Source organism: Papaver somniferum, chromosome 9 (assembly GCF_003573695.1).
Source record: "Papaver somniferum cultivar HN1 chromosome 9, ASM357369v1, whole genome shotgun sequence".
In the NCBI taxonomy this organism is placed as follows: domain Eukaryota; kingdom Viridiplantae; phylum Streptophyta; class Magnoliopsida; order Ranunculales; family Papaveraceae; genus Papaver; species Papaver somniferum.
The window spans coordinates 122,514,797-122,583,374 of NC_039366.1; the positions used below are offsets into that span (position 1 = coordinate 122,514,797).

The 68,578-nt window shown below is 39.1% G+C and overlaps 3 protein-coding genes and 1 pseudogene across 3 annotated transcripts; 2 read left to right on the forward strand and 2 right to left on the reverse strand.

The window, feature by feature from the left end:
• Window positions 1-11,022: 11,022 nt before the first annotated feature.
• On the reverse strand, window positions 11,023-12,536 carry LOC113307784 (annotated as a pseudogene).
• A 16,028-nt stretch (window positions 12,537-28,564) lies between these two features.
• On the forward strand, window positions 28,565-29,422 carry LOC113309792 (histone H2A.1-like). The gene is made up of 2 exons (XM_026558304.1): window positions 28,565-28,834; window positions 28,994-29,422. Exons 1-2 carry the CDS (start codon window positions 28,625-28,627, stop codon window positions 29,237-29,239), a joined length of 456 nt encoding a protein of 151 aa, XP_026414089.1. The 5' UTR covers window positions 28,565-28,624; the 3' UTR covers window positions 29,240-29,422.
• Window positions 29,423-31,942: 2,520 nt separating this feature from the next.
• LOC113309793 (histone H2A, sperm-like) lies at window positions 31,943-33,334 on the forward strand. Its single transcript, XM_026558305.1, has 2 exons — window positions 31,943-32,832; window positions 32,959-33,334. Exons 1-2 carry the CDS (start codon window positions 32,647-32,649, stop codon window positions 33,202-33,204), a joined length of 432 nt encoding a protein of 143 aa, XP_026414090.1. The 5' UTR covers window positions 31,943-32,646; the 3' UTR covers window positions 33,205-33,334.
• On the reverse strand, window positions 33,021-35,073 carry LOC113309791 (probable NAD(P)H dehydrogenase (quinone) FQR1-like 3). Its single transcript, XM_026558303.1, has 5 exons — window positions 34,920-35,073; window positions 34,654-34,805; window positions 34,472-34,565; window positions 34,036-34,301; window positions 33,021-33,646 (listed from the first exon to the last, which is right to left on the reverse strand). The coding sequence occupies exons 2-5, from the start codon at window positions 34,677-34,679 to the stop codon at window positions 33,415-33,417; spliced, it is 618 nt and encodes a 205-aa protein (XP_026414088.1). The 5' UTR covers window positions 34,680-34,805; window positions 34,920-35,073; the 3' UTR covers window positions 33,021-33,414.
• Between the last annotated feature and the right edge of the window lie 33,505 nt (window positions 35,074-68,578).

Genomic DNA, 68,578 nt, shown 5'->3' on the forward strand with positions numbered 1-68,578 from the left:
GTTTAGGGTCCTAGATGCATAATAAATCACATGAGACAGCTTGTCTACTCTTTGACCCAAAACGGCTCCAACTGCGTAGTTACTTGCATCACACATTAATTCAAATGGTAAACTCCAATCCGGTGACTTGATAATTGGTGCAGTTGTTAACAACTCTTTTAATATATCAAAGGCATCCTTGCAATCCTTTTTAAAGTAAAAAATAACCTCTTTTTTCAATAATTTGCACATTAGCATTGAGATTTTGGAGAAATCTTTGATAAACCGCCTGAAAAAATATACATGACCAAGAAAAGAACGAATTTCCCTCACCGAAGTGAGATATTGTAAGTTCCTTATTAAGTCTATCTTTGCTTTGTCAACTTCGAGCCCTCAAGAGGACACAATGTGACCAAGCACTATGCCATGGTTTACCATAAAATGGCATTTCTCCCAATTAAGAACAAGGTTAGTGTCTATGCATATTTTAAGCACAAGTTCAAGATTTTGTAAACAAAAATCAAATGAATCACCATAAACACTAAAATCATCCATAAATACCCCAACTATGCGTTCCACATAGTCAGAAAATATACTGACCATACATCTCTGAAAAGTGGCAAGCGCATTGCAAAGATCAAACGACATTCGTCTATAGGCGAACGTACCAAAAGGACAAGTGAAAGTAGTCTTCTCTTGATCCTCCGGTGCAATAACAATCTGATTGTAGCCTGAATAACCGTCCAAAAAGCAATAAAATGAGTGTCCCGCTAACCTCTCTAACATCTGATCAATGAAAGGCAAAGGAAAGTGATCCTTTCGGGTTGCAGCATTAAGCTTTCTGTAGTCTATGCGCACTCTCCATCCTGTTTGAACTCTTGTCGGAACGAGTTCATCATCTTGATTTCTAACAACAGTGACACATGCTTTCTTAGGTACCACCTGGACCGGACTAACCCATTTGTTTTCAGAAATTGGGTAAATCACCCCCACACTTAGCAATTTGAGGATCTCTTTTTTCACAACCTCCATCATTGCGGGGTTAAGCCTACGTTGAGCATCACGTACATGATTAAAATCATCTTCCATTAGGATTATATGCATGCACACTGATGGACTAATGCCTTTAATATCAATAATTGTCCAACCAATAGCTGTTTTGTGCTCTTTCAGAACCCTAAGTAGACGTTCTTCTTGTATTGGGGTGAGGTTCTTTGCAATAATCACCGGAATTTCTTCTTTATCACCCAAGTACGCGTACTTTAGGTGGTCTGGAAGCGTCTTCAATTCTAGTTTCGGTGCCTGCACAATAGAAGTTAAAGGAACCTTATTAGTTATGGGTAAAGAAATATAAGAAATATTACCCGTTTTTGCTTCTTTTAGTGCCGTTAAAGCACCACAAATCTCTACCATTTCTTTGTCTAATTCAACGTCTAGGTTCGGCTGTCCGTGAACGTCCAAAGAAATGTTATTCCGTAGCACAACTCCAAGTTCATCTTCACTATTCAAATCAAACATTTTTTGTGCCAATTAACCAATAACATCAATGGATAAAGCAGAGTGCACATCACTAGGATAGCGCATAGTTTCAAAAATATTGAACCGTATGATTTCCTTATCAAATTCCATAGTGAGTGCACCACTATCAACGTCAATCTTCGTCTTTGCAGTTTTCATGAACGATCTCCCAAGAAGTAACGAAGTAGATGAACAATTATCTCCATTGTGCATATCCATAATGTAGAAATCAACCGGAAAGATTAACTGATTCACTTGAACTAACACGTCATCCACGACTCCCTTAGGATATATATTGGACTTGTTAGACAATTGAATAGTGATCTTTGTATCTTTTAAAGGTCCGAGATTCAAAGAACCATAAACATCGGCTGACATAACACTTATGGAAGCTCCCAAATCAAGTAAAGTGCGCTCGAATTGTTGGTTACCAATGGTAACGGGTACCATGAAACCGTCAGGATCTTCACACTTTGTAGGAATCTTCTTTAGTAACATAGCTGTAGCACTTTCACCCACCTGAGTAATCTCATTAGCAATCAACCTACCCTTCCTTGTACACAAATCCTTCAAAACCTTGTCATACCTGGGTACGGTTCTGATGGCATCAATAAATGGAATGTTGATGTGTATCTTACTGAAAATATCCATGATCTCCTTGTCTTGAGCTTACTTCTTTGACTTGGAAAAACGACCAGGGAAAGGAGGTGGTATGGTAAAAGTGGGAACCGTGTCCTTGGGTTGGCCGTTTGAGGTTCGCTTTTCCTTTGGAACGGTTTCCTCCTCTACTTCCTTTTCGATGTCGTTACAAACCTCTTTTTGTTGATGTGGATATTCAGTTTGTCTCAGACTTCTTAGAGTTACTGCATTAACGTGCTCTCTTGGGTTCACAAAAGGTTGTTATGGCAACATTGTTGAAGCTTGCGCTTTCATTTGGTTCATATCTGTCTCCATTTGCCCCATCTGAGTTTGCAAATCTCTAATAGCGTAATCAGTTTTCAACTGATTTTGATCAGACTTCTGTTGACTTTGCTGGAACATGGAGATGAGCATGTCAATCTTTGATTCTTCAGTTGGAGGTTTTTATTGTGGTTGGAATTGTTGTTGGAAACCACCTTGTCTCGCATACGGATTAGGAACTGCAGCTTTCTTATTTGCATAACTAAAATTTGGGTGATCTTTCCAACCAGGATTATAATTATTTGAGTATGGATCATACCTTTGCCTTTGATTAGAAAATATAGCATTCATCTCAGCATCATCTTCATATGTAGGAATAACTGCAGAAGCTATCCGTTGAACCATTTTTTCGACATTACCCATTCGTTTCTGAATATTTGAAGAATCTCCCATCTCACTAACTCTTCTAACCACCGATGAATCTCTAGTATAAAATTGTTGTCTATTTGCATCCATGCTCTCGATCAAACTAGTAGCCTCCTCGATGGTTTTATTAGCCAGTGGACCATTGCTAGCCGCATCAATCAAATGCCTCTCTTGCGGTAGTAGCCCCTCATAGAAGTGTGTGATAATAATTTGTGGTGGTATCTGATGGTGTGTACAACTCGCCAACAATCTCTTGTACCTATCCCAATAGTCGTACAAAGATTCTCCTGAAATCTGCACAATTCCACTGATTTCCTTACGAATAGCTGCAGCTTTAAAAGCAGTAAAATACTTCTCTAAAAATAGCTTTTTCATTCCGGTCCATGTAGTAATACTTCCGGAAGGGAGATAATATAGCCATGATTCTGCTTGGTCCGTTAATGAAAACGGAAAATCTTGTAGAAAAGCTGTATCATCATTGTCATCGTTCTTCTTCATACTTCTTACTGTATTCTGAAACTGTTGCAGGTGTCGATTAGGATCTTCTCCCGGTAGTCCCTTGAACTTTGGAAACCAGTGAAGAAGATTTGACTTAAGTTCCACTGTGTCATTCAGAGTAATACACAATGGTTGAGAATCCAAACATGGGGATGTTAGATCTCTCAACGTCTTCCTCTCCGGAGGTGGAGGTGGTGCTCCGTCTACCATCTCTTCTGAAGGAGGTTCTTGTTGCAACTGCTGACGTGCTTGAAGTACCGTTTCTTTACGGGTTTGAATTCCGCACCTCAGATAATCCCAATCTTTCGGTGCAGAGATTAAGTACATGAAAGAAAAATCTATAAAACAAAAATTATATACTAAAAACAAATAACTAAAAACAAAAATAAAACTAAAAGAAACAACTAAAAGCTACCGACTGCTCCCCGGCAGCGGCGCCAAAATTTGATGGGTGCCGTAGGCTCAACAAATTAACATCTTATTTCCACACAATTAACTGGTAATATAATGGAAGCAAGGATCGTTCCCACGAAGAGCGGTGAGTTTTAGTTGTCAAAGTGTCACAAAAGGGTTTTTTTTTTAGATTTGGCTAAAGTAAATAAAAGCAATTGAAAATATTAAATTGTAAGAAGGGATACATATGATCGAGGAATCCTTCTTCGTTAATAAACTATCAATGAGTTAATATATTCTTCTATTCGTTATTAATCATAGATTATGACCAACCGTAGAATAACAAGTACGCTTAGCTATTCCCAAAATTCCTTAAATCACTGGATAACAGGTACGCTTAGTTACCAGATTCTATTCGTCTGAACCACCTTTTGGTACGCTTACAAGATGTAATTCAATTGAATGCTTTAGGTTTTGTGAATTTAGGTTGATCCTAGTAGTTAGACTCAGTACACTCGGTCTACTTGCTAAGGTTGTGTTTACACGTGATCGCTTTACAGAATCCCTCTGCAAGGTTTCACGTTTTCTACTTGTGTAAGGAATTATTCAACAATTACGGATATCCTAACCCTCACTAGTAATAGATTAAATCAACAAATATATTCAGTTGGCCACCTAAACAATCTATCAGTCAATCATAAGTATTTTAATAGTAAACACAAATGAAAATCATATGAAGAAATAAAAATAGATTCATATATTAAATCAAATGAAGTTTACAACTTAGAATTCATCCTCAATCAATAGGTGTTTAGCTACTCATGGATGTAGAAACATTCATGTTATACATATAAGAAAAGTAGATATCGTTACGATTGAAGAACCGCTCCGAAACCCTAGATTTCGATCCGTGTGATATTTCTCCTCTCCAAGACTTAAAATTTCGTGATCCCTTGATGTGATATCCTTTTACATAACCTAATACTTTTTTATAGGTTTACATTGTTTGGTCTTCACGTATTTAGTTTGGTTCAAGAACCCGACCCGAAAACACGAAATAGCGACTCCAAACGTGCCCTTAAGCCTTCCAAGGTATGAATACACGTTTTCCTACTTGCTAAGTACGCGAACTTCAAATTCCAGCACAAATTTTCGGAATTAAAGTATGCGTACCCGTTTGCATACTTTACTGTCTTCGGTATTCGATAAAAACTTGGTTTGGCCACAACTTCTTCGTCCGAACTCGGAATGACCTCATTCTTTTTGAATTTTTTTTATATTTCAATTATATTCAAGATGAGATCACAAATCCGTAATTTGAATGAGTTAAGATCGGTCTTTGGCTCTTCTCTTGATTTTGAGCGTTTTGCTCCTTTTTGTCACTCTTCTTCCACTTCTCTTGGACTTGGGCACTTGGATACTTGGAATACTTATCTTCCTAGATCTTTTTAGCACTTTGTAGATCCTTTTTGTATGATTCACCTAATAGAGGCAAATAAGAGAAAACAAGAGTAATAATGCAAAAATATGCAAGAATAATAGCTAAAACACGTATGGAATGGACACTAAAATCATATGAATTATGCACTTATCAATTCCCAAAGTAAAATTGGTGTCCGTAATAATTCTCCTCACAATGCTGCTACTCCTAATCTCAATTCTTCCCAAGATATTTCTCCTGGTGGTGATTCTACCATTGCTCCTCTTGGTGGTGGGTCTGCTTCCACCAATCAGGTAAATTCAAATCCTTTCCCCCCTTTAAATGATTCTAATACTTATATTATTCTTACAGATCAATTCCCTGTTAACAATGTCAATATGATTGCTTGGAATATTAGAGGACTGGGTAAGAAATCAGCCAATAAGGAACTTAGTCTTCTTTGTAGAAATGTTAACCCTGATATCATTTTTCTATCTGAGACAAAAATGAACAAAGACCTAGCTTCTAGGAAACTAAAAAATATGGGATTCCCCTATACCTTTAATGTTTCTAGTATTGGAAGAAGTGGAGGTTTAGTTTTAGCTTGGAAGAAGGAAATTTATCTGAACATAATATCCTCAAGTTTGAGGGGCATCCATGGCACTACTACTAATATTATCCATTCCAAAAATTGTCACATACATTTTGTTTATGGTAAACCCAACAACAACCTTGGACAAACCTTCTGGGAACAACAATGTCAATTACCACAAGCCCCTTTAGATGACCAGTTTTCTTTGAAGGTGATTTCAATGCTATTTTAGGTAGTGAAGATAAAAATGGTGGTCTAGAAGTTGATGATGTTGATTTCTCAAATCTTAGGAATTTTTGTTTTGTGTTTAACTTGCATGATCCTGGCTTCTCGGGCCATAGATTCACATGGTCCAATATACAACAGGGACCTGATTTAATTCTTGAAAGTTTAGATAGATGCTTTATAAATCAGACTGCTGAAGTTTTATGCCCTAAATTTTGTGTCAATAATCTCCCTAGAGACTCTTCTGATCATTGCCCTATGCATATAGGTTTTAACTATGAGGATGTCTATATGCCTAGACCCTTTCATTTCACGGCAATGTGGATTGAAAACCCCACTTGTAGAGACATCATTGCTAATTCTTGGTCTGCTAATATGGTGGGTTCCCCTGCTTATAAACTAAAAGCTAGACTTATGAATACCAAAAAAGTCCTTAGGGATTGGAATAAAACTTCTTTTGGCAATATTCAAACTAATATATCTGCCATTAGAAAAAAAGTTAACTGATACTCAAACTTCCAACCCTACTGATTCTAGCACCACTACTAGACTCAAGGCTCAATTGGAGTACCTTTATAACTTAGAAGAACTTTACTAGAAGGATAAATCTAGATAAGTTTGGCTCTTGGAAGGTGACAAAAAATCACCCTATTTCCACAGAGTTACTCTTTTTAGAAGGAAAAGAAATGTTATTAGTTGGATTAAGGATTCTGTTAATACTATTCTAACTGATAGAAATAGTATTGGTAATTCTTTCATAGATTATTTCAAAAACCTATACTATTCCCACCCACAACAGTTTCAAGAGGAAATTCTTCTTGACCTCCCTGTTAAATTCACAGTTGAGGATAACTCTGTCTTAAATCTTCCCCTTTCCCAAGAGGAAATTAAGAATGTTGTTTTTCAGATGGGGGAACAAAGGCTCCTGGACCTGATGGTTTTACAGGCTTGTTCTATCAGAAGCATTGGGATATTGTTGGTGAAGCTGTCATTGATATGACCCAAACTTGTTTTAGAACTGGTCACATTGAAAAAGTTTTTAACCACACTAATATAACCCTTATTCCTAAGGTCCGCCTTGCTGAACTTGTCTCTCAGTATACACCTATAGGGATATGTAATTTTATTTATAAAATTCTCTCAAAAACTCTTGCTAATAGGCTAAAACCTTTCATGAATAATATTATATCCCAAAATCAAAGTGCCTTCATTCCAAAAAGGAGTATTTCTGATAATATCCTGCTGGCAAATGAGGCTATATATGCTGTTAATCATCATGACAAGATTGATGGCATAACTTCTATTAAAATTGACATGTCTAAAGCTTATGATAAGGTGGAATGGTCTTTTCTTGAAAGTGTCTTAACTAAGATAGGTATTTCTAACCACTGGATTAAACTCATAAATCAGTGTATTTCTACTCTTTCCTACTCTGTCCTTCTTAATGGTAGTCCTACAGGGTTTTTCAAACCTGAGAGAGGTTTAAGACAGGGAGACCCTTTGTCCCCCTATCTATATATCATATGTTCTGAAGCTCTTTCTTCTTACATTGATAGCCTCTCTAAGAAAGGTATTTTGGAAGGTATAAAAGTTTGTAAAAATGCTCCAGAAATGACACATCTTTTATTTGCTGATGATTCTCTTTTGTTTTCTAAGGCCACTGTTAAAAAATTTCAAACCATCAGAGATTACCTTCAATAGTATTGCTTGGCCTCTGGCCAAGAGATTAATTTTGATAATTCTGGCATTTTATTTAGTAGGAAAATTCCTGAACACAGGAAAGCTCAGCTTGCTAACATTCTAGAGATTGAAAATAGGGATTTAAGGGAAAATATCTTGGCACTCGTACTGTGTTTCAAGCCTCTAAAATCCAAACCCATATGGGCATTCTCCAAGATGTGGATGCCAGAATATCTGTCTGGTTACACACGCTTCTGTCTCAAGCTGCTAGAACTACTCTCGTAAAGCACATTGGTCAAGCCATTCCTCTCTTCCAAATGGGTGCTTTCCTCATCCCAAAACGCCTGTGCAAACAAATGGATACTCATCTTTGCAAATTTTTATGGGGTGAGACTCTAGACCCTAAAGACAGGAAACTCCACTTGTTGGGGAGGGACGTTTTATACTCCCCCAAGTCTGAAGGTGGTTTGGGTTTTAGGAAAGCTGAGCCAAATAACTTAGCCATGTTAGCCAGGAATGCCTGGAGAATTCTGGAAAACCCTGGATGTAATGCTTGCTACTGTCCTAAAATATAAATACTTTCCTAATACTGATTTTTTGAATGCCAAGTGCACTGGTAAGTGTTCCTGGACTTGGAAGTGTCTTCATGCTGTTAAAGAGATCATTAAACCTTTTATTTCCTGGATTGTTGGGGATGGTAAATCCATTGACCCCTGGTGTGATAAGTGGATCCCTGACTTGGGTACTGCATAAACCCTTCTTCTAGAACTTGGAACATTTCTATACTAAACACTCATTTTGATAATGCTTCTGTTAAGAAGATTATCACCATTACCTTAAGCCAGCAATGCACTCCTGATAGGAAGGCTTGGGATCTCTCAAAGGATGGAAAGTTTTCTTCTAAATCTGCCTACATGGGTATTATAGGCCTTAGGAAATCCCCCTGTAAAAACCTTTGGTTGCGTATCTGGAAAATCAGGGTTCCCTACAGAATCCAAGTTTTCACATGGAAAGCAGCTAGAAATGCTCTTCCTGTTAGAACTATTTTGCATACCAAAATTCCTATGCACAATGTTGACTGTGCTAGGTGCAATCATCCTCATGAATCTATAATGCATGCTTTGGACCTGTTCCCCTTTGCTAGTCAGGTTTGGTACTCTTCTGAATTTTATATTAACACCCAATTTTTTCAAAACAAATCTTTCATTGATTGGTTAATGTTCTGGTTAACATACCCCTTATCTAGACTTTCTGATGATAATCAATGCATGTTTGTGGTTATCTTGTGGTCCCTCTGGACAAGTAGAAACAACTTGATATTTCAGAACCATAAGGAAAACCATAATTTTGTTATTCAGAGAGCTAGAGCCATGCTTTTAACTAGGAAAAGTTGTCTTATAGTTTCTCCCACAACCTCTGTCAGTTTAAGTGACAAATGGATGCCCCTTTCCTTTGGCTGGATAAAATGCAACATTGATGAAGCCTATGATGACATTTCTAGAGCTAATGGTGCAGAGTATGTGATGAGAGATTATGCTTGCAAAGCCTCCTTTTGTGCCTCCATGGTTTTTGAAGTAAAGTCTGCTGAGGAAGCTGAAGCCAGAGCTACTTGGGCAGTTCTGCAGAAAGCCTTGGATCAAAAGTTCACTCATGATATCATTGAAAGTGATGCAAAGAACGTTATTGATCAATTCTCAGCTGGCTGTTTTGATGGGGATTCTAGTACGGATGCTATCTTTAAATGCATTCAATTTTACTCTTCCAAGTTTGTAGAATGTATTTTTAGTTTTCAACCTCGTTCATGTAATTCTGTGGCTCATGAGATTGCTCATTGGGATAAAGTAAACAATGCCTCTATGCACTGGTATGTGCCTCATGTTTGGTTAATACCAACAGTTGAGGGGATGATTAGTCTTTTTGAAAGCCGTTATCTATAAAATCAAAATAAAAAAAAATAAGTTAAAATATTATCTAATATGTGCAATATTTTCAATACCGAACTCAAACTAGTAAATCGAATTATACATATACATACACCATTCCATACCACCGCCGTATCACGAACCATTGACCAATTTATTTATATTTTTTTGATCGAATTTAACTTTTACAAATGCCCGCCACTAATGACGCACAACAATGCATTTTAGCCTTTTAGCCGGAAACTGTATCTTATCACACTTTATCGTCGTGCTTTCCAGAAGGATATAATACTTACCAAAGAAATAAGGTTCATTATCCCATCAACTCCAGTAAGGAGGAAGTCAGGGGTTTGATCTCCACCGTAATAGAGGTTTGTATTTAGATTAGTTGTATAGAGGGGTTTGACGGGGTTGGGTCTAGCAGTGGGGTTAATCCAACTGGCTGGATTTGGATAGGGGCCTGGGTCCAGCTTTAACCTATCAAAAAAAAAAATACAAGAAAAATCGGCAGTGCTATTCTCCGTCCCGTTCAGCTCCCCACTCTCCTCCCTGATTATGTGTCTTCCCCACGTGGCTTGCAAATTTATCAGAGAAACCAACACGTCATCGGGTATCCATTAATTATGTTTTATCTGTTGTTTAGTTTGTTTTTTTTTTCCTCATCTTTTGGTCAACTTTTTCCCCAAAAATAACCAGGGAGAAGTTTAGAAATTTTGTTCATCGAAATCAACCATATACACTAGTCTTCTCAATTGATGAATTTAAATATGTTCTTCAGATTTCAAAATTGCTTTGAGATTGATAAAAATCAGGGTAACATTACCGCAAATATGATACAAATTTAGATGATGGTGGAGATTTGGCTGATCAGATCATAACGACATTACTTTTTAAACAATGGGTCATGGGTGATTTGATCAATAATTTCATTTTTTATGTTGAATCTTGTGTTATAGTTAACTCATCAAATGGGAATCATCAGTATCATCGTTTACATCATCCATTGTATTGGACCAAATCTGTACATATATCATTGTTGTGGGAGGTGATGGTAATGGAATTGGGTGAGATTGCAGTGGAACAGGTGGTGAGATTTAAGATACACCATAATAGTAGTGAGATGATTGATTAACAATCATGAAAGATCTTCAATTTGTTTTGGATTCAGAATGACAAAAATTGTGTCAAAGATCTTAAATTATTTATTTTGATCAATAATCAATGATAGCATTTGTTAAAATTCTGGTAGTGAGATGATTGATTAATAATCATGATCGATTCATTGAGCTTATTGATTGATTTTTGGCAAGAGATGAAAAGGGAGACAACAGAATAAGAGAAAGCAAGATATAAAATAGGAACCTTGCCCAAGTCAAACCTTACGTGTCTTGGGGATTCGGCTTAAGTGCCATGTGTGAAAACACGTCATCAGGGAGGAGAGTGGGGAGGTGAAGGGGAGGAGAATAGCATTTTCGCAAGAAAAAATTCCCCCACGGCCCCTCCCCTACAGATATTGAATAAATCTTATTGGGTTTAATACTGAATTTGTAAATAAATAAACGTAGGGTTCAACTTTTCGGTTGTAATGAAACATTCTCTTCTTCAATACATGTTCACCATTCAAAGTAAGCAACTTTGTAGTAGTTTTTTTATTTTCTGGAGACAATGTTTCAAAGTGGAAGAAGCTGTACATTGACTTAGAAGCTTCTTTAGCAGTTCCGGCAAGGTACTGACCGTGGTAAAATGCCTGTTTCATCTCTAATTCTGAGGATTTTGAGGGAAGATGAGTACCATCTCCTGCATAAGTTCCAGATGCACCCTTTACTGCATTCATTTCATACATAACCTAGTGGAACAAATAACATCCAGTGATGTGCCAATTGTGTTATGGCTGTAAAACTATAATAAGAAAACGGTAATGCTCGAGAAAAGTCTCATAGTTGGCCTGACAAGAAAAAATGAATTCAGTCTCCATTAAGACACTGTAATGCTCCAGAGTCTCATAATTGTCTTAACGGATGTGCCAATTGTGCTACTAATGTCCATAGTCTGACAAGAAAAAATGATTTAGAAATCAATTTAAACTTTCAGAAAGTCGACTTTTCCTGAAGTCTTATTGTCGAACTAGAATCCCTGAAATGCTATATCAAATAAGCAATCCCTCAAAATGACAAGAAAAGTTAGCGAAGAGTCTGCTAATTGGCAACCCAATGAAAGGATGGATAAATTCTTTGATAGCAAGCAAAAAAGGCCTCTGGCCGATATTGTTGAGATGCTTAGACAACTTCCCATGCCCAATGAATAATAAACTGCGATGATTAAGTCTTACGGAGTAAAACAATGAGAGGGAAAGAGATCTCACGCAGTATTCTCCTGACCTCCCCAGTGAAAACTTGTGCTCCAAAAGATACCAGCAGGTTTCACGAGTGATTGAGTTTTTAAAGTTCATATGCTGCTGTCAAGAAAGCCTTGCATTGGGCTGGCATCATACCGAAACGTGAAGGGAATCCAAATAAAAATCCGTCAGCTTCCCTATGTTGTTCCGGACAAATCACCGGAATGTCTTCCTCTTTAGCAGGTGCTTTCATTTTCTCAAGTATCTTCTCATGACTCATTTTCACCCATTTTCACCATACAAAGCTACTCATGATCAATACAGGGTACTAGATTAGTTTGCTATAATCTTCACTGGCCTTTTATTATAAGAAAGATTAACTATTAACTTTAAAGTCTTAAACTACTTCACTTGCTAAGGTTTTAGTGGCAAAATTTACTGCGAAAGGGTTGCTTCCACACCTTCAACACTACTGGCTCCCCAGTGCACCTGCCACGCCATTGTTACAACGTGCCCATACAAGGATTAGCTAAGCATAAAGACAGATTTGTAAATTATTAAACTTAATTCAAGAAAGAAAAAAGATAATTATAAGCTTTACTTGCAGAAGATAATAGCTTATAGTATGTAGATCTTGGTGGTGAGCATTAACATAAATTCATGAGAAAAGGATCATTATTATGGAACAAAATCCAAACTAATGTGAAATGTGTGAACGCGTAAATCACGAAGGCATCTATATGTTCACAAACAATGTTCACACTCTATGTACCCACTCGTATTGATGAAATGATTGTACTGATTCCTTGGCTCAAAACCTTCGGGTTTATCATAGCCTCATCTAATATCATCACTAGAGGCGTTCACATAGAGGAAGATAAAGAAAACGTAGTACAAAAGTAAAATCCGTGGAGTATCAAATGAACGTATAGTACTGAAATGTAAATAAGACTCGGATTTACGTGGTTCAGCACTAAGGCCTACATCCACGGGGTTGTCGTTTTCACTATGCATTGATGATTACAGAGGTAGTCGAATGACTTTGGAGTTTACATAAGTCTGTGAATTGTAAAAGATAAACTTACACTTACAATTCTTCTCTCTCCCCTCTCTCCATTCTTTTTTTCCCGATCCCCTTACTCTTGGTGGAGAGGGGGTATTTATAGGGTTAGATTGTGGGACCCGTTTCTGAGGGCCGTTGGAACCTTATCTTCTTGTGCTTTGTGTCCATCACGCGGAGGTCTTCGTTCATTACTTAATCACGCAGAGCAATCCTCGTTCGTTCCACGGGTTGATCGACACGTATACTGCTCAGAGTGTTTAATGCGGGTAGTTGAGACGCATGCTCGTGTCAGACAAGTGTCTTCTGCCCTGTCACATCCATGTCAGTTAACCTTCTCTTCGCCGTTGATCTTAGCTTCTTTTGGGGATGAGATAAAGTAACTCTTTGGGAGTTATTTGGTGCTCCGCAGTACATCATGTTTTCGATACATCTTTTAACTTCTGCCCTTAGATTTGTTCGGGCAAAGATCCGACGTCGACGGGACGGGCTTCTTGACTGTGGGCGTGTGTCATCATGTTTTCATGACTTTGTCCGCATGCTCTCCACGTGTCTTCCTGTATACACGTGTTTGATGATGAAATATGTACACACAATTTGCCCCTTTTCTTCGGGCTTGAGTGTTTAGTGGGAGCATTGAAGAAAACAGACGTTACATATTCTTCCTCTCTCCTAATAACTTCTCCTAGATACTTTGGCATGTTTCTTACTTGTGCATTAACTGCTCATTTAATGGGAACGTTTCCCATTCCTCCTTTAACTTCCTTCTCTTTCTTTCGAGTATATTAAGGAGAGAAGAAAAATTAATTTCATTCAACGTTCCACAAAATTAATTTCATTCTCCCTGTCAGTCTTCATTCTTTGTTCTTCTACCATTAAATTCTCTCTGTCCTAGCATTAATCACGCTCGTTTCTTCTTTGTTTTTGGTTTGTTGTCTTCTTTCGGGATTTTGTTTGTGGTGGTAAGGTTTCTTTTCTTTGTTTCTGTTGTTTTAAGTTGTGTTGATTGTAAATTTTCTGTTGTTGTCGTCCCTTGTTTGTGATGAACAACATCTTTTGGTACATGTATGTTAGTTTGCCCCTGTTCTTCTTCTCAAGTCGAGGAGGCCATTGTTTTGTTTTGATTGAATTTTTAAGGTTAAGGTTTTAAGGTTTTGGGGAATTCAAGCATGTATGCTAGTGTTAGGGTTTCTGGGTTATATTGAGATGAACTGCCAATTTTGTGGTTTTTTGATCTTTGGTGATGTCCTCGTGTTTGGTTCTAACTTGTTTATGTTGTACGTCTTCGCAGCCATGTCTGACCGTCCGCGGCTTCCTTATCCAACACCGGCATCCATTCTACCGAGATCCCCTCGTAGAGAGTCTGATACATATCCACCTGGGGGAGATCTCTCTAGATTGTCTCAAACGGATCCCCGCGGAAGTAAAGTTTCGTCTTCTTCTGGGACGAAGGCCTCTCCTCCTAGGAAAGGGGACCCATCGAAGAGTCCTTCCGGGTCTCGATATGTTGCTGGTCGTGTTGCTTCTCGTCCTCGTGATGACTCTAGGTGTACGCAAACACCTCCTCGTGCTGGCACCTTCGATATTCCTCCTCTTCGTTCTGTAGCGCCCGTGCAGCACCCTCTTCCGCCGCCTCCAGTACTTTCTTTCAAAGGGAAGAACTCCAAAGGTGGTGTGCCGAGAACTGAATCGTCTAAGAATCCTCCTTTGAAAAGAAGAGCTTCCGAAGCTTTTGTTGGTTCGTCCGACCCCGCGGAAGAGGATGATGCTGCCCCGGTGATACGCAGCGTTTCGGTCAGCAAGAAGAAAGTCACGTTCAAGCACATTGACCTTGAAGTTTTCAAGGAAAAGCATGAGCTTCAAGCCTTCGAGGTTCGTTTCTATGCCCTTGAGGATGATATTACTTACGAGCTCATCTCGAAGTATCAGTTTGATGAGTTTCACCTGTTGACTACGGTTGGAGCCTTCGAGGCGGGTCTTATGATGCCGCGTGTACAAGTCTGGTGATTCTTTTTATTACGATGTGCTATCTGGTCGTGAAGGCTCTTCCACCAATACTCACAGTCGTTATGTGTCGCAATTATCGGGGAATTATCTCCGTGCACTAAGGAAATGTTATCTGCGGAGTAAGGGGGAGACGACGATGACATGTTACGTTCCAAATCCCGCTGAGAGGGAATGGTATACTCCTGAAAACTTTAACAACTCCTTTGGGGATTATGTCAATAGTAGGAACCGTAAACCGTGGAGTGTTAGCCTTCGGAACCTCGCTGTTCCTCGGGGCGAAATTCGTCTGTTAAGTGAGGTGAGCGATGCCAAACTGAAATATGTTCCAGGCACCGAGGGGTCGAGTCAGCGGAAAATTTTTCTCGCGCGCGAAAGGATCAAGCGTGACCATGATTATGAGTGGCACGCCACTGTTATTGAAATTGTTGGTCCTTGGGCGTATGGTTGGATTCCCGGTCCGCGTGGTTGGCGTCCTTCTGAGAGCAGCAGGCCTCGTGAATCTCCTCCTGGTCGTTATGGAGATTTCTGTCCTTGGCGTTTAAATTTCGAAGGCATGAACTTTCCTTATGCTCTCGACGTCGTTGAAGGAGACGAGGAGGAAGGTTCTGGTGCTATACTTCCATCGAAGAGTGCCACTACTGCCAAGGTATGGTTATTGTAGATTCTGGTCGCGCCCCTCCTTTTTTGAAAATCAAACTGTATGAAAAAATAACTCTTTTTGTGGAACGTGTGTTGGTTTGCAGGTGTCGAAGAAGAACAAGATTGGGCCCAAGCAGTCTTCTACCATTGTAACGGGTGAGGCTGAGGTTCATGAAGAAGTTACCAGTCCGGTGAACGAAGAGTTTGCCGAGGATGAAGAAATTTATGATGGGAAAGAACGCACTGATACTTCCCCTCCTGATGTCGAGGAAGAGGTTGTTGCGGGGTGTGATGGTGTTGTAGGGAGGAATAACGCCATGGTGGCTGACGAAGGTGTTATCGGGGACATGTCTGCTCCTGCTGGTGAGGCTGCGGAGACTCTCCCCACCATTTCTCAAGAGTTCTCATTTGACAGGATATATTCCGCGGGGGAACTCTTTGACGATGCCCTTGATTTTCCCGAAGACTTTTCTTTGCTTTCCCCCAATGATGATTGGGATGTGCTCGGGGGTTCTGGTAAGGAAGATGCTGCTGTTCAGAATGAGGGCGCGGATGATCATAATGCGCGTGGTGATTCCGAAACTTGTGCCGATGGGGCAATGTCAGCTAAGGGTAAGTCTTTGGTTGACTTGCCGTGCGAGGATTTCCCTCATTCGCTGATGTTTGAGGGTGAGTATGCCATAATGGATTGGCTCAAGAAAAAGAGTCCGTTGTTTGTTCCTCACCCTGCCCCGGTGGTTGCTGGTGAGAAAGATTCCGATGCTTATACACGTCGGATGATGGAACTATCTCCCAAGGCGCGTGTTGCTGAGATGTGGGGGAAAAGCTTGAGTGTTCCAGAGGCTACCCTCGTATCTGACCCTCCCTCTTCTGTTGCTGACATGATGGCCATAGCCGATGGGTACCAATATGGTTTTCCCCAGCAGCGTGTCTTGGAGGTAAGTCCTCGTAAGTATCTCTTCGTGACAATTGAATCCTTCGGTGTAATAATGTTTTTCGTTTGACGTGTAGATGATGAGGAGTGAACATTGTAACCATGTGCTGTATCAATTCTTTAAAGCGAAATCTTTGAAGCTGGAGGCTAAGCTTCGTCACAGAGAAAAGGCATTATCTGCGGCTGAGATGGAGATAAAAGAACTGAAGAAAAGCCTTAAAGAGAAAGAAAGGTTGGGTGAAGCGGAGGCTGGTCTTCGTTCAGAGCTTGCTGCCGTTCGTGCTGAGTTAGAGCAAACTCGCGGCCAAGTTTCAGCTTTCACAGGTTTGGTTCTTCTTCATCTTTTATCCCTCGTAATTCCTCTCTACTAGTTAGTTGTTCTGTCTGAGCCTCCCCACCCTATCTTCAGTGGGTGGCGTCCCCGAGCTGATATGGCTTCGAAACGAAAGGGCCCAGCAAAAATCTCGTATCAAAGAGTTGGTCGAAAAAATTAAGAGCGAAGCCAAAAAGTGGGACGCTCGAGCTGAGGGATGGCGCGCAAGGCATGTTCAGATGGTTGATATGCAGAATCTGTATAATCATGACCGTACTTTATTCAATGGTACGCTGCTGTGGACGCGTGAGAATCTGCGGGAATCCCGTGAGCGTACTTCGTTGTTGGAGTCTAGAATACATCTTCTGGAAGAGGAATTACAAAAGGCTCGCTCCCTTCTTTTTCCGGGAATTAAGGAGAGTATGATGTGCCTTACTAGAGAAAGGGACGATGCCAGAGCCGAAGTTGGGGCTCTCAGCAAAGCCCTTGCAGCGTCTCGCGCTGAAATAGCCCGCCAGGCTGAGTCTGAGAGGAATCTTGAAGTATGTATGTACAGACTTAGCAAAGGGGTAACAGAGATAAACAACGAAGTCAACCACCTTCATCACATGGATTCGATGAAGCAGGTAGAATTAGATGCCAGTCAATTTACTCTCACCAACCTTCAACTAGATTATAATACATTATCCGCGGAATATGACCATCTTGATGAAGCGCGAGATGCGGTTGTTAATGAGTATGAAGAGGCTTCGGCTTGTGTCGAAGGTATAACCCTATTTCGTTGAGTGTGATTGTGTCATTTCTGTGCTAACTCCCTTGTGTTGTCTTTTTCAGAGCTCGAGGGACAACTCCGCGTTGCAAATGAAAAATTTGAAAAGGCTCAATCTTCCTTAGCGCAGCAGGAAGAACAGACTAATCATTTTAAGAGTTTGGCGGCATCCCGCGAGGAGGCCGTTGGTGCTGCTTCTAAAGAAGTGAATCGTCTATCTTCGTTGTTGTCTCAAGCCCACCAGCGGATGACATTTATTATGCATAAGGCTCGGTGTCAATTGGCTGAGGAGACAAACAAGATGCTGGAGAAGATTGAGCTTGGCCTTAAGACCGAGCATGGCCTCGTGAAGAGCTATCCGCGTCGTTCTGTACCTTCCTCCTTGCCTGGATCCTCAGGACCCTCATATGGTGGGAGCGTCCCTTCAACTCTTCGGAACAACCCTGCTGATGGGGCGGCATCATCTAAGTAGAGACCGCAACATCATTAGCCTTCCGTTAGATTTTGCTAGTATTTTGTAAAAAGAATATTTTTGATGTGTATTCCTTGTATTGGCCTTGCCGCTTTTTGTAACCAACCTTTATGAAATGGATCATTCTTTTGATATACCTGCAATATCAGTTTTTTGTTTATTTTAAGCATTGTGAGGAAGGACACTAAAAACAAAAGAAGAGTTTTTTAAGTGTTTGGGTGCGATACCGAAGGGAGGTACCTTCGTGATCGTCTTGAGACCTGTCACCCCGCTGGCGAACCCTTGGCCAGAGGATTCCCAAACGGTGGGGGTCGAGGCAACGTTCTAGGATATGGGGTAAAAATATTTATATACACCCATTCCGTCGACCCGTTGCCTTAATATTGGTTGGGTATCTCTTTCTGCTGGGTGCCTTCTCCCCGGTCTTACACTTATAGACACTGATGGGAGAGCCCTGAGAGATTGTAGGTTGACTATTTTCCCCAATATTGTTGATTAGTTTTGTTTACTCGAATTTCAGAAAGCTTGTTTGATTGATAGGTTGAGGCTTGCTACTCCTCGTCCAGAGATAGAAACATGTAGAGCGGTTACGCTGCCTTCTTCTTCTGGGATTCTTCACGCAGATGCAAAGCTGCGTTGCACCTATGGGTAGTATGGTTTGAGCCACTTAGAATTCCAAGGATTTCGGAGAACTTCGCCTTTCAGATTGCGAAGATGGTAGGAACCGTTTCCCGCAATGTCGTGTATTATAAAAGGTCCTTCCCACGTAGGTGCTAGCTTTCCCCATTTCTTTTCTCGTTGATACTGTGGGATTGTTCTTAGCACATACTGCCCCTCTACAAAATTTCGAAGTTTTACCTTTTTGTTGTACTCCCTTGCTAGTCTTCGTTGATAACTTTCCATCTTCTGCAATGCTGCTTCCCTTCTTCCTTCCAGGTCGTCCAATCTCTCCAACATCATGTCTGTTGTAAGATTTTTCTCCCATGCTTCAGTATTTGTGGTTGGCATGAGGATCTCTGTTGGGATGACCGCTTCAGCTCCATAAGTGAGGAGAAACGGGGATTCCCCAGTGGCCAATCTTCGTGTTGTCCTTTATGCCCATAACACATTGTGCAACTGTTCACACCATCGCCCCTTATGTTCGTCTAATTGCTTTTTGAGGATAAGGGCGAGGGTCTTGTTAGTGGCTTCCGCTTGTCCGTTGCTTTGAGGGTATATGTGGGTGGATTTGTTCTTCCTTATTTTGAAAGTATCGAAGAGCATGTCTATATTTTTCCCTTGTAGCTGCATACCATTATCGGACACGATTTCTGCTGGTATGCCGAACCTGCAAATGATGTTTTGGAATATGAAAGTAAACACATCCACGTCTCTGATCCTGGCTAAGGCTTTAGCTTCCACCCATTTACTGAAATAGTCCGTGGCTATTATCAAAAATAGTCTTTTCCCTGATCCCTCGATGAAAGGCCCGACGATATCTATGCCCCATTTTGAAAATGGCCACGGGCTACTTACAGAATTTAACGTTGTTGCTGGCGCGTGTATCTTTTTGGCGAAACGCTGACATTCTTCACATCGTCGGGACATTCTTGCGGCATCCTGTATCATTGTGGGCCAGTAATATCCTTGCATTTTTGCTTTGTCGGCTAGTGATCTCATGCCGCTATGATTCCCTGCATCGCCATAATGGATGTCGTTGAGAATTCGATGCCCCTCTTTCCTAGACAAGCAGCGTAGTAACGGTCCGAGGAAGGATTTCTTGTACAGGATTCCATCCCGGAGGTCATATCTTCCTGCTTTGGAGAGTATTTTCCTGGCTTGTTTCTGATCCGCGGGTAAAGTTCCTTCTTGGAGAAACGCATGGATCACCCTTCTCCAATCATCTTCGTTGCTGAAATCTTCGTCTTGATTTGCTCTTGACAGGATGTCTTCTTCGTCAAAATCTTTATGGATGTCTTCTCCTACCTGGTCTTCGATATTTCTTCCACTGTATATTGATTGGTAGCGAAGGAGAATTGTGATGCAATCGAAGGCTCGTATACCCTTGTTATCTTAATAGCTTCGACGCTTTTGTCCTTCAGCATGGATGATATATATGTTAGGGCATCCGCGTTCCTGAGATCCATTCTGCATAAGTGACGGAACTTGATGTTTGGAATTTGTGATGCCAATGTTTGGGCCAAGGCCATGTAAGATGAGAGGGTGTCGTCGTACACATTGTACTCGAGCCCTATTTGTCGTATGACAAGCTGCGAATCACTTGTCAGTCTTACATCGGTTACCCCCATTTCTATTATTAAACGGAGGGCATGTACGACTTCCTCGTATTCGACGATGTTTTTAGTATGCTCTTTGAATTCTAACCTGAGTGCCTGTACGATCCTTTCTCCGGTTGGGGTGGTGATGACGATGCATATTCCTGCTCCTTCCTTATTTTTGGAACCATCGACGAAGACTTCCCATTGTCTTTGACTCGCGGGCTCGAGGATATCCATTGGATCCTTGCTTTCTTCCTCGGCTTCTGGTATTCCCTCAATCTCCTCGTCGTTGTCCAGGGGGAGGTCTGCTAAGAAATCCGCCAAAACTTGGGATTTTCGGGAATGTTGAATTTCATGGATGATGTTGGATTGATCCAGGTGGGTGTTCCACTTGGCTATTCTGCCCACTTTTCCTGCGCTTTTAAGGACTACTTGCAGTGGTGCTTTGCATGGGACCCGGATGAAGTGAGTTAGGAAGTAGGTTCTCAGCTTTTGAGTAGCCCATACCAATGCTAGGATAAGTTGTTCGATCTTCGTGTAGTTCCTTTCTGCCGAGTTGAGGGTCTTACTGACATAGTAGATAGGTTGTTCTATCTTCGTATTGGTTTTGACCAAAACTGCGCTAACTGCGTCTTCCGTCGCTGTTATGTACAATGCCAAAACCTCATCAGGATCAGGCTTCTGCAGGATTGGAATTGAAGCGAGGTGTTCTTTGATTTTCTGGAAGGCCTCTTCGCATTCTTCGGTCCGTTCAAACTTACTCCCTTTTTTGAGAATATTGAAAAAAATGTTTCCATTTGTCCGAGGATCGGGTAATAAATCTGTCCAAGGCTGCTATGGACCCGTTGAGCTTCTGCACTTCTTTTAAATTCTTCGGGGACGGCATTTCTACTATGGCTTGAATCTTTGCTGGGTCTACCTCAATGCCCCTTTTTGTTACCAGATATCCGAGGAATTTCCCTGAAGTGACACCGAAGGTGCATTTCTCTGGGTTTACTTTCATGTGATGCTTCCTCATTGCTTCGAATATATCTCTCAGATCCTGATGGTGATCTTTGCGAAGCTTACTTTTGACGAGCATGTCATCAACGTAGACTTCTAAGGTACTACCAATCCATGGCCTGAAGATAGCATCGACCATTCTTTGGTATGTTGCCCCTGTGTTTCGAAGTCCAAAGGGAATTCTAGTATAGCAATAAAGGCCATGTGGGGTGTAGAATGCTGTGTGTAGTTGATCTTCTTCTACCAGGGCAACCTGGTTGTAACCATAATATCCATCCATGAAAGACAGCTCTTTGTATCCTTCTACTGCTTCAACCAGCTGATCTATGCTTGGCAGGGGATAGCTGTCCTTTGGACATGTCTTGTTGAGGTTAGTAAAATCGATGCAATCCTAACCCCTCCATTTTTCTTAGGAACAACGAACATGTTGGAGATCCATGTAGGGTATTTGACTTCTTTGATGAACCCCGCTTCTAGTAGTTTCCGAAGTTCTTTTTCCACTGCCTTATGGTACTCCGGTGCAACTTTTCTTATTTTCTGCCTGAAAGATGGCGTGCCTGGTTTGATGAGCAGCTCGTGTTGGATTATTTTCGGGTCAATCCCCGGCATATCTCCTAGCTTCCAGGAGAATACATCCGCGTATTCTTTAAGAAATTTGGTTAAGGAATCTTCTCTTCTTTTGTCCATTATGGTCCCTACTTTGATCATCTTCGGGTTTGTTTCCGTTCTATGTTGATTTCTTTCACGGGCTCTACTGGTGTGAACATCGGCTTCGGATCCCCGAGGACTGGGACGTTCTTTGATTGTTATTTGGTATGCTTTTGTCCTTTGTTGGCTGCTGAAGTACCTGTTTCTGTGTTTAGGGCATTATCATCCTTTGTCAAACCCCTCCCTGTGGTTTCCTTGAGGAACAGGTCTATGGCCTTTTCTTTCAGGGTTTCTTTATTTTTAATTCTTCGGATTTTTTGCTGTTCTTGTTCGTTGTTGATACGGTCCTGAGTGGCTTGGCACTCTCTTGCAGAGACCCGATCTCCCTTGATTTCCATCACTCCCTCTGGTGTAGGGAATCTGAGATATTGGTAGTAAGTTGCCGCCACTCCCTTGAGTTTATGTAACCACTTTCGTCCGATAATGGCGTTGTAGGGGGATGGGGCGTCAACCACGCTGAATCGTGTTTCTACTTTCATGGGTCCGGGGTTAACTTGCAACACGATGTCTCTCAGTGGCTTCGTGGGTGCCCCATTGAATCCGTAGATGGTGTAATAAGAGGTCATCAGCTGTTCTTCATGGAGTTTCATTCGTTTGAATGCGTCATAGAATAGAACGTTTATTGAGCTTCCCCCGTCTATGAGGATCTTTTTGAGGTTACATCTAGCCACTGGTAGTGTCAGGACCAGGGGGTCGTTATGGTCTTCCATATCTTCTTCGATATCTTCAGCATCGAAGATAATAGGTGAGTCCATCCACTCTTCGTACTCGTCCACTTCTACACCATCAATCTTATACAATTCGCAGTGGTCCTCGAACTGTTTCCGTAGCCTCTTTCCTATTTGTGCTGTAAGTGAGGGCCCTACGGCTTCAGAACACGAGATGGTATTGATTGTGCGGTTCCCCTCCGGAAGTTGGACTTGCTTTGTTCGTTTGGATCTGTCCTCGGTGACCTCCTTTCGTATGTATTGCTTGAGTTCGCCAGCATCAATCAATTTTTGGATCATTATTTTGAGGTTTTTACATTTCTCGGTCTGGTGTCCGTTGAAGCAATGATATTCACAGTAATCTTTAGACTTCTCGGATCTAGGGGGTTGTTTACCTTAGACCATGGCCACTCCAAATTTTCCCTTCCTTTGATCTCTCGCAGGATCCGGGCATAGCTAGCATTGAGCTTCGTGTAAACTTGATCTTCGAATTTTCGATCGTCTTTCCGTCGTTCATCCCTTCGTTCCTTCCTTTCTTCGTGGGGCCGTTCCACTGAGCTATTCCTTTTGACCCCATTGGTTTGTTCTGCAGAATTAGTACGGTGAGACTTCTGCGGGTATGCCCTCGGGTTTTCACGCTGGATTTCTTCAAGACGAGCGTGTTTTTCAATAATTATTCGAAGATCTCCTTCTGTCTTAGGCACGCTTCCATGAATCTCAACAAATAACGGACTCATTCGGTCTAGTCCCCACTTGTAGCAGTTGATACTTACCACTGGGTCCACACTTCCTATGGTTTGGCAGATCTTGTGCCATCTGTTAGTGTATTCCCTTGTGTTTTCCTTGTAGCCAATTGCCAGTGAAAAGAGCTTATCCATTCCGGTATTAACAGCCTTTTTGTACATGTAAGTTCTTAAGAACTTTTCTACGAGTTGATCGTAGGAGTGGATGGAGTCCGGTGGCAAATTATCAAACCAAGACAATGCCGATCCCTTCAGGCTGGATGGGAAGTATATACAGAGGACAGCGTCGTTCTGACTCCATCTGTCTAAGACGCGGTTATAATACCGAATATGTGCGGCGGGATCACTAGATCCTTTATAGCACTCAAAGGTCGGGACATGGCACTTCAGCGGAATAGGGGTGTTGGCCAGGCGATGAGTTAGGGGCGTGGAGTTATCCTCTCTCATGACCTCCTCTAACCTTCCCCCGCCTTGTCTAGCTTTTAACTGCCTAATCTCGGCCATCATTTCATCACGCAGCTCTTCCATCACACGGTGGTGCCCTACGCTCTTCTGCTCGTGATATTCTGACTCTGCGTCGTTAGAATCCGGGTCGGACGCGCTACTTCCCCTAGCCGCGTCTCCCTTAGCTGCTACGATGACTCTTCGGTCTCGATTAGGTTTTGGTGCCTTTGAATTGGCTTCCTCAAGTTGTTGGCTGGTCTTCGTACTTAGGGAAATCCGGTCTTTTAAATCTTGGTTTTCTCTGGCCAGCAGAGCTACAACATCTGCGTAAACCTGGTGGCTCTTCTTCAACTCTTCAAGCTCAGCCATCAATCGATGTGATTGGTTTGACCCCTGATTGGGAGTTCCATCTCGTGCTACTACGGCCATGGTGCCGCCTTCTTCTACGGTCTGTACTAAAGGTGGTAGAGGTTCAGCTTCGATTGTTGGCATTTCCAAATCGGGCTGAGTGACCATCTGCGGTGTTAGAGCCGCCGGCACGGTTTGATTCTGATCATTTGTTGATGGCATTCCGAAGGTTGGCGGCTGCGCGGGTTGATGTGTTCTGGATTCATCCACCTTTTCTTTTGGCTGATGAAATTGATTCGTAGCAAAAGTTTTGCTGGCTTCTGCAGCCTTCAGGGTTGCCGCTGCCGTGCTGTACTTTGTCGCCGCTGCTCTGAGAGTCGCGGCTGCAACGGAGTTAGCATTCATCGGCGAAGTGATCTCCGCGGTATCCTGCCTCTGACTAGTCATTTTGGCCTTGTCCCCTTTCTGCTTGCTTCGGGTGATGACCGGGGTTGTTCTTGGTGCTTTCTTTGACGAGGCTTTGGACTTTCCTGCTTCCTGCATCTTTTCCATAGTGGGTCCTTTTGTCGCTTTCTTTCTGCACAAGGGAATTTCAAACAGCGGGAAACAGAAATGTCCGCACGGATCGGGTTAGTTTGCGAAATACCTTACTCCAAGACAGGGAAAAACTGCCCGATGGCCACAGAGAACTCTTAGGGAGGCTCATTCGATTAAAACACATGAGTCAAAATACACGGTCTAAAGTCTTATTAAAAGTGTGGATTCATTGAAAGTACGTGGAAACGCGAGAAGATCCCTCTTAAAAATGCCTGTAGATCCTTTGAAAATTTACGAAAACCCACCGGAAAGACATGTCCGTACGAGATAAAAAAAATGTAAATTCATGGATCTAGGTAGTAAATCTTTTAACCAATAAACGAAGATACTGCCGGAGCTAACGAAGATAATGGGTGTTTTTTTTAATATAGTAAAATAAATACTGTCAGAGCTAATGAAGCAGCGCAATCATATGCTAGTTTAAGATGAAATCACAGGATAAGATAAATCTTTTACCGGGACGAAGTCCCTGTTTCTAGCGCCAAATTGTGAACACGTAAATCACGAAGGCATCTATATGTTCACAAACAATGTTCGCACTCTATGTACCCACTCGTACTGATGAAATGATTGTACTGATTCCTTGGCTCAAAACCTTCGGGTTTATCATAGCCTCATCTAATATCATCACTAGAGGCGTTCACATAGAGGAAGATAAAGAAAACGTAGTACAAAAGTAAAATCCGTGGAGTATCAAATGAACGGATAGTACTGAAATGTAAATAAGACTCGGATTTACGTGGTTCAGCACTAAGGCCTACATCCACGGGGTCGTCGTTTTCACTATGCATTGATGATTACAGAGGTAGTCGAATGACTTTGGAGTTTACATAGGTCTGTGAATTGTAAAAGATAAACTTACAATTACAATTATTCTCTCTCCCCTCTCTCCATTCTTTTTTTCCCGATCCCCTTACTCTTGGTGGAGAGGGGGTATTTATAGGGTTAGATTGTGGGACCCGTTTCTGAGGGCCGTTGGAACCTTATCTTCTTGTGCTTTGTGTCCATCACGCGGAGGTCTTCGTTCATTACTTAATCACGCAGAGCAATCCTCGTTCGTTCCACGGGTTGATCGAAACGTATACTGCTCAGAGTGTTTAATGTGGGTAGTTGAGACGCATGCTCGTGTCAGACAAGTGTCTTCTGCCCTGTCACATCCATGTAAGTTAACCTTCTCTTCGCCGTTGATCTTAGCTTCTTTTGGGGATGAGATAAAGTAACTCTTCGGGAGTTATTTGGTGCTCCGCAGTACATCGTGTTTTCGATACATCTTTTAACTTCTGCCCTTAGATTTGTTCGGGCAAAGATCCGACGTCGACGAGACGGGCTTCTTGACTGTGGGCGTGTATCATCATGTTTTGATGACTTTGTCTGCATGCTCTCCACGTGTCTTCCTGTATACACGTGTTTGATGATGAAATATGTACACACAAAATGATACTCAAATCAATAACGCATCATGAACTTCACCCACTTAGAATCAATTTACAATCATTTGGGTGAGAAATAGTGTAAGATAAATTTTTATGCAAATTTAGACTAATAACCTGTTCTTCTAATACATAGAACAGATAAGTACTTGTAGATAATGCTATTTGATCATAGGCAACTGATTTTCTCCAATAATCAGCATGTCACAATAGTACATATTCATTAGCCAGTTTCAAGGCTTAGGATTGTCTGCGAAACCAGGAGTAGTAGTTCCTGCGAACAATTTGAGGCTTTGGTTTGAGCAACAGTTTTAGCCGCAACATTGAGCGCAGCACTGTGCACAAGAAGACCTACTTTCCCCAAAGTCACAACAACCTTTTGAACCACAGTGGATAAGAGATACTCCATATTTAGGGTCTTTTACTCCGTTTTTCTCAGTTTTATCCAGCTCTGTTGCAGGAACAAAACGGATATACAAAATTTATAGTATAAGAAAATAATCAAGATATTAAACCACTAGGAAATAAATCAAAAGAAAATAGTAAGATTGTACACTGTAACACTAACACAATGAAAAAACAAAAAACAAAACTAGACCTGTTTTTTCAGCCAAGTCTTTAACAGCTGAAACTTCAGAAGATGTTAGAACGGCAATAGTAAGAGCCAGCCAGATGAAAACCTTAACATTTTTTGTACCCATTTTCAAGCAGTCAGACTATTTTAACTTAGCTAGTTGGAGAAAATGTATGTACTAGAGGAGAGAAGGGTGAGGAAACTATGTCATTTTTGAAGCCCAATCTATAGAAGAGAGAAGAAGAAAGACATTAAAGTGAGTACCCTACTAGCTAATTAAAGTCCAATGACATCAACTGAGGAGTATTATTGCAAGATGATAAAATGCAGTTAAAATGGGGTCCCAAAACAATGTCAAGTACTTGTTTCTATAATAGAGAATAGAGGTGGCTTAGCTTAATCACTCTATTTAGCGGGTCTAGTAGTGTTTTGACAGGAATAAGGAACAAATTTGGATTAGATTTACTTTGGTCCAGTGTTTTGTGTCGAGTACAAGGTTCTGACAGGCACCCTTTACCATAGTAGGGATCACCAGCATGCACCACAGTGTCAGTAATTGCAACCTAAATTTTCCGCACAACCACAATTCTGAAATGAAGTGGACTGTATAGAAAAAATGACGGCAATTGCAATTACCAATGCCAGCAGTGAATTTTTCACCCGAGATACTGTTAAAATTGTGAATTACTCACTAATAGAGTGAGTACTCCACCCTTGACTTCACCCCATGATGTGCCGACTGTGTTATGGCTGTGAAAATGCAGTAATGCAACACTATAATGCTTGAGAAAAGTCTCATAGTTTACACTGTCAACGAATGCAATAATGTCTATAACCTGACAAGAAAAAATGTTCTGGAAATCAATTAAAACTTTCAGAAGTCGACATAGTTGAGCAGGTCTTATTACTGTTGAGCTTGAAAGACTGAAATGCTATGTCAAATAAGCAACACCTCAAGATCACAAGAAAAATTAAAGGATAGAGCCTTTCAGAATGCAATGAAATGTGATGCATCAGAGTAGTCCTCTAGAAAGTTATGAATTTCAAACTATCACATGACATGGCCATATCCTTACTCAAACCAACCATTGGGATATTATGCGCTCCAATTTCATTAGTATGGTTAGAAGTTCTTCACTCGTATGGTCATTTCCTTGTTCAATTCAACCGTACTAACATAGCTGGTATTCCAGAAAAAAAAAAAACTTCTGGCTGCATAATTTCGCCAGTTTAGACAAATTGACCTGTGCTAGGTGCAGTTTAAAACACATCCAGTATTTGTAACCAGCGGGGATTGAAACTGCAATCTCCCACCATGTTTTATACTTTATCCACGTGGATGCTTTACAAGTTTCAACTTCTCTATGTTAAATACTGAACAAATCTTATTGGTTAACTATAAAGTACACGGATCGCTATTTTTGTGTAAAGTATAAACTAACAGCCGTTAGATTATAATCTAAAGAGAACCGAAATGCCAAAAGTCAATAGAAACATATTGAACGAATCTTATTGGTTAATAATGAAGCACTCGGATCCCTGGTTTATGAACTAACAACCGTTGATTAAAATCTAAAGAGTATTGAATACCAAAAGTCTAGATAGAAATCCATTTCTGGAGTTGAGTATAAATAACCAGCGAACCAGACCAGTTTGATTCACAAATTCGATTCACAGAAATTCTCTCACTTTCAAAACCCTAGTTTCAGATTCATTTTTGGTTATCAATCAATGGAAGGAACTGCAAGTGTAAATGTTGTTAGCAAGGGAGGAAGAAAGGGTGGTGACAGAAAGAAAGCCGTAACTAAATCTGCTAAAGCCGGATTACAATTCCCAGTCGGAAGAATCACTCGTTTCTTGAAGAAAGGTCGATACTCTCAGCGTCTTGGTTCTGGTGCTCCCGTTTACATGGCTGCTGTTCTTGAGTATCTCGCTGCTGAGGTAAAAAAAACCCCTAATTTTCACTAGTTTTTTTCACCTTGAATCTGGGTTTTGTAATTGATTTTGATTTTCAGTAGTCTCGTTCTTCATTTTGAATCTGGGTTTGTAATGGATTTTGATTCTAATTTGGTGTTTTTTAATTTTGAAATGGATTTTTAGGTATTGGAATTGGCTGGAAATGCTGCAAGAGACAACAAGAAATCGAGAATTATCCCAAGACATTTGTGTTTAGCAATAAGGAATGATGAAGAATTGGGAAAATTACTTGCTGGTGTTACAATTGCTAGTGGTGGTGTCCTTCCTAACATTAACCCCATCTTGTTACCAAAGAAGAGCGGAAAGGCTGAGGCAGAGACCCCTAAATTTCCAGGAAAGTCTGTTGCTTCTAAATCTCCAAAGAAGTAAAAAAATAGGATCTAGTTACTTAGTAGTAGTGCTCATAACTTATTTGGGTTTAATACTGAATGTGTAAATAAAATAAAATGTAGGGTTCAACTTTTTGGATTGTAATGTGTAGTGAAACATTCGTCTTCTTCAATACATGTTTACCATTCTTGAAAGTAATCAAATTCGAAGTTTTTATTTTCAGACTAACTTTTAGACATTGTGCAAATTTGTACTGAGTTACCCATTGTGATTATTGACAATGTTTTCGTAGTGGATGAAGCGGTACATTGACTTTGAGCTTCTTTGCAATTCTGGCAAGGTACTGACCGTGGTAAATTGCCCGCTTCATCTCTAATTGCGAAGGTAGACGAGTACCATATGTAGCCTTAGTTCCAGATCCATATTAAGATTCACCCTTTACTTCATTCATTTCATAATTCATACATACCGTCTCCAAATGTGTACCCTAGGGGAACAATTGTGAGTCTGCAATAATAACACTATAATGCATAAACGCAATAATGTCCAAAACCTGACAAGAAAAAATGTATATTCTGTTTAGTAGGACCATCAGTAGGACAGCAGCAACTTGCGCAGCACAAAGTTCATTTGTAGTACTTCTGACAAGGAAAAATGCACTATATTCACTGGGATTGGTTCTCCATCAGCAAAAATAAAGGTGGTCTTGGACTTGAGTCCCTGGAACAGCTCAACAAGGCTTTTGTTACAGAACTCACATGGAGATTTCTTGCTGACCCTTCAGCGCTGTGGTGCAAACTTCTTCGAGCGAAATATTTCAAGAGTACAAATATCTGGGCTGCAAAGACCCCTCAGAAATGCTCCTCATCATGGCAGGTATTGTTGAGCTCTAGAAGTATACTCAAAGAGGGATGCTTATGGCTCGTTGGTGATTTTTCTTTTATACTTATTTTTGGACTTTGTGGTTTGGTTTAGTTACTGATCACGAAATGTTCTCATCCGAAGCTACTTTTTTTGTTGATACTGGAGCGCAGGTCTGTTCTTGTCACGTAGCTATCGTTGTTATCCTCGCAATTCAGATTGTATATGATATTTACAGCAAAGTCAATGAGCTTCTGATTCCCAAAGAAGGCACTTGGAATATCCCCTTACTCCATGAGCTTTATTACTCCTACGAAGCTGAGCAAATCCTGAAATTGCACATCACAAAAGGTGCCAGAACCTGACAAATTAGTATGATGTCACACCACACATGGTGAATTCACATCTCAGTCCTGTCAAAAACTAATGGTCTCAACTTCGGGTGAGTCCTCTTCTCTTAATGGGACGTCCTACCCATGGGTTAAGTTCTGGAGGAAGAAAAGATTAGCTCCAAAAATCCATATGTTTATTTGGAAGCTATTACATAATGGAGTGGGTTTTCTTGAGACAATGGGTTGGTATATTAATGGAGTTGCAAATGATTGTAGCTTCTGTGATAATCCCCCTGAGACCATTAATCATGTTTTTTTTTTACGTTGTCACTTCACCCAAGCTGTCTGGTTTGCATCTCCTCTTAGCCTCAGAATTCATAGTACTGTTGATTACACTCTTAAAAATTGTATAAATTCCTGGGTTCCGATATCAGATAATGACTACTGCTTCTCTGTAGGCGCTAGCATGCCATGAGAGATTTGGAAGGCGAGAAACAATCTCATATTTGATAACATTAAGCCTGACATTCAAGCTATTATTCGCATTGGTCTTCACTGGTGGTCTAAGTTCCAGTGGCAAGATGATTTCAATCCTAGTAACAGCCAACAGGTTGTCTCTCCTAGCTCCAATCTTGCTCGCTCTTTTCCATTGTGGGATCCTCCTCCATAATTCATTGTTAAGTTCAATGTTGATGCTGCAATAAGAGGCGGCCAGGCTTGGATTGCAACTGTTAAGAATTATAATGGACAGGTTATTTGCTGTGGAACTGATTTTGTGGGTTATGCTCTATTTGTGGTGGCTGAGGCCATGGGTTTCTAAATTATTGATCAGGCAGTTAGTAGGGGTTACCAGAATATTATAATTGAAGGGGATAATGAAGTTTCTGTCAGATCAGTAAAGGGTCTAACAAGTAGACTCCCCTGGAGAATCCGCAGAATTGTTTGAAGACATTAAGGACTTGGAAAAACATCTTGAAGTGCTCAATTTCAACTCGGCGAAGAGAACAGCAATGATGCTGCTCATAATCTCGCTATGCTTCTCAGCAGTCAGCACAATATCCAGGAATAGTGGATATCTCCTCAAATCCCTAGTCACTTCTAGTCATTATTGATGGGGGCTGATCAAGCTCCTTAAAGAGTTTTTTCTGTTCTATCTTTTCTTTTGTTTTTTACTTGCTGGCTCTCATTGTGTTCTTGACAATATTTCATAGTGGAACAGGCTATACAGGCAAGGTACTGGCCATGGTAAAATGCCTGTTCCATTTCTAATTTCGAGGGAACACGAGTACCATCTCCTGCACAAGTTCCAGATTTATACGAAGTCCACCCTTTACTTCATTCATTTTGTACATACTGTCTCCGACCTTGTACCCTAGTGACCTTGATGTGCCAACTGTGTTATGGCTGTGAATCTGTAGTAATAACATTATAATGCTTGAGAAAAGTCTTAAAGTTTACACAATGTCTAAAACCTGACAAGAAACAACATTTTAGAAATCAATTAAAACTTTCAAAAGTCGACATATATGTATTTTTTGGCTGAGCAGGTCTTTAATGTTGAGCTTGAATGACTGAAATGCTATGTCAAATAAGCAACGCCTCAAAATTACAAGAAAAATTAAAGGGAAGAGCCTTTCAGATTGGCATTGCAATGCAATGAAATGTGATGATGCATCAGAGTAGCCCTCAAGAAGGCTATGGATATCAAACTATCACATGGTCATATCCTTGCTCAAATCAACCATTGGGATATTGTGAGCTCCAATGTCATTAGTATGGTTCAAACACCTTGTATCATATCAACACATTAGGGCTTGGAACTGCAACCTCTACTGTGGTGGACGCATAAAAACGCATTAAAAAACTTCAACAGACAGTTGAAAAAACCGTGAAAAAACCCGCTACCGCATACATGGCGGCCCAATCTTTCCGGACGGCTATTCAACCGTCCATCTTTTATACTTTTCCACGCGAAGGCTCTACAAGGACTCCTTTCCCCTATGTTAAAATATTGAAGAAATCTTATTGGTTAGAAATGGAGCACACGGATCGCAGTTTGAATATACTAACAACCGTTGATTATAATCAAAAGAAAACTGACTGAATACCAAAAGTCTAATCCATTTCTCGAGAGTTCAGTATAAATAACCAACAAAGGAGACCAGTTTGATTCATAGAAATTCTTTTCCATCTCTGAACGATTCACAGAAGTTCTCAAAAACCTAGTATTCAGAACCATAATTTTAGGTTACAATGGAAGGAACTGCAACTGCAAATGTTGGCAAGGGAGGAAGATATGGCGGTGATAGAAAGAAAGCCGGATTACAATTCCCAGTCGGAAGAATCGCTCGTTTCTTGAAGAAAGGTCGTTATTCTCGACGTCTTGGTTCTGGTGCTCCCGTTTACATGGCTGCTGTTCTCGAGTATCTCGCTGCTGAGGTAAAAAGATACCAAAACCCCCTAATTTTCAGTATTTTTCTTCTTAATTTTGAATCTGGGTATCCAAATAGATTTTGATTTTGATTCTAATTTTGGTGTATTTTAATTTTTGAATTGGGTTTTTAGGTATTGGAATTGGCTGGAAATGCTGCAAGAGACAACAAGAAATCGAGAATTATCCCAAGACATTTGTGTTTAGCAATAAGGAATGATGAAGAATTGGGGAAATTGCTTGCTGGTGTTACAATTGCTAGTGGTGGTGTCCTTCCTAACATTAACCCCATCTTGTTACCAAAGAAGAGCGGAAAGGCTGAGCCAGAAACTCAAAAATTTCCAGGAAAATCTGTTGCTTCTAAATCTTCCAAGAAGTAAAAATATGATCTAGTTACTTAGTAGTAGTGCTGTGAATGTGTAAATAATAAAATGTAGGGTTCAACTTTTGGGTTGTAATGTGTAATGAAACATCTTCTTCTTCTTCAATACACGTTCACCATTCGTAAAAGTAATCAAATTTGAAGTTTTTATTTTCAGAAGACGCTTATATAACTTTCCAGAGTGACCCATTCTTTATTGGAAGAGGCGCTATGCAGTGACTTTGAGCTTCTTTGCAATTCCTGCAAGGTACTGACCATGGTAGAATGCCTGTTTCATCTCTAATTCCGAGGGAACACGAGTACCATCTCCTGCATAAGTTCCAGATCCATACGAAGATCCACCTTTCACTTCATTCATTTCATACATACCGTCTCCGAAAGTGTACCCCAGCGGAACAAATAACATCCCATGATGTGCCAGTTGTGTTATGGCTGTGAATCTGCAATTAAAACACGGTAATGCTTTAGAAAAGTCCCATTGTTGGCACTCTTAATGAATGTGCCAATAATGTCCTAAACCTGACAAGAAAGAAGTTGACTAGTCCTGCCTCCTTTCAGAGGTTGTATTGTCGAACTTGAATGCCTGAAATTCTATGTCAATTAAGCAATGCCTCAAAATCACAAGAAAAATTAAACGAATAGTCTTTTAAATTGGGAATGCCAGAATGCAATGAAAGAAGATGTGTAAATCTTCTCTGACAGCAAACAAAAAAGGCCTCTGGCCGATATTGTTTAGCTGCTTAGGCAACTTCCAGCCGCAATGAATAATAAATTGTAAGAAATAAGTGTTACAGGGCAAATGAAACAATGCAAGGGAAAGAGATCTCACGCCGTATTCTCCTGGCCTCCTCCGTGAAAACCTGTGCTCCAAAAGATACCAGCAGGTTTTCCAGCGAGTGATTGAGTTTCCCAAAGTTCATATGTCGAGTCAAAGAAAGCCTTGCATTGGGCTGGCATCATACCGAAACGTGAAGGGAATCCAAATAAAAATCCGTCAGCTTCCTTAAGTTGTTCCGGACTAATCACTGGAACGTCGTCCTCCTTAGCAGGTGCTTTCATTTTCTCTAATATCTTCTCAGGAAGTGTCTCAGGTACCTGTTTTATTCCACCCATTTATACCAACAGAACTACTCATGATCATTGTAAGGAATTTGAGATTAGATTGCGCTGTAATCTTTCACTAGCATCTTTCTATAAGAAAAGAAAAATTCTCAACTCTAACAGTCTAACTACACACACTTATTATAAATGTAGTGGCAAGTTACCTGCCAAAGGGTTGCTTCCACACCTTCAACACTACTGGCTCCCCGGCGCACTTCCCGCGCCATTGTTACAACGTGCCCATACAAGGAGTAGTAGCTAAACACACTCAGGATGAAAATTACTGAATTTAATTCAAGAAAGGAAAAAGATCACAAAAAACATTACTTGCAGAATAGTTACTTACACAATGTAAATTTTGGTGCTGGACATTAATACTGTCTGGATATAAATACTACTATTGTGAGCAAACAAAATCAATGAGAAGCTGAACAATTGTGAGCAAACAAAATTCAAATTGACATGGAATGAAACCAAATCAACACTGCATCTTGAATTCTGTAGAGATTTAATCAGCCAGTTAGAATCAGTTTACAACAATCTAGTGAGAAAATAATTTAAGAAGAGCTAAGATAAGAAATAATCTCAATCAGTGTAAGCAATCATACTGACCACTTTCACTGTATATTTCAGTGGTACAGATAGATGAGAAATAAATGTTTAGATGGCTATGAAGAGGAAAGCAGAGAAGGTGAGAGAGTTTTAGGTGTTGACGCTTTCTAATTTGTTGAGGACTAGTACAGGTACAGCAGTGGTTGATAAACATGCAACTTAATGCGATCACTTTACCAACCGGATCATACCAAATGAAGACAAGTGGCTATGGATTGAGTGACGCATCTTATAAGCTTTACCCAATTCTACAAAATTACAAAACCTTCAATTAGTTGAATGAATGCAAACAGAAAAGAGAGAATAAATAGACAAGCTATTGCTGTACATCAACAACAGCTTAGCAAAACACAAAATTGGTTAGGAAGACCAAAATCAATAATTCCTGGATGAAAAAGACATGTAAAATTTGATACTGTTTAAATGGATAAGAATGTAAAAATAGCCAGGATGTAAACAGTTTTATCCTACCCGTTTTCAAATACTTTTTCTTATTTTTAATTTACATCAGGATGCATCAAGTTTCATCCTCGCTCTTTTTTAAGTTTAAGCCAGGATGAATCCAGTTTCATTCTTGCTATTTTTCTGGTGTCCATTTCACCCATACTAATTTTTAGTCGTCCATTAGAACCATGTTTTAAAAATATTTGGACAAATGACCCATTTTCCGCTAGCAAAATGGAATTAAAAAGGCTTGGGTCTGTCTGGCCCTAGACAACTACACACATTGAGCAAGCTGAGTAGGCGAGTACCTAATCAATGTTAGAAAACAACTTCCCGTCCGAATTCTTTTTGTTCAGTTCATCAAAATTAATACTCCCTCTATTCCTAAAAAATAAAATTACTGTAACTTTTTCAATCTAACCTATTTTTTCTGGAACAGAGGCAGTATCAACTAAACAAAGCAAAACATAAGAAATCCTACAAAAAAAAACATACTTTCAGCCCTGAAGCATACTGATAGACACATTTTTGTGTCTAATTTTTCCTCAATGTCCGTATTGTTGGAACTCTATTTTTGTACTAATATTGTGTTTTAGTGTATTTTTAGGAAATAAACATTTTTGGAAAATTCGGCTCGAAAAGTTGGTTTTGGCACCCGGAGGACAAGTGTTATTCGGACTCTCGCTTTTGGATAAGGGGTAACCTAATTACTAAGGGGCACCCCCAAGTCACCCCAAGGCAGCTGCTATTCGCACCCCTACTTTGGATAGGGGGCTACCAGTTTCTTCCCCATTTGAAACGATTTTGGCGGGAAATTTCTAAACAGTTCTGGCAGAATTTCGATCGTCAAAATGAAGGGGTTATGGGTCGATTCAATGGCTGAAATTTGGTATAGAAATGTGATATAGGTTAAGGAACATAGTATGGGTGACATGATCGATCAAATTTGGCTGGAATTTTCGGTATGATTCACACACCCAAAACAGAGCACGTGTACTGTAACACGAGCAAAATTGAAGTTCTTGTGTGCATGAGGGAGTTCTGCTGGCGTTGGAAGAGTGTTGAGGCGTGAATAAGTAGAATGGGAGCGTGCAGGATCAAAGTTAACGCGTGCATGGGATTAAAAATGGAAATTTTCGTTATTATTGGCAGCCGAGAATATTTGGATTAAATAGAGAATATATGCAATCAATGGTCGGATTTTTGGCTCCAATTCACTATAAATACAAGTCAAAACAGTTTGGGAAAGGTGTCGAGAGTCTGGGGGACTGAGGAGAGCCAGAGAAGAAGAAATTCGAGTGTTCCCAAACTCGGTTTCTGCTGCTGTTGCTGCTGATGAACATGAAGAACACGAAGAACGGACCTGCAACAACAGTCGTTTTTCTACAGTGATAACGACTCACACATGTGGGTCGTACATCAGGCCGGATTATTTTCCACAGCGTTTGCGACACAGCCGCAGCAGTCTTATTTTGTCACTGAGGGTCGTAGGTCTCTGGTTTTATTGTATTTCTCATATTCTCATCATTTGTAAACCATTTTTGAGCCATAATAAATTATTTTGAGAGCATTTTTACTATGATGAGCTAAATCCCTCGTAACCAAGGCAATGGAGGAAGCTATTCACGCAACATAAATGGGTAACTATTTCATTTAGTTATATAATTCACCTAATCGCTGCTTTTGCAGAGTTTTAAATTATTTGAATGATTGTCTTAATTATTTGTTATTCAGTTTGATAGGTTATGCTTGGTTTAATCTCTTGATAATCTATGCTTAAGGTTTACAAATAATGTTTGAGAATCTGTATGATTGATAGTGAATTAAAGATAAAAGAGGACTTAAGAATTGAATAGAGTTTTGAAATATTTATCATTCAATTTTGCATAATAGTGGAATCTAGTGTTTTAGTTACCTCTCGCCCACTTTGTTAATATTTTTGTATATAATTTTATCAAATCTTTAAATTTAATCTTCACAAGTCCGAGAGTTTGAACCTCATTACTACAACAACCCACAAAAAAATCTTTAAACATTTTGGCGCCGCCGACACGGATTTGTGCTTAGGTAGAATTTTTAGGTTTTTTTTTTTTTACTATTATTTGTTCCTTTTTATGTTTCTTTTTGTGTCTTTGATTTACAGGTTCGAAGTGGAATACTAAGGACTTGGGAACAAAAAGCTTAAAGCTAAAAGCTAAAAGAGAAGAAAAAAAAAAAAATTTTTTTTTTAGGATTTAATTTTTTTATTATTTTTTTTTTGTATATAGCTTTTTTTTTTTTAGAATTTGTAAATAGGCTTTATTTTTCATAATTTTTGTAATTTTTGGACTTTTTAATTGGACTGGACAGACTTTAATTTTTTAACCCTACGGAAGGGTATTATTAAAAAAGAAAAAATTTATATAAACTGTGTGTAGGGAAGGACGACGATTACTATATCGTCTCGGCCCCTCGGGTTCGTACATGACATAGGAGTCGGGGTCCGAGTCGACTTCAACGGTTGATCCCCCGTCTGGTACGGGAGGTAAGTCCATCGAAACACTCGCGAATCTCCTGTAAGCGAGTTACTGTATTCCTTAAGGTGATTCATTGATTGAGGACGAATTTGGACTGTTTTTAAATTCCTAGTAAAGGGCAAGGCCTGGCCAATACAAGATAAGGGTTAGGATTTCATCACCGCTCCCTTTTTGCCCGCCTTAGGAAAACGAAACCTAACGCGAACCCAAGCTTAAAATTTGATTAGAACGAGACCGATAGGGTAACGCGCTTATTAGGAAAAATTTTCGAAGGATATTGGTTACTTTCTTAATAACACCTCGAAGTTCATGATGGTTTCTGTGAGTTGAATGCGTGACTGCGCCGCCATGTGATAGCGGTGAGGCCTTTGGTATTAAAGCTCCACTGAGCTTCCCTCGCCTCAATTCAACTTACTTTGACTCAGATTGATTCCAGAGGGGTTTGCTTAAATTGTAACGAATTCCCCTTCGAGAGATAGAAGCAAGTCTAGAAACAATCTAAGTGGAGCCATAATGCTTGTTGTTTGCTAGATTTTATAGGTTTGATTTGGTCGAGTCGGCCTTGTTTGTGGTTGTGTAGAATTCCCTTGCAATTAAGAATGTCGAACTGGTATGATAGAAGCCAATACAATGAGTATCGACCTGAATTTGAATATGGACATCATCAGTTTTATGACCATGGTGGGAATAGTAGTTGGGAACGCCAACCTTTTCAAGGTTATGGTTCATACCATAGTGAGCCCAATTACTATCCACACACGAATTGGTCTTACGAGCAAGAAAATCAGGAATATTATAGTACTAGTCATGCGTGTTTGGAAAATTACTTAAAAACTAGTTCTGATTATGACATTTCTAAACTTGTTCAATCTCTAGAAGAAACCTACCAACAAATTCGAAGGGAGTATGAACGTGCAGTTAATTCAAGAGAAGAGAGTACACAACGGTCTAAGATATTCAATGAGACTTGTGAACGTATAAGTGTTACGCTCAGTGAAATTCAAGCACGTTTAGAGGCAGAAAATGAACAGTTAGCTAATGCTGCTCGAAATAATCTAAATTTCCAAAATAGTGTTTCCAATTCTACCCTTGATATCAATAGTGAATATTTGCCCAATCTAGAGGACGAGGTTAGTATAAAAGACACTACTTATTTAGATAAGGTTCAATCATCTTTGTACTATTATGATGATGAGGATAGTAGTAATGAAGAATCTGAAATATGTAGGGATAGTGATCAGGAATCTATTAATCCAATTGAGCTTTATAATGATTATATTATTTCTAGTTCAAATCCAAATAATTTTTATGATTATTCACCTATTCAAAAGGACGAGGATTTGATTAGGGATACCACCGTTTTAGACGATGTAGTTTTTCCTTTTGATTACGAAGACGATAGTGGTTTAGAGGAACGGGTTCATTTCGAAAATACTGTTTTAGAGTCTAGCGACTTAGAAACAATAGTCTTGGAAGAAGAAGATAGACCCGTAGAGATGAGTAAAGATGCACTACCTGATAATAACTTAGAAGAATCTCTTGAATATTTTAAGGACTCTGAAGATACGGAAATTCAAGAAATAATTAGAGGTCTATCTAGAGACACTGAAAACTCTAAGTTTGGGGGTGATTATCACTTCCCTAGTGCCTTACCTTTAACTCTCAGAAAGTCCCCACACTTAGGACTTGATATCTGTGCCTCGACCATTTTACAAGATTACCTTCATACTCGTTTTCTCGAGCCTAATGATGTCCATGAAGGAGTTCAGTCGTTAGAAACCCATCCTCTGGTTGATGTGGTTTGCCTAGGATATGATCCCCAGATTGACTTTGTTTTCCCACCAAATAGTTTTCTTCCAACTGTGGGAACGTTTATATTCCAAATGTGTCGAATATTAAGTTATGAGAATAAACCTAAATGCTTTAGGAAATTAGAATCGACACATTTGCTTAAGAATGACCACTACTCTCATTTTGGTCAATTATGTAAGTCAAATCTTATTGACTTAGAGGATCCTCAGTTATTTAGGTTATTATTGTGCGCTTCTAAGATCATATTTGAGTTTTTCCAGACTCTAGGACCTAATAATTTGGATCCAACCTACGAAGAAACGCAGCCAATGAAAATATTCTATTTAGACCCTTTCATAGAACCTGAACCTGAACCACAATTAGCAATAGTTATCAAGAAACTAGGTAAGGGAATGCTAGTGTTGTTCATTTCGTTGGTTCACTGCAGTTTCCTTTTGTTAGCTCTTTTTGGTTTTAAAGACCCACAGTTATTCCGGCTACTGTTATACGGTTCGAGTTGACTAAACCTTTCCTACGTCTGGCTGAAGACTTTAAACTTAGAACTTCTTTGGAGGTAACCCAATCTCATGCAACACGGTAATATCCTTCCTTAACTCTTTTTGCTTCAAATGGTAACAGTTTCTCCTTGTTCATGCTTTTAGTTTCATCTTTAGAACATTGAGGACAATGTTAGATTTAAGTTTGGGGGTATGGGAGAAACTTTTTAGTTGCAATAAATAAACTCAAGAGCCTAGAAATTTATGCGTATTTAGGATGGCACTAACCAATCTAAGTGGATGAAAGCATTTTGGTTGTAGGAGTTGAGGAACCAATCTGAATAGATGGAAACATCTAAAGAGTCTATTCAAAAAAGCACAGAGCTCAGGTTTTAGATATAACATGATAGTTGCACCATATCTCGTTGAGTCCTTTTCACTTCTATTTTTATTTTGTTTTTAAACTATGTACTCTAAGTGATTAGGTGGGGCCCACGATTCAAGTTGTTACCAATGCTAGGGTGAATTAGAGTGATTGAGATACCATGGAAAAAAAATGGTGGTTACCAAAAAGTTGAAAAAAAAAATATATTGAGACCACACCATTTGACCAAAAGGAATAAATTCAATAAAGTCGACCACTGGTACCCTTGTATATGCCAGTTGTGTTGACCTAGAGTTAGGTTATCGACCACTGGTTCCCTTGTATATGCCAGTGTGTTGATATTAGTCAGACTAGTATCTCAATCCATTAGGATAGGTTCATTTTGGCGGAGGCCTTCAGACAAATATGGGAAACGCCGTTCACTTAGTAAACATCAAAACCATCTATGTTTTTCTATATCCATCTCTTAATCTTTCCATGTGATTAGTTTGACTCCGAATATGATGTCCATAGTGCAACTATCTGAGTAGAGCTCCGTCACTTATATATGAATTTTAGTATGCTTGAGTGCAAACTCGTGTACATTAATTGGAATTTCGCATCAGGGTACTTCCTCTTGTAGTCAATAAGTATGCCGACCAAGGAGATTCTTTAGTGCCTTCCAAGGTTCTGCGTAGATAGCTAGGGTCTAGAGTAAAGGTTTTGTGGGTACACCTCTGATAAACAACACTCCGCCACTAGGGCCACCTAGGGGTTCAAACGATTTTCCTTTCTAGAACAAATTTGCTCGAGGACTAGCAAATAATAAGTTTGGGGGTATTTGATAGACACATTTTTGTGTCTAATTTGTCCTCAATGTCCGTATTGTTGGAACTCTATTTTTGTACTAATATTGTGTTTTTATGTATTTTTAGGAAATAAACATTTTTGGAAAATTCGGCTCGAAAAGTTGATTTTGGCACCCGGAGGAAAAGTGTTATTCGGACTCTCGCTTTTGGATAAGGGGTAACCTAATTACTAAGGGGCACCCCCAGGTCACCCCCAAGGCAGCTGCTATTCGCACCCCTACTCTGGATAGGGGGCTACCAGTTTCTTCCCCATTTGAAACGATTTTGGCGGGAAATTTCTAAACAGTTCTGGCAGAATTTCGATCGTCAAAATGAAGGGGTTATGGGTCGATCCAATGGCTGAAATTTGGTATAGAGATGTGATATAGGTTAAGGAACATAGTATGGGTGACATGATCGATCAAATTTGGCTGGAATTTTCGGTATGATTCACACACCCAAAACAGAGCACGTGTACTGTAACACGAGCTAAATTGAAGTTCTTGTGTGCATGAGGGAGTTCTGCTGGCGTTGGAAGAGTGTTGAGGCGTGAATAAGTAGAATGGGAGCGTGCAGGATCAAAGTTAACGCGTGCATGGGATTAAAAATGGAAATTTTCGTTATTATTGGCAGCCGAGAATATTTGGATTAAATGGAGAATATATGCAATCAATGGTCGGATTTTTGGCTCCAATTCACTATAAATACAAGTCAAAACAGTTTGGGAAAGGTGTCGAGAGTCTGGGGGGCTGAGGAGAGCCAGAGAAGAAGAAATTCGAGTGTTCCCAAACTCGGTTTTTGCTGCTGCTGCTGCTGATGAACATGAAGAACACGAAGAACGGACCTGCAACAACAGTCGTTTTTCTACAGTGATAACGACTCACACATGTGGGTCGTACATCAGGCAGTCTTATTTTCCACAGCGTTTGCGACACAGCCGCAACAGTCTTATTTTGTCACTGAGGGTCGTAGGTCTCTGGTTTTATTGTATTTCTCATATTCTCATCATTTGTAAACCATTTTTGAGCCATAATAAATTATTTTGAGAGCATTTTTACTATGATGAGCTAAATCCCTCGTAACCAAGGCAATGGAGGAAGCTATTCACGCAACATAAATGGGTAACTATTTCATTTAATTATATAATTCACCTAATCGCTGCTTTTGCAGAGTTTTAAATTATTTGAATGATTGTCTTAATTATTTGTTATTCAGTTTGATAGGTTATGCTTGGTTTAATCTCTTGATAATCTATGCTTAAGGTTTACAAATAATGTTTGAGAATCTGTATGATTGATAGTGAATTAAAGATAAAAGAGGACTTAAGAATTCAATAGAGTTTTGAAATATTTATCATTCAATTTGGCATAATAGTGGAATCTAGTGTCTTGGTTACCTCTCGCCCACTTTGTTAATATTTTTGTATATAATTTTATCAAATCTTTAAATTTAATCTTCACAAGTCCGAGAGGTTGAACCTCATTACTACAACAACCTACAAAAAAATCTTTAATCACACACCTTAATCAAGTTTTGGGCCTTAGAAACAACATCACGACAAGCACTTTCTCTAGAATCATTTTTTTGGGACCAACCTTTTTTTGGGGACCATGGTTTTATAAGGCCATCTACGCTACACTTATAAGGGATGTCCTAAAATGTAGACATTACTAATTTGCTCCCAAACCCTAATTAAGATTATAACTAAACTAATAACTACCAAAATATAAATTTAACCTAATCTAATCTATTAACAAAAACAAAAAATCCCCGTACCCTAGCCGCACAAACTGTTTTTGAGAAAAAAAAAATTCTCTTATTCTTCTTCCTTTCAACATCGTCTTCATCGATTAATCGTCGATTAATCAAGAGTATAAGAATGGTTCTTCGAAAAAAAAACCCGAAGACTCCCTGGAAAAGGTCCCGATTTAGCACATCTAGCAAATCAGCCAAGTGAATTGCAGATTGAAAAAGAAGCTGAATCGGAAGGTGAAGTCATAATCGGCTACAATAGACGCTTGAAGAACCCTGAATCTGACATGGCGAAAATCCGCAGGTATTTTTAACCAAACCCATTACTTTTAATTTGATTTTGGTTCGTTTAATTGAATAGAAATCATCAAAATAGTGTTCATACAGAAGTTACAGTGCCTTGTTCGGTTAGAACGCGTTTCACAAAAACCCTAGTTTCTTAACCGAACTTCCTGAAAGGAAGAACACGAAGAACAGTTCGGTTCCATCGGATTTAAAATTGGGCTACCGAACTCTGAGTTCGGTTGGTTCGCAAAAAATTTTAAAACTACATTGTAACCGAACTTTACCCACTGAACCAAAAAAAAAAATTCAATGTAACCGAACTGTTCTATTTTTCCCACTATGTTGAGTTTTCATATAACCGAACTTTTCCAACTCTGTTCGGTTGGTTCACATAAATTCTTAAAACTATATAGTAACCGAACTCAACCCATATTACAAATAAAAAAAAATCCCATGTAACCGAACTGCGCTATTTTTCCCAGTATGTTGAGTTATGATTTAACCGAACTTTGCCCACTATGTTTGGTTTGTTCGCAAAAAATCTTGACAAACCGAACTCTTTACTAATTAAACATATGTGCGGAGTTCAGTTTGTTCTCCAAAAAATTGACAAACCGAACTCTTCCCTAATTACACATGTGTGGAGTTCGGTTTGTTCGCAAAAAAGATGGACTAGCCGAACTCTTCCCGGGAACATTAATTTTTTTTAGAGTTGGCCTATTTTTCGTGAATTTTTCCTACTAACCAAACCTTACGCTGAGAACCCTTATGTTGTATCTAATTCAGTCAATCATTTATCGGTTAAGCTAATATCTTTTGTTTCTTGATTAATCGGAAAGGTAAAAAATTAAACCAACCTTTACTGGAAGATCTGAGAACTCCCACGCCTCGAGGGAAAGTATATTGTGGTGCCGGTAAGCGTGGAACCAAAAATGCTAAGTATGGAGGTGGGTCATTACCGAGTGTTGTCATCCAAGATGCTGTCAACAGAGATAATGTTGAAAATGTAATCCAACAAGTTAATGAAGAGATTGTGGAAGAGATGGACAATTAAGAACATAATCAAGGTGGAGAAGAGGAACCAGCTGAAGAAGAAGAAGGAAATGAGGATGACAATTGATGACGGTGAAGAAGATGAGGAAGATGGAGATAAGGATGGAGATAATGAAGATGACGAATCAGAGGAGGACTCGGAGGAAGAGGAAGAGGAACAAGTAGAAATAGTTTAAAAAAAACCCTAAAAAGACGCCTAAAAAGCCTTGTGCTAGATATGCATACATTCCTGATGATGATTTTTGTTTGTTGCCAAAGCACCCAACTTATGGTACTCCAAGAGATGGTGGGGAGGTATTGTTTGGCTACAAAAACTCATGGTCTGCCAAGATCTTTGCGACAAAGGTATTGAATCTTAACCATCAAGATTTCTCAGTCATTTTTTTATATTTTGACATATATTTTTCTACATATATTATTAGTATATAAGATATGATGTTGTTTTTGTAGGATCATAATAATGTTGTTCGTATTTTGAAACGTCAAAAGAACAAGATATGGAGTATAGAGAACGAGTGTGATGAGGTCTGGTTGGCGGTATTTGATTGTATACTATGGAATGGGATAAAACATGCGCACCAAAAATTTGATGTTTTCACTGTTTCTGCATTTGCCGAGAGGGTTTATCCAGAGACGGATACCTTTCATCTATCGTTTGGCGAGATGGCAATAACTCCAGATGATTGGTTTATAATCACAGGCCTACCAATTACGGGAACAAGTGTTCGAGATGGCTACGATCTCTCGATGAGTTATGAACTTCTTGAAAAGTTGGTCGAAAAGTGTCCAGGATGGAGCGCTGACAAGACATAATGTGAGTTTAGACGAGCTGCAAAAGAGCCTAAGGAAGGTGATGAGTATAATGAGTTTGAGAAAAACTGCACGTACAAGAAGAAGTTGAAAAAAATCAAGATAAAAGTCTTGTTTGATGAGTTTTCAGGTACGAAAGATTTGGTTGCTCAAGGAAAGTTGGTGATGACACCGGAGAAGATTAAGCACCATGTGACTGCTTATTTGTTATATCAACTAGGAACCATTTTCTTCCCCAACACTTCAGGTCATGTGGTAAATGCCCATTACCTCTAGTTATTGGACCCCCTTGATGAGGTGAACAACTACTGTTGGGGCATTGTGGTTCTTTCATTCGTTCAAGCGGAGCTCAGAAAAGCTTCGAGCTTAAGAGTTGTTTTTTGGAGGCTTATACACCCTTGTTCAGGTACCCCATTAAATTATCCGTTAAATTATCCTTTGAACTTTGTTTTTGGCAAGTGAATGAATGTGTATTGTTACTAATCATACTACGAATGTATCATTTGTGGCTTCTTCTCATAGGTTTGGGTATACGAACACTTTCCTAAACTGAAATTGTCTCATGCTCACACTTCTTGGCCTTATGGGAAGCCTACAGCTGGTAAATATGAATTTTTAAACTCACAGGACAAGGGTAAGAAAAAAAAGGTGTTGAGGTTGAGGGAGACATCGGATAAGGCAACGGTTGAAGATGTGGTTTTCCATCCATACAACATTCAATCAGATGATGAAGAAGAAGATGTTGAGGTTGTTGATTTCTCACCTATCGCAGGTTATAATGGACCGTTGTTTTATCCTGGCGGTTGTACAACGTATAATCCTCGAAGAGTTTTGAGACAATTTTCTTGTGTCCAAAGTGTCCCACAGGAGGAAAACTTCAACTTCAAGTTGAAGAAGCGGGGAACTAATAACACCGAAAAGAGTTTTGCTCCAAAATACGAACCTGCTCCATCAGTGGACCATTGGAACAACTTTGGGAATTATCTTATTCCAGTTGAAAAGTGTCAAGATTCGTATGATGATCCAAAATGCTTCTGACGAGGGATATATGGAATGGTATGAAAAAATTTCTCATCCTCGTGTAATAAACAGAGTCCAACAATCCCGTGCTGAGAAAGAGAAACCGAAGGCAGTGGAGAAAGAGGCTCAGAAAATTATGAAGCATACCCCTACCTGTGGTGATGAGGCCTTGATCTTATGGAATTCGACGGTAAGATATTTACTCTTATTTATGATTATCAAAATGTTATAAAATATTGAAAAATAATAGTTCTTTATGCTTTTGATTGCAGGTGAAGTCAAGTGCTAAATTGTTGAAGAAAATGATGGCAAAAATCTAGAGTGGAGAGCTGATGAACACTCGAGAAAAAACAGACCTCTATAACCAATGGACTAATATTTTTTCACCCAACATTGTTGATCCAAGCCAGGTTGATCCAAACCAGACCATGGCGGTGAAGAGGAGTCGCCTATAAGGGGAAGGTTCAAGTCGGATGGTTGAACAACAAAGCAGTGGAGATGACACTCCTAGTGACGAAAGACGAGCTAAAGCTCCTAAACACAAGAGTAGAAAAGTTTCTCGCAGTGGTCATCGTTAATGAGTGATTGCGACAATTAGTACTTTAGTTTCTTATGTTTAGAAAACATTTTTATTGCAGATTTGGTAGTTTGTTTTCTTATGTTTGGAAGACTTTTTTATTGCGGATTTGGTAGTTTTTTTTCTTATGTTTGGAAGACTTTTTTTTATTGCGGATTTGGTAGTTTGTTTTCTTATGTTCGTGTGCTTCCAAAAAATTAGTTATGGTATTCTTATGTTCGGCTGTTAGACTCATAATTACATTAAAAACATTTGGATACAATAAGGTAGTTTAGTTAGTAGGCCAAATTTGCGAACCAACCAAACTCTCAAAATTACAGTTCGGTTGGTTCGCAAATTTGACCTACTAACCGAACTCAACAGTTTAAAAAAATTCAGAAGTTCCAGAGTTGTATTCGGTTACCTGGTAAAAAATGGCAGGTAACCGAACTCATAAGTTCGGTTACCTGCAAAAAAATTGGTATGTAACCGAACCATGGGGTTCCAAAACCATTCCTAATCAACTGAAGTTCGGTTACCTGCACAAATTTTACCAGGCAACCGAAAAAATGAGTTCGGTTACCTGCCATTTTTTACCAGGTAACCGAATACAACTCTGGAACTTCTGAATTTTTTTAAACTGTTGAGTTCGGTTAGTAGGTCAAATTTGCGAACCAACCGAACTGTAATTTTGAATTTAGAAAGTACTTTATCTGACACAAATATCAAGTAACGACTATTTTTATAGCCGTTATACACCTCAGTGGTATATATATATGTGTTTCGTAGTTAACATTTTGTTTAAAAATCTTCTAAAAATGGCAGCTACTAGTCCTAAATTTACTCTAGATGAAGATCTTTCTCTTTGCAGAAACTACATACTATACTATCCAAAGAGAGGTGAAGAACGAAGAATGAATGGTATTATGAGTCAAAGTTATTGGGGGAAAATTCATGAGATTCTGCTCCGACACAACAAACCCTCATAACCGTGATCATTTAGCTTTATTTATTCGGTTTGGAAAGATTAAAGATAGAGTTGTGGAATTTATGGCTTTATTTCGTATTGTAAGGCAGTATCGACTTAGGGGTGAAACATTCGACGAAATCATTTTAACATCAAAAAATGAATGGCGAAGATGGAAGAGAAAGAATTTCAAATATGAAGATCATTTCCGCATCCTTAAAGACTTTTTCATAACGCGTTTCGGATATTAAATGTTATGTAATTTTATTTCGGCAATGTCTTGTAATAGTTCGTCAATGCCCTGTAATTTCATTTCCTAACCGAACTTATGTCCTATAATAGTTCGGCGCTATCCTGTAATCTAAGTTACTATCAGAATTTCTATAAGCTGCATTGCAAAAAACCAAAAAATAAGACTAAATAACCCAATAATAAGACCAGATTCCAAAAAACACAATCTTTAATTCTTATGTTGAACTTCAAAGCATACTTAGTTTAATTAATGGTACATTTAATCATCCTCAAGGGAAATTGAACCTTCGTGTATCATTTTGTCCGAATCCTTCAAAGCTTTCCATATCTCCATGTTATGCTTGTACATAATGCACCAACCCAACATTGTGTCGGGGTTAAATCCATGCCAATAAGAGTTTCCGCATATCGGAGGCAATGGACAATTGTCTTCTAACCGGAGGCCTATAAAATGGTTGTTGTTAATCAACGCAATCACCACTCTCCTATGTTTAAGTTGCTCGACACATATGGTTGTTTTCCGAGTGTATGTGAAACTAGCACCTTTTGAGAAATAGTGAACCACGCAATTGAATGCGTCGACGATTAAGTGCCCACATATCGGCAATGCCCATCCAATGATCCCTTGTGATTGGATTGCCACCGTGGAGACGTATTTGATACCTAACAAACTGCATATTGAGACTAGCATCCCCATCGGACAACATTGTCTTGTAAAATTCTGGTTTCTTCTTTAGCTTCATCAACAATCTTTGTCGGACATAAGTGATTTGATTATCATTATATAGCTTGGCACCTTGAGTGAAAGTCCCTAGTTGTTGTACGACAATGTGGAAACCGCAATTACCATCCGGAGGGACGTCATGGATGGATATGACGTACTTTCTAGTGTAAGGAGGTAGCTCTTCCAAGTATCTTTTATCAACAAGAGGTGGTGTATCATCAATTGGTAGACTCCTTGGAGCCTTTATCTTCACATCTCGCTGAATTGGTTGGCTAGGTTCCGATGGAGTAGGTCGGGTTGGTGGAGAGTGTAACATCGGTTCTTTTTTCTTCTTATCCCATTCACTTGTTTCGTCCTTTTCCATAATATATTTCTAACCCTTTTCTTAGAATCATCTTGGTATTTCGCCGCGGTATGCTCGTGCCCCAAAGAATCTCTAGTAAAAGGGGTCATTTCACTTTTCCTCTTAGCCAACACCTTTGCATATTCTCTTACTTGTTTTTTTGTTTCTTTGGTGCTTGGCTTACCTTTGCCCTTGCCTTTTTTCGGTTGTTGCACATTCTTCGAAGTGTGCGGATATATGATTGTCCGCATGTCATCCCAAAAGAATTGCTTTTCGAGTTTGTTCATGTTCCGGTACATCTTGATAACGATTCTTCCCATTTCATTGTCACCAAACTCTTCTCCGACATCACCCTTTGGAGTAGGGACAAAACTTACTTGTTGCCAGTATGGATCTATATCACTTAAATGGGTTATGCCATGTTCATACGTAACTATCATATGGCGACAAGGGAGTCCCATAGACTTCATCATGTTGCAAACACACACCTCGTACGGCTTGGTTCCCCATATATCAATCAAATTAACCTCTACCATTAACCTCTTAATGCAAGCATGTGAAACATTATAATGGAGTCCCTTGAACAACCGAAGGCCCTCCAAGTTATTGATGTTACCACCTTTTTGTACTTCATGATGCGGCTTTTTTGAAACTTCTCTTTAATTATATCAATCTCACGGTTGAAGTAATTCTCCATTACGTTAAACACAATCACAAAATTATCGACACATCCAAAAAGATTTTTCTTCAACCGGTGGTGAGCCGATTCTACCAAACTTGTTGCTTGATTCCCAAAGTGTTTACGGTGGTTGGTAAATGCATAAACGAAATGCTCTTTGTGCAGTTCCAACCATTGATTAACCACATACGTTACAATAGCCTCGGAATATTCGGGGCTAGACCAATGTTTGATAAACGCGGAAACATTTATGTTATATTCTTCTTCGGTGAGAGACCAAGTCAATGATTCCCATTCACCGGAGAAAGCAACCCATTTAGCGTGATTTATAATGTATTGTTTATCGAATTCCTCTTTTGCATCCGCTTGTTCATCTTCCGGTAGCTTACTAATCTCTTCAAATGCTTTCCTTTTTGGTGGACAAATTTGAGGCTTGCACCTATTCATCACGTTACACCATATATGGAACGTACAAAGCATATTATGTGTTAATGGGAAGACTCTCTCTATTGCGTTCATTAATGTTACTTCATTGTCCGTCACTATAACCCCAGGGATATTATCATCTCGGTATATGGCCTTCAATTGTTGTAGCGCCCAAGTGTAACTTGGTTCTTGCTCATCTTGTAGAAAACAAAAAGTAACGGTAAACGGTGACTTCATCGAGGTACGACCAACAATGTTCAACAACGACATCTCGTATTTGTTAGTCTTATAAGTGCAATCCATTATAAGAACTTGATGGAAGCATTAAGCAAATTGAACATTCTTCGGATGCGCAATGAAGAGATGTGTTATTTCTTCTTCCGGACCTACCTTCTTTTGAACCGCATAGCCTTTCTCCTGAGCGCAAAAAAATAATTGTTGCATAACTTTTCTATCCTTCCATTCATTCCTCTTAATTGTCTCAATTGTATTGTAAATGGTGGACACTGATGATACGTTATTCTTGTTGTCATCCTTTAGTAGGCGAAGCATATTAAGTGGTGAAATACCCATTCTCCTATACTTAGCTATTTTCTCCATTTCTTCAGGAGTGAGCCTTGCGGCCATTGAATGTCCTTTAAGATGATCCGGACGAGGGTGGTTATGATGACCTTCCACCTTATCCATAGATAGAACCCACCCATCCATTTTTTTGCACTTACTAAATACTAGCTTGAACGAACATTTAATTTTCTTTGAGCACGTTGTGTTCTTCCTCGTCGTCTTCCCTTTATACACATAACCCTTCCTCTTGTGACTAACATCCGGATCTCCACTTCTCTCACAAACCATTTCAAGACGAGTTTTGCTTTCTTTTCCATTCAAAACTAATACACACATGGCTTTCTTGGCATGCTCTCTAGCCCAATTCTTCGCATCAATAGGTTCATCAAATACCAAATCATTGACATAATGATGGGATGTATCTTCGAACAACATATCAACCGGAGAAGGTTGATCATCCATTGGTATAGGTTGACATTCAATCTACAAGAAATGGAACAACATCAATTGAAATCACAAACAAGTTCGGTAACAAGATAATTTTATCGGGATAACCGAACTACAAGTTCGGTTGGTAAAGCAATTTGACATGTAACCGAACAAGCAAAAAGTATAAAGTTCGGTTACCTGCCATTTTATACTAGGTAACCGAATGTAACTCTGGAACTTTTGATTTTTTTTTTGTTAAGTTCGGTTAGATATGCTGTTGGGTTAAAGTTTGCGAACCAACCAAACTTTGTACACTGAGTCAAATCTTATTTTACGTAAAGTTCAGTTGTTGGCTGCGAACCAACCGAACTTCTAGACCCTAAAGTTCGGTGACATTGCGGGCAAACCGAACATTACTCTGTAAATCCGATAAACATAGTTCGGTGACATGTATGTTAACCGAACCACTTAAAACCTCCATCAAAGATGGAGTTCGGTAACCTGCGTGTTTGGAACAAGTAACCGAACTACACCTTCAGATGAGTTCGGTTACTTGTTCTTCACATAATCCGAACAAGCCCAAATCTACTTTAAAAATTTACATTTTTTGGAAAATTTGGAGCAATTCAAACAACATTATATAAGTTTGAAGCATACTTGGGTACCCAAATACTCTTCCTCCGGTTTTGGTTCGTAAAATCCATCGTTTTCATCTTGAGATTGAGTTTGGGGAAGAATATCACCATCTAAGAAATAACTCATATCCGGATCATTGTGAAGATTAACAAATACTCTAGGAGAGGAAGGAGATGAAGATTCAGATGAGCTACCATTAATTGAATCATCACTTGAATACTCAAGCTTAGTGAACTCAAAGAAATTTTTATTTTCCATGTTTTTCTTCTTCATCTTCTCTAACTTTACTCTCTCAATAATTCTACTTCTTTTTAAAAAAACTCATCTGATTTTTTAATCTCACTAATTATCTTTAATTTAATCATTTCACTAATCATTACACTAACTAATCATTACGCTAACTAATCATTACCCAAAATTAATCTGGAGGGTAATTTAGGTATTACAATAAATATCTAGATAAGGGGTGACCTAAATTTACTTCTAATGTCGTACCCAAAATAAAACAATGGTCCCAAAAAAAAAGGTTGGTCCCAAAAAGTGATTCTTTCGCTGGTTTCAGCCATAATTGAGGATATGAAACCTGATACAAATAATATTTTACATAGTCGATTTACACTTTTTGATCAATCAATGCTATCAACGAATTTAAAAGCGTTCCACCCCTCCACAATTGCGCATTTCTTCTTGTTACATAGACCAACATTACTACAGTTAGCAGAAGAACTCAAGGCTTTATATGCGGGACAATGGTGACCTATGGTTATAAAACAGTAAAACGCTTGTATCTCTTCAGATAGCTTTTTCACTTGGGAACTGACCGTTTTTAAAGCATGGCCAACTGATAACACCGTGAGCTGGGGATTTTAAGATCTCTCGAGACACTAGCGATAGGAAAACAATGGTATTCATGGGTAAGAAACGAGACACCATGACAGTTTCAGCACTAGTGACTGTCTACAGATCTAATGCACCTAAGCTAGTGTTGGCTACTGATTGAAACATGAGACAAAAATATATAAAACTACCAATTTGGATCCCTAACATTATCTAGCGAATAACGTATAAAACCAGAAGAAAATGAATTCCCTCGACACTGCTGGAATTTTTCTCATTCCACAATTTTGCCTGCATATATGTACCTGTTCGACTCCCATGTATACCTAATGTATATATCACACTCACGGATTCACCCATTCAAATAAGATCAAGTTACTCACAAAATGCAAAAGAAACAAAGCGATATAGCTTAACCCAAAACAAATAGCACTCCCATAAAGTTGGATCAAATGATACAAGTGTTAGAAAAAACGGGTTTTGAAAAAGCATGGACCTTGACTTGATCCCTAAACCTATTGCGCTAGTTGTTTTTTCATTTGAATAGATAAAACAATAGTCCCCACGTAGACTAAAATCTTAAGAGTTTTAGACTTAAATATCATGGGTTTTGCCTATAGGGAATGTCCCTTTGGGTCTACACACTTTTGTGTGAGGAGGAAGACTTAGACTATGGCAAGGTTGCCTTTCCCGTACGCGCGGTGCTTCGCACCGAAGCACGCACGCCGCCGTCGGGTCGGGTGTGGGTTCACATACCTATCTTTTTACTGAAATTTTCATTCGTGCTTTCCACACATGTAGAAGAATCTCTTAGCCTTTGTCTGTATGTGTTTTGTCACACGCATGAAGAATCTCACTCTGTTTTTGTCTGACACGCGTGCTTTGACTGACAAAAGCAAAAGTCTTATCTCTGCTTTTCTTTTCAGCTTTTTTCAGAAGTCAGAAAATGTTTTGACTGTTGCTTTTCAGCTTTTGTCAGAAGTCAGAAAATGTTTTTCATTGTTGCTTTTCTTTTCAGCATTAGTCAGAAGTCATAAAATGTTTTTTATACGCGTGGGAATCTTTCTTTGTTAGTAACGGGTCATTTTTTGGTTGACTATAAAAGGAGTTGTTCAGCTCAGTTTTAAACACACACAACAGAAAAGAAGTAGCTTCTTCCTCTCTTGTTCTTCTCTGCTACTGTTTTAGTTTCTCTGTAACTATTTCATTTTCTTCATCAATCTCTGCCAAGGTCTTAGAGTACTCTCTTTGTATGCTCCATTGAGGGGTACTATCAGTAGTTGTATCCTGGAGGTGAATTGCCAACTACTATAGCATCTCTCTTTCAGAGGAGTAGTAGACAATATTGCCTTTAGGTCAGCGTATCTCATACGTGCCTCTACTAGTTCCTGCTACCATTATCATTGCATCTCCAAGAACTTCAATCAAGCGTCGGTTTGAGCTAAGTATTTTCTTCTCAATTTATTACGATTGTTGTTACTGTCTCTAACAATCTAAAGGCAATATCTTTCATTACTATATTTTTTCTGTAACAACATGGGAAAAAGTACTGTAGACAAACCCCCAAAGTTTAGTGGAAAAGACTTTAAACGATGACAGTCCAAAATGCTATTTTTCCTAAAAGACCAAAGGTTAGATGAAGTTGCTTTGGAAAAAACCTCACGAAGGCTTCATGACCGTGGTTATGAAGATAGACTGGATAGGTGGACTAGAAAAAATTACATGTGCAAAAACCATATTCTTAACTGCCTGGATGATTCCTTGTACGACTTTTATAATGCAAAAGAAAATTTTACTGCTTTTGATTTATGAGAAGCCCTGTAAGAGAAATATCTTGTTGAGGCTGCTGGAAGCAAGAAGTTCTTGGTGGCTAGCTAGGTTCCTTGAATATAAGACGAATGATGAAAAGCCCGTAGTTGAACAATTCATGGAACTTCAGCTAATCATCAACGAAATTCTTGCTGAAGGCATGTTTATAGATGAAGCTCTACAAGTATCTGCAGTAATTGAAAAACATCCACCCTCATGGAAAGAGTACAAGAGGAGGCTGCGACACAAGACTCGTGAAATCACCATGATAGAGCTGGGGAAAAAGATCCAAATTGAGGAACTACTGTGCTGCAAGGACAAGAGCTTGATGCTGAGAAAAGACATGTCCAACAAAGCTCATGTCCTGGAAGATAACGCTGCATCAAAAAAAGGACATGAAGGAAAATCTGAATCCAACAAAAACGGTAACAAACGTAACAAACATCGTAACTCCAAAGGTAATCATCTTAAACCAAAGGGTGGTGTCTCTAAAAACACCATCAAAGGTGACTGCTATAACTGTGGTAAACCCGGCCATATGGAAAAATACTGTAAGGCACCTAAAAAGATCAAAAATGATCCAAAACAGAAAAATAAGGAAAATATAGTAGATAATTCTGGATATTTTTCTGGCATGGTGTCTGAAGTCAACCTTGTCTCTAATGTGACCAATGTGAGAGACTGGTAGTTAGATTCTGGAGCCACCAAGCATGTCTGCAAGTTCAGAAATGCTTTCTCCTCCTATAGCAAAGTAGGAGACGATGAGAAATTGTTTATAAACTCTTCCACCGCTAAAGTGGTGGGAAAAGGCAAGGTTGAATTGAAGCTCAGTTCAGGAAAAACTCTCGCATTGAATGACGTGTATCACGTCCCGGACATGTGCAAGAATCTTATCTCAGAAACCATCTTACTTGGGAAAGGTTTAAATTTGTAGCTGAGTCTAACAAGGTTGTAATCTCTAAAAGTGGTGACTTCATAGGAAAAGGTTATGTCATTGAAAACATGATTAAGCTTAGTGTACTTTCTTTGAACATGAATGTTAATGCATGTTCTTATGCTTATGTTTGTGACTCCTCACATGTTTGGCATGATAGACTAGGACATGTTAATTTCAAGTCCATCGAAAGACTTGCTACTTTAGGTTGCATTCCTAAAATAAATTTTGACAAAGGTCATAAATGTGAAATTTGTGTTGAATCTAAATATGCAAGAAAACCTTTTAATAAAAAGGTTGAACGTATTACAACTCCCTTAGAACTAATCCACTCGGATTTAGGAGATTTGAAATTAACACCTACTAGAGGTGGTAAAAATGGTACATCACTTTTATCGATGATTACTCACGATACTGTCGGGTTTATCTTCTTAGAAGTAAAGATGAAGCTTTAGACGCTTTCAAATTATATAAACTTGAAGTAGAAAACCAAAAAGGTGTTACAATTAAAACTCTTAGATCAGACTGTGGCGGTGAGTATGTGATACCTATAGGAGATTTCTATAAACTTAATGGCATCATTCATGAAACCACTACACCTTATTCACCTGAGTCGAATGGAGTAGCTGAAAGGAAAAACTGAATACTCATAGATATGTTGAACGCTATGTTAGCTAGTTGTGGGGGGAAACAATTCTCTCTGCTTGTTATATCTTGGACCGAGTTCCATTTAAGAAATCTGACAAAACTCCATATGAGTTATGGAAAGGTAGACAACCTTCTTATGCATACTTTAAAGTGTGGGGGTGGTCGGCCAAGGTGGCAATTCCTCGTTCCAAGAAAACCAAAATAGGACCTAAAACTGTGGATTGTGTTTTTCTAGGCTATCCTGAGCAAGCTAGTGCTTATAGGTTCATGGTCATTGGTCAGAACACCATAATGGAATCTAGAGATGCAGTGTTTTTTGAACACATTTTTCTTTTAGGGTATGGACCTCGCAAAAGGGTCCACGATGACCTCACAGATGTTCCTTCAAATAGTCATCCCCCGTCTCTAGATGATGAGACCGAACCTAGAAGAAGTAAGAGGGTTATAACCGAGAAAAGTTTCGGTCCAGATTTTGTGACTCTTACGGTAGAGTCTGAAACCCAAACCTATAAGGAATCTATGACTTATCCAAAGCTCCCTTCTGGGAAGAAGCTTCGATTAATGATTGGGATTCCATTCAACAAAACGAAACTTGGGAGCTTGTAGACTTACCTCCTGGTAGTAAAACCATAGGTTGCAAATGGGTCTTCAAAAGGAAGCTTAGAACAGATGCAACTATAGAAAAATACAAAGCTAGGTTGGTAGCTAAGGGCTATAGACAACAGGTAGGATTAGATTTCTCTGATACTTATTCACCGGTCACAAGAATCACTTCTATTAGGATGCTGATTGCGATTGCCTCTATTTATGATTTGCATATACATCATATGGATGTTAAATCTGCATTTTTATATGGTGAATTGAATGAAGAAATTTATATGGACCAACCTGAAGGTTTTGTTGTGAAAGGTTTTGAAGACAAAGTATGCAAATTGAACAAATCTCTGTATGGTTTAAAACAAGAACCTAAACAATGGCACGGAAAATTTGATCATGTAATGGTATCTAATGGCTTCAAGGTTAATGAATCTGATAAATGTGTTTACATTAAATTTGTGGATGATTCTCATGTTATTGTGTGCCTGTATGTTGATGATATGCTCATATTAGGCAGTAACCTTGATACTATTAATAGCACTGAAAGCATGCTTAACGAAAATTTGACATGAAAGACTTAGGCCCTGCTGATGTAATCTTAGGGATGAAAATCAGAAAGATGTATGATGGATATAGTCTTAGTCAATCTCATTATGCTAAAACTGTACTTAGGATATTTAATCATGAAAATGCTAAACCTGTATCTACTCCTTATGATCCCAATTGTAACATGAAAAAGAACAAGGGTGAGGGAATTTCTTAACTTGAGTATTCTCGCATTATTGGCAGTCTTATGTATTTGATGAACTGCACAAAACCTGACATTGCCTACACTGTGAGTAGATTAAGCAGGTACACTTGCAACCCTGGGCGGGATCACTGGAATGCTCTCTACAGAGTTCTTCGGTACCTTAGAGGAACTTCAAACTATTGCTTAAGTTTTGGGAAGTATCCTGCTGTGCTGGAAAGGTATTGTGATGCCAACTGGATATGAGACTCAGATGAGTGCAAATCCACTAGTGGGTAAATCTTCACACTTGGAGGTGCGTCTGTGTCATGGAAGTCTTCCAAACAGACATGTATAGCTCGGTCCACTATGGAGTCTGAGTTTATAGCGTTGGAGAAAGCTGGAGAGTAAGCTGAATGGATACGAGGTTTCCTGAGAGGAATTCCACTCTGGCCCAAGCCTGTGTCTTCGATCGCAATCCACTGTGACAGTCAAGCTGCTATTGGTTGCGCAAGGAATACTGTATACAACGGAAATTCTATACATCTACAAAGAAGACACAAGATAGTGAAACAACTACTCTCTACTGGTATCATCTCTATAGACTTTTTGAGGTCTAAAGAGAATATTGCAGATCCTTTGACGAAAGGTTTATCTAGAGAGGTAGTTAGATCCACATCGAGAGGGATGAGACTCAAGCTCATATGAATAAGTCACCATGAAGGATACTCCACCTTGTGAATGCAGCTCCAAGATCGAGGTTCAATGAGACAACTAATTTATGGTGATATCGAGACAACACTATCTTTGTCCCTCCCTATGGTGTAATTGTGTGATAGTGCTACCTGCATGAGTTAGGATGATCTATTGAGATCTTAATGAGTACCGTTGCTTTGCTTAAAGCGGGGTGTGGCAGGACACTCTTAATGGACTCACCTATGTGGATGTTGGAAGTGGGGACGCTTCCTATGAGAATTTGAGCTGATTCTCTAGATACATTTATTAAGTCCGAGATTTAGACCATGTCCAAAACGGGCACGACGACAAGATCTTGGCAGCTTTTCTTTGAGACATCAAAGTGTGGTTGTTATTTATGAATTGCATTCACTGTTGGCGGTTCAAGACATTGTGTTCACCGTTTCAACAAGCAGTTCCGGTAACCTCTCACTAAGTTAAGGTTCAATCTCTGGGACACCTTAGCCTAATTTTGATGTATTCTGTTTTCTCGAGTTTTATCGATATGTTTTATCATTCATGTGGGGGATTGTTAGAAAAAACGGGTTTTGAAAAGCATGGACCTTGACTTGATCCCTATACCTATTGCCCATTAGTTGTTTTTTCATTTGAATAGATAAAACAATAGTCCCATATAGACTAGAATATTAAGAGTTTTAGACTTAAATACCATGGGTTTTGCCTAAATGGTATGAAGACTTAGACTATGGAAAGGTTTCCTTTCCCGTACGCGCGGTGCTTCGCACCCCAGCACGCACGCCGCCGTCCGTCTGGTCGGGCGGGAGGGCGGGTCGGGTCGGGTTCTGGTGTGGGTGTGGGTTCACAGACCGATCTTTTTACTGAAATTTTCATTCGTGTTTTCCACACATGTAGAAGAATATCTTAGCCTTTGTTTGTATATGTTTTGTCACACGCATGAAGAATCTCACTTTGTTTTTGTCTGACACGCGTTCTATGACTGACAAAATCAAAAGTCTTATCTCTGCTTTTCTTTTCATCTTTTGTCAGAAGTCATAAAATGTTTTTGACTGTTGCTTTTCTTTTCAGCTTTAGTCAGAAGTCAGAAAATGTTTTTTATACGCGTGGGAATCTTTCTTTGTTAGTAACGGGTCATTTTTTGGTTGACGATAAAAGGAGTTGCTCAGCTCAGTTTTAAACACACACAACAGAAAAGAAGTAGCTTCTTCCTCTCTTGTTCTTCTCTGCTACTATTTTAGTTTCTCTGTTACTATTTCATTTTCTTTATAAATCTCTGCCAAGATCTTAGAGTACTCTCTTTGTATGCTACATTGAGGGGTACTATCAGTAGTTGTATCCTGGAGGTGAATTTCCAACTACTATAGCATCTCTCTTTCAGAGGAGTAGCAGACAATATTGCCTTTAGGTCAACGTATCTCATACGTGCCTCTACTAGTTCCTGCTACCATTATCAGTGCATCTCCAGGAACTTCAATCAAGTGTCGGTTTGAGCTAAGTATTTTCTTCTCAATTTATTACGATTGTTGTTACTGTCTCCAACAATCTAAAGGCAATATCTTTCATTACTATATTTTTTCTGTAACAACATGGGAAAAAGTATTGTAGACAAACCCCCAAAGTTTAGTGGAAAAGACTTTAAACGATGGCAGTCCAAAATGCTATTTTTCCTAAAAGACCAAAGGTTAGATGAAGTTGCTTTGGAAAAACCCTCACGAAGGCTTCATGACCGTGGTTATGAAGATAGACTGGATAGGTGGACTAGAAAAAATTAGATGTGCAAAAACCATATTCTTAACTGCCTGGATGATTCCTTGTACGACTTTTATAATGCAAATTTTTTTTTACTGCTTTTGATTTATAGGAAGCCCTGGAATAAAAATATCTTGCTGAGGCTGCTGGAAGCAAGAAGTTCTTGGTGACTATCTAGGTTCCTTGAATATAAGATGAATGATGAAAAGCCTGTAGTTGAACAATTCATGGAACTTCAACTAATCATCAACGAAATTCTTGCTGAAGGCATGTTTATTGATGAAGCTCTACAAGTACCTGCAGTTATTGAAAAACTTCCACCCTCATGGAACGAGTACAAGAGGAGGCTGCGACACAAGACTCGTGAAATCACCATGATAGATCTAGGGAAAAAGATCCAAGTTGAGGAACTACTGTACTGCAAGGACAAGAGCCTGATGCTGAGCAAAGACATGTCCAACAAAGCTCATGTCCCAGAAGATAATGCTGCATCAGACATGAAGGAAAATATGAATCCAGAAAAAATGGTAACAAACGTAACAAACGTCGTAACTCCAAATGTAAGCATCTTAAACCAAAGGGTGGTGTCTCTAAAAACACCATCAAAGGTTACTGCTATAATTATGGTAAACCCGGCCATATGGCAAAAGACTGTAAGGCACCTAAAAAGACCAAAAATGATCTAAAACAGAAAAATAAGGCAAATATAGTATATAGTTCTGGATATTTTTCTGGCATGGTGTCTGAAGTCAACCTTGTCTCTAATGTGACCAATATGAGAGATTGGTGGTTAGACTCTGGAGCCACCAGGCATGTCTGCAAGTTCAGAAATGCTTTCTCCTCCTATAACAAAGTAGGAGACGATGAGGAATTGTTTATGGGAAACTCTTCCACCGCTAAAGTGGTGGGAAAAGGCAAGGTTGAATTGAAGCTCACTTCAGGAAAAACTCTCGCATTGAATGATGTGTATCACGTCCTGGACATATGCAAGAATCTTATCTCAGAAACCATCTTACTTGGTAAAGGTTTAAATTTGTAGCTGAGTCTAACAAGGTTGTAATCTTTAGAAGTGGTGACTTCGCAGGAAAAGGTTATGTCACTGAAAACATGATTAAGCTTAGTGTACTTTCTTTGAACATGAATTTTAATGCATGTTCTTCTGCTTATGTTTGTGACTCCTTACATGTTTGGCATGATATACTAGGACATGTTAATTTCAAGTCCATCGAAAGGCTTGCTACTTTAGGTTGCATTCCTAAAATAAATTTTGACAGAGGTCATAAATGTGAAATTTGTGTTGAATCTAAATATGCAAGAAAACCTTTTAATAAAAAGGTTGAACGTAGTACAACTCCCTTAGAACTAATCCACTCGGATTTAGGAGATTTGAAATTAACACCAACTAGAGGTGGTAAAAAATGGTACATCACTTTTATCGATGATTACTCACGATACTGTCAGGTTTATCTTCTTAGAAGTAAAGATGAAGCTTTAGACGCTTTCAAATTATATAAACTTGAAGTGGAAAACCAAAAAGGTGTTACAATTAAAACTCTTAGATCAGACCGTGGTGGTGAGTATGTGATACCTATAGGAGATTTATATAAACTTAATGACATCATTCATGAAACTTCTGCACCTTATTCACCTGAGTCGAATGGAGTAGCTGAAAGGAAAAAACGAACACTCATAGATATGGTGAACGCTATGTTAGCTAGTTCAGGGTTACCTTCGAAATTGTGGGGGGAAGCAATTCAATCTGCTTGATATATCTTGAACCGAGTTCCATTTAAAAAATATGACAAAACTCCATATGAGTTATGGAAAGGTAGACAACCTTCTTATGCATACTTTAAAGTGTGGGGGTGTTTGGGCAAGGTGGAAATTCCTCGTTCCAATAAAACCAAAATAAGACCTAAAACTGTGGATTGTGTTTTCTAGGCTATCCTGAGCAAACTAGTGCTTATAGGTTCATGGTCATTGGTCAGAACACCATAATGGAATCTAGAAATGCAGTGTTTTTTGAGCACATTTTTCCTTTAGGGTATGGACCTCGCAAAAGGGTCCACGATGACCTCACAGATGTTCCTTCAACTAGTCATCCCCCGTCTCTAGATGATGAGACCGAACCTAGAAGAAGCAAGAGGGTTAGAACCGAGAAATGTTTCGGTACAGATTTTGTGACTCTTACGGTAGAGTCTGAACCCCAAACCTATAAGAAAGCTATGACTTCTCCGGAAGATTCGGGAAGAAGCTTCGATTAATGAGTGGGATTTCATTCAACAAAACTAAACTTGGGAGTTTGTATACTTACCTCCTGGTAGTAAAACCATAGGCTACAAATGGGTCTTCAAAAGGAAGCTTAGAACATATGGAACTATAGAAAAATACAAAGCTAGGTTGGTAGCTAAGGGATATAGACAACAGGAAGGATTAAATTTCTTTGATACTTATTCATCGGTCACAAGAATCACTTCTATTAGGATGCTGATTGCGATTGCTTCTATTTATGATTTGCATATACATCAGATGGATGTTAAAACTGCATTTTTATATGGTGAATTGAATGAAGAAATTTGTATGGACCAACCTGAAGGTTTTGTTGTGAAGTTTTTGAAGACAAAGTATGCAAATTGAACAAATCTCTGTATAGTTTAAAACAAGCACCTAAACAGTGGCACGAAAATTTTGATCATGTAATGGTATCTAATGGCTTCAAGGTTAATGAATCTGATAAATGTGTTTACATTAAATCTGTGGATGATTCTCATGTTATTGTGTGCTTGTATGTTGATGATATTCTCATATTAGGCAGTAACCTTGATATTTTTAATAGCATTAAAAGCATGCTTAACGAAAATTTTGACATGAAAGACTTAGGCCCTGCTGATGTAATCTTAGGGATGAAAATCAGAAAGACGTCTGATGGATATAGTCTTAGTCAATCTCATTATGCTGAAATTGTACTTAGAAGATTTAATCATAAAAATGCTAAACCTGTATCTACTCCTTATGATCCCAATTGTAACTTGAAAAAGAACAAGGGTGAGGGAATTTCTCAACTTGAGTATTCTCGCATTATTGGTAGTCTTATGTATTTGATGAACTGCACAAAACCTGGCATTGCCTACACTGTGAGTAGATTAAGCAGGTACACTTGCAACCCTGGGCGGGATCACTGGAATGCTCTCTACATAGTTCTTTGGTACCTTAGAGGAATTTCAAACTATTGCTTAAGTTTTGGGAAGTATCCTGCTGTGCTGGAAGGGTATTGTGATGCCAACTGGATATCAGACTCAGATGAGTGAAAATCCACTATTGGGTACATCTTCACACTTTGAGGTGCGTCTGTGTCATGGAAGTCTTCCAAACAGACATGTATAGATCGATCCACTATGGAGTCTGAGTTTATAGCCTTGGAGAAAGATGGAGAGGAAGTTGAATGGATACGAGGTTTCCTGGTAGGAATTTCACTCTGGACCAAGCATGTGTCTTCGATCGCAATCCACTGTGACAGTCAAGCTGCTATTGGTTGCGCAAGGAATAGTGTATACAACAGAAAACAAGAAGACACAAAGTCTATACATCTACAAAGAAGACACAAGATAGTGAAACAACTACTCTCTACTAGTATCATCTCTATAGACTTTGTGAGGTCTAAAGAGAATATTGCAGATCCTTTGACGGGGTTTATCTAGAGAGGTAGTTAGATCCACATCGAGGGGGACGGGATTTAAGCTCATTGAATGAGTCACCATGAAGGATACTCAACCTTGTGAATGAAGCTCCAAGATCAAGTTTCAATGAGACAACTAATTTATGGTGATATCGAGACAGCACTATCTTTGTCCCTCCATATGGTGTAACTATGTGATAGTGCTACCTGCATGAGTTAGGATGATCTGTTGAGATCTTAATGAGTACCATGGCTTTGCTTAAAGAGGGGTGTGGCAAGACACTCTTAATGGACTCACCTATGTGGATGTTGGAAGTGGGGCCGCTTCCTATGAGAATTTGAGCTGATTCTATAGAGACATTCATCAAGTCCGGGATTTAGCCCACGACCAAAACGAGCACAACGGCAAGAGCTTAGAAGCTTTTCTTTGAGACATCAAAGTGTGGTTGTTATTTCTGGATTGCATTCACTGTTGGCGGTTCAAGACATTGTGTTCACTGTTTCAACAAGCAGTTCTGGTAACCTCTCACTAAGTTAAGGTTCAATCTCTATGACACCTTAGCCTAATTTTGATGTATTCTGTTTTCTCGAGTTTTATCGATATGTTTTATCATTCATGTGGGGGATTGTTAGACAAAACGGGTTTTGAAAAAGCATGAACCTTGACTTGATCCCTAGACCTATTTCCCACTAGTTGTTTTTTCATTTGAATAGATAAAACAATAGTCTCACATAGACTAAAATATTAAGAGTTTTAGACTTAAATACCATGGGTTTCGCCTAAAGGGCATGGCCCTTTGGGTCTACACACTTTTGTGTGAGGGGGAAGACTTAGACTATGGCAAGGTTGCCTTTCCCGTATGCACGGTGCTTCGCATCGAAGCACGCACGCCGCCGTCTGTCCGGTCGGGTTCGGGTGTGGGTGTGGGTTCACATACCTATCTTTTTACTAAAATTTTCATTCGTGCTTTCCACACATGTAGAAGAATCTCTTAGCCTTTGTCTGTACGTGTTTTTTCACACGCATGAAGAATCTCACTCTGTTTTTGTCTGACACGCATGCTTTGACTGACAAAAGTCTTAACCCAAAACAAATAGCACTCCCATAAAGTTGGATCAAATGATACAAGTGTTAGAAAAAACGGGTTTTGAAAAAGCATGGACCTTGACTTGATCCCTAAACCTATTGCGCTAGTTGTTTTTTCATTTGAATAGATAAAACAATAGTCCCCACGTAGACTAAAATCTTAAGAGTTTTAGACTTAAATATCATGGTTTTTGCCTATAGGGAATGGCCCTTTGGGTCTATACACTTTTGTGTGAGGGGGAAGACTTATACTATGGCAAGGTTGCCTTTCTCGTACGCGCGGTGCTTCGCACCGAAGCACGCACGCCGCCGTCGGGTCGGGTGTGGGTTCACATACCTATCTTTTTACTGAAATTTTCATTCGTGCTTTCCACATATGTAGAAGAATCTCTTAGCCTTTGTCTGTACATGTTTTGTCACACGCATGAAGAATCTCACTCTGTTTTTGTCTGAAACGCGTGCTTTGACTGACAAAAGCAAAAGTCTTATCTCTTCTTTTCTTTTCAGCTTTTGTCAGAAGTCAGAAAATGTTTTTCACTGTTGCTTTTCTTTTCAGCTTTAGTCAGAAGTCATAAAATATTTTTTATACGCGTGGGAATCTTTCTTTGTTAGTAACGGGTCATTTTTTGGTTGACTATAAAAGGAGTTGTTCAGCTCAGTTTTAAACACACATAACAGAAAAGAAGTAGCTTCTTCCTCTCTTGTTCTTCTCTGCTACTGTTTTAGTTTCTGTGTAACTATTTCATTTTCTTCATCAATCTCTGCCAAGCTCTTAGAGTACTCTCTTTGTATGCTACATTGAGGGGTACTATCAGTAGTTGTATCCTGGAGGTGAATTTCCAACTGCTATAGGATCTCTCTTTCAGAGGAGTAGCAGGCAATATTTCCTTTAGATCAGCGTATCTCATACGTGCTTCTACTAGTTCCTGCTACCATTATCAGTGCATCTCCAGGAACTTTAATCAAGCGCCGGTTTGAGCTAAGTATTTTCTTCTCAATTTATTACGGTTGTTGTTACTGTCTCCAACAATAAGAACAGACTAACAATTATTGGTAATATAAAACTCATCAAGACAATGCCAATAGCAATAGGTTCAAAGAAAGATCCTTTGTCAGTTGTTATCCATTCAAGATGAAATTCAAATTGATATGTAATTATATGAATGTTACTTCCGAAACTCAACGGGAATTACCAGTTATAAGTATTATGCAGGTATCTCATCCTCCTTCAGCTGCTTCAAAGGCTTATCATGGCGTTATGTCTCCTCATTTTCAACTGACTCCATTATCCTTGTGTCTTCTTCCCCTAATCTTTTCGACGAAACTAAGGTGTTCTTGTGAGGGAATACTTGAATTATTCGCTCCTCAAAATCCACAAGCCTTTCTGAGGTTGCAACTTTTGGGTCGTAAATGTTGAGATAGTGACCAATGTAAGTTAAAACACCGTCGCTCTTTGTAACAACTAATAATTTTCTACCGTCAACCCTGAACTCTCGATTCCAAACCAATGACTGACGGTCCTCTTGCTCTTTGATGTCATGATTATCGTTCTTCTTTTATAATAACCATATGTCCCAGAATTCAGTTCCTTTGACAACTAGATTAATACCAAAAAACAAAAACTCATCCAAAACCCCTAAGCTACATTTAGGCCAAAAACCCTCTGGTGGCAAAGGAGGAGGTTTAAGATGTTCACAAAACTTTTCTTCAGCCAAATTGAAGGTCACCATCATTCCCAATTCATTGCTCATCCAGTGAAGAGCTCCATTAGCAAAGACACATATTTCATCATCATCAGGATATAAGCTGCATTGAGAATTGAATTTTCCAAGGTTTCTCCATCCACTGCCACTGCCTAAAGTGTATATGTAGACTTCTACAAACTCTGTCTTCAACCTATAAATTGCTATAACTTTGTACTCATTGGTTGAAGAAACATAACCAAATCCAAACGACCCATAACGATACTGATCAATACCACAATCTGTCTTGATTGCTGGAAGCAAAACATATTCTCTGGAAACAGTCCGCAATTTGGAAAATGGGAATGGAGCACAACAGATCAAACGGTTAAACGAACCAACAAAGGTAATAAATGGAATGGTTAAATCAATCCTTCTAATTATTTCAATGGGTGTTGTCGACTCGTGATTCTCATTATACTCAAAATAGTGAAGTTCTCTGTCATCCCAAATACCACTGAATGCAATAAAACCCGACTTATCAGAATGGGCAGTAGAAGGATGATTAAGACGATGAAAGTGCATTTGAGAGAATGATGAATGACAAAGAAGACTCTTCCAATTTTTGCATACTGATTTACATTCAAGAACTGTTTCGGTTGGGAGTCGGCTTAATATGTCTAATGTCATCTCTATGGGCAGAATATTAAAATAATCAATGAAACCGCTCGTTTTTGAAGAATTAAGGGGATTGTTTAAAGATACTACAAAATCTAGGGTTTATCCAAAACCATGGAACTGGAGGATTTTGCCTCGGTGGGGTTTGGAGGAAAGAGTTACGGTTAAATAAAGAAAAATCGTGAGGATGCGCATTGCCCTGTAACATGCACCGACTAGTCTATGAGCCAGGCTCGAAGGTGTATGAGTCAGAATGACACATTGCCAAGAAAAATTTTAAAAAAGAAAGAAAAGTTGTATTTTAAGTGATGTAAGCAAATACTCACATTTTAAGGAATTTAATACAACTTTCTACCAAAAATCAAGATTTTTAATCTTCTCAATCTAAACCATTTGAATCTTCTCCAAAAACCAAGTCTTGGTAATCTCTTAAATGACTTTTTTCTTGTCAATCGTCTATTCTCATTTCCTCTTCTTTTTCTCCAGTTGAACAGACAATATGATTCATTACCATCTATGCAGCTGCCCTCAGAAGCTAATCCACTTAAATCACTATTTAACTTCTTAGATGGTGGTGGATTAATGGATTCCCATGAATGAGAACTATGAAATACATCATTTTCTTCATACTCTTTATCACTTCCCCATAAATAAATTGGTTTGATTAATGGTGAACCACTATAATCTTTGAAATGATTTGACAAACTAATATGTTCCATATCAAATAGTCTTCTTAATGAAGTATTCCCAACTTTCATAAAGTCTAATAAGCTTCTACTTGAAGAAGAAGAAAATGAAGATGGGGTAGAGTTTCTATGAGAGAAGGATGATGCAGATGATATTAAAGATTTTTGGTACTCAATAATATGCATGATTCTTTGTTTTTGTATATCTGAATTCATGATTTCGTGGGTATTCTCAATTTCATCTTCTTCTCGGGTTATCTCCAAATTTTCATTACTTGCATTCCCCATAATCAAAACTCAGTAGTGGTGGATACTCAATTCAGAATCAGAAAGTGATACATTAACGAAGCAAGAATGGCATGACAGACAAAATTCAATATAGTGTGACAGGCAGAATTCAAATGGCCGGCACCGGCAATATAGAATATTTTTTCATATTTGGTTTTGTTTTCTATGGAAATTTATTCCGTCTCATTGTCCAGAAGAGACAAATTCAGAAATAAATGTTTCTCCAAAAATAATAACTGTGAATTAAGGCTTTAGATTGCAACATAAGACCTAACACGAAGACTGAAAAATGTCTTGAAAGAGAATAAAAGAAATAATATAAAAAAGTATCTCATAAATAAGTTCTCATTATTACTAAATGGCAAAAAACAACAGAATCTGTAAAGACTTTCCCTGCCTGCTGTGGTGGCTACGGATCTCGGGGACTTTGGGATGGGTTTTTTCATCCAGATATCTTATGGCAAAACCGCAAAAGTAGACTCAATCATGTTATCCTTACCATTCTATGGTTTTGGATTAAAATAAATCTATAACTTTAAAATTAGACAGAATCCTACGCGGCTGTGATTAGCAATATAATCAGTGGGAACC

Excerpts from the sequence above, each read along its gene's own strand:
- LOC113309791 (XM_026558303.1), bottom strand. The coding sequence starts at position 34,679 with ATGTCCAGCACCAAAATTTACATTGT. Across the intron at positions 34,566-34,653 it reads AGCACCAAAATTTACATTGT|CTACTACTCCTTGTATGGGC; the intron begins GTAAGTAACTAT and ends GAGTGTGTTTAG. Across the intron at positions 33,647-34,035 it reads GGAGGCCAGGAGAATACGGC|ATTCACAGCCATAACACAAC; the intron begins GTGAGATCTCTT and ends TTTTAATTGCAG.
- LOC113309792 (XM_026558304.1), top strand. The coding sequence starts at position 28,625 with ATGGAAGGAACTGCAAGTGTAAATGTTGTTAGCAAGGGAGGAAGAAAG. Across the intron at positions 28,835-28,993 it reads TTGAGTATCTCGCTGCTGAG|GTATTGGAATTGGCTGGAAA; the intron begins GTAAAAAAAACC and ends ATGGATTTTTAG.
- LOC113309793 (XM_026558305.1), top strand. The coding sequence starts at position 32,647 with ATGGAAGGAACTGCAACTGCAAATGTTGGCAAGGGAGGAAGATATGGC. Across the intron at positions 32,833-32,958 it reads TCGAGTATCTCGCTGCTGAG|GTATTGGAATTGGCTGGAAA; the intron begins GTAAAAAGATAC and ends TTGGGTTTTTAG.